Below are 67,688 nucleotides of genomic sequence, written 5' to 3' on the forward strand. Positions count from 1 at the left end.
GCAAATCTAGAAGGCAAGCTCTCAAGCATTGAGCTTGTAGATCTGGATTCTTCTCCAAATATTCACCGAACGATAGGGTTGGATGATTAATTCATGTGTTTAAACCTGCCCTTTTGAAATATTTGGATAATTACATGAGAGCGGACCAGCGAAGACGGGAAAGTAATTTCCTTTGAATTTTAATTGCTTATTTCGTTACTGTAATGAAAAATGCGCCTCGTTTAATAATAAAGCAAATCAAGGGGAAAAAGCACGCCCGAACAGGGACTTGAACCCTGGACCCTCAGATTAAAAGTCTGATGCTCTACCGACTGAGCTATCCGGGCGCTCTACCTGTATAGAGGCTGTGTTGCGAAATAAATATGAAGCTGTAGTACGACGTGTTGCCACTCCTACATAGGCAGCAGGTAGTTAATAGCAGTCAATGGTGTGTACAGTCAGTACAGCTAATGTATTTACAAGTTTTGCTACATGAGATACAGTAATCATTACATATCGATTGATAATGTCTGTATACATTACTGCCTGCTAATTTACCCCGCGCTGACTCAGACCTCCTTCAAAACAACCATATAATTTGTCCACATATCACTACAACAAAATGTTTCATTGTGAAGAATATATGAAGCCGCTGCCTTTAGGGTGAGTTCGTTTCTTTTTGTTTTGTTGATTTGTGTTTTAAGTGGGAATAGCCAATAGCGATTGAATACAAATAATTCAAGATCCAATCGCATGTGGTATTTTAAATAGTCAGCGTGTCAAGCCACAAAACGGAATTCCAATCCCACTGTGTCCTAGACGCGTCCAGATCCCATGTGCTGGACGGCAATAAATCCAACTCACTCCTGGCTTACAAAGTCCGTACATTGTTTTCCTAATACGCGACCACGCTACGTATGTGGTCAAAGATGGTGCAAAAATTAGAGAACTGCAGACGCACCAGAGGCAGCTCCACTGATCATGTTCAACCCAGATTTGGCACAAACAAGGGAATGAACTCTTTCTCATGCTATACAACAAAAATGTGGAATGCCCCCCTACCTAAAGGAGTAAAGGAGTGTAAAACCCTACTCACTTTCAAAACTGCCCTAAAGAATCACCTTCAGGAGGCTGCAATTCCAAACTGGCCCCTGTCAAAGTCTTTCCGCCGCAATAATTGTAAAAAGTAATAATACTAACCGTGTGTATATGCAATGAAGTAAAACATAAAAAATAACATAAACTAGAAAAATTGCTCCTTATTGTGGCCTCCTGGTGGCGCTATAATAGGCCAATGTGAAAAGGCTGCCATTTATTCTTAGGCCTTTCACGGCAATCTGACACTGCATTCATGATTTGAGGCATTTTGTTCCAAAAATGTCTTTTGCTAAATTAGACCTGCTTGTGGCGCTATAACAGGCCAATGTGAAAAGGGTGCCATTTCTTCCTCGGCCTAGTGGGAATGTGCGTGTGAAATTTCACGGAAATTGCAAGCTGCGTGCATAATTTGAGGCCTTTTGTTCAAAACGGACCAATCCTGCAAACTTTGGAAGCCAACCTTAGCCAATGAGGATGGAATATGGGAAATCGGACAAATCCGGGTTGATCACATGACTATAGAGATACTGTGTACAGATTTGCATGACGTTTGGATAAAATCTGTAGGAGAAATGTCAAAAAATGGGTTTTGCACAAATCGTCCTCCTGGTGGCGCTATAACAGGCCCATGTGAAAAATTAGGGGCAGAGGTTCTGAATTGGCATCCAAGGAGTGTGTGTGCACAGTTTCGCAGCGACCGGGCCAACGGTGCCGGAGATTAGCTGCTAACGGACGGACAGGACACACACACGGACGGACGGACAGGGGGTAAAACATACTCTCTCGCCATGCCTTTCGGCCTGGCGGAGACAATAATCGATAAGCGCGAAATAAAGTTAAAGTACGTAGAACGGCAGGTATGATAAACCTCTTTTACGGTAGTAGCCGAAAGGTGCTATCATTAACAGCAGTATGTGTAAGGCACATCATCAAATTCATTGTCTTGTGCAAGTAGTTTTGAGGAGCTGCTCAGGATTCTTGTAGTTGTTTCACTATTTATTTATTTATTTATTTATTTATTTATTTATTTATTTATTTATTTGTTTGTTTGTTTGTTTGTTTGTTTGTTTGTTTGTTTGTTTGTTTGTTTGTTTGTTTATTGATTGATTTATTGATTGATTGATTGGTCCTAATTCAGGGCTCTGGCAGCCACAGGGGGGTCTTTCTTTCTTTTTTTTTTTATAAAGACATTTATTTGCTTTTCTGCAGAGAAATTTCACAGTGTAACATATTTTTTTCAGCAAATAAACCAAAATAAAAACAAAAGAAGAAAAAGAAAAAACAGAAAAAAACTAAATAGAAAAGAAAAACTAACAGGACAATTCGGCAGACATACTAAGCAACAGATTAAATCAGATTAAATATCAGGACATTCACTTGGAGACGAAATATATCCAATTATCATTATCAATTATCAATTATCATGGCACATACACTGACACAAAAACACAGACATATGCTTTCATTATAGGCAGATTAAAGTATTCTATTACTGGGGCCCAATTTTTTAGAAACACATCGTACTTCATCTGGAGTTTAGCAGTAATTTTTTCCATAGTACACATTTTCAATATCCTCTCATGCCACTGGCTGATTGTAGGTGGTAAAGGTCTCAGCCAGGATAGGGTAATCATTTTTTTCGCAATCAACAAAAGAACATGTAGGATATAAACCTTCTGTTTGTCCGCCAACCACTCCAATAATATATATTTTTGGGTCTAATGGTAATATTAAGAATAGCACGGACTTCCATGCGTATTCCCTTCCAGTAACTCTCCAATTTAGGGCAGTCCCAGTCCAGAAAACATGGGTATGATCCCCAATCTGCTTGCAGTCCCTCCAACATAATTCGGTTGTATTTACATCAAATTTGGATACCATGAGGGGTGTTCTGAAATATATCATTTTTGTTTTCCAATTGAATTCTTTCCACAATGGGCCTCCTTCACAAGCCATTTCCCACTCCTCATCTTCTATTATCACTGTCATTTCCAGTTCCCATTTTGATTTAATCTCTAATGTGTTCCCTGAAACTATGGACTGCAAGCAGTTATATATTTGAGATATAATTTTTCCCCCTTTCCCCCCTCCGTTATCCTAATTAAAAACAGCTCCAAAGGGGTTGGCGGTTGTCTCAAAATCTCCCAGTCCTTATGTGACAGCAGATAGCTTCTCACCTGTAAGTATTTGTAAAAGTATTTTTAATCCAAACCAAATCTATCCTGCAACTGTTTAAATGATTTAATGGAATCCCCCTCAAGCAACTGGTGAACAATAATAAGTCCTTTCTCTGTCCACACTCTGAAACCCGAGTCCAGTTTGCTTGGTAGAAAATCCTCATTCCTATCTATTCTAGTGGCTCTTGATATTGATAGAGACCGCTTCAATTTCTTCCTTACCAAAGACCAGACTTTAGGGGGGTCTTTCTAAACGTTAGCCTTGAATCCATGGGCTGTAAAAAAAAAAAAAAAGAAAAAAAGGGGGGTGGGGGAATCATGGTAAGACACCAACAGCACTTTCCATTTTACATAGTGACAGCAGTGTCTGTTACAGTGATGGTGTTTGTCCTTCATTCCTTTTGTCTTACTCAAACAAGAGCTCCCTCTGTGCACTGCATGTGTGCAGTCAATCTCAGTGGTGTAAAGTAAGCACATTTACTCAAGTGTAAGTGCTTATACGTTTGAGTAATGTTTACTTTACTGGAGTGTTTCCTGTTTTCAATACTTTTACTTCTACTCCATAACATCTCAGAGGCAAATATTGTACTTTTTACTCCACTAGAATTATTTGACAACTTTAGTTACTAGTTACTTTATAGAAACAAAACATGCATTAACCACTTCAGCCTATGTATACTTGGGCTATTTGAAAATAACCGATCTACAAGCTCACAACGTGTAGCAAAGTGACGCGTTGTGAGCTTGTAGATCTGCTATTTTCAAAGCATTTTTATACATTTGGAAACTTGTGAAATGTGACATTCTGCAAAATGAGTACTTAAGCATATTTTAAATATACTTTTGTACTTTTACTCAAGTCAATTTTGAATACTGGACTTTTGTATGTAACAGAGTATTTCTACATTGTGGTATTGGTACTTGAGTAAAACATTTTAGTGCTTCTTCCAGATCTGGTCAATCTCACCACCTTCTCGCAGTACTCACAGATCCCAAGAGCTATTTTCCATAGAGATGGCCCCTGTCACTGTCAGGATGCTCTGGGTTGGAGCAGTGTAGGAGGTTTTCAGGCCTTTCTCTCAGACCCAGCTGACTGAGGTCAGCTTGGCATATTATGTGCATTCTCCAATACAAGCCAGGGGTCCTCTGTGATTTGCACTCTTCTCTCCTGAAAAACAAACAGTTTGTAACCAGATGGTAAAATGCATATACATTTTTTTCTCGGATGATTGATTGAATACTTTATTAAAAGTTTGCAAAAAAAAGCTCATAGGTAGGCTACAGTTCCATACAAAAGAATGCTAAAAGGATAAACCCAAGAAAGCACTATGGCTTGTTTCCATTGAGGTCCTGTGCATTCAATTCATCGAAACATTTAAAGACAAACATGCAAAAACATCTGAACCGATTTCCAAACTCCTTTAAAGCTCGCCTCCCCTTGCCATCTGCTGGTAAAACAAGATATCGGCCGTGTGGCATATCTTTTCGTGTGTCCACCATCTTTGTTGTAAAGGAGCTCAGCGTTGCCATGTCTGTAATGGGTTGTTTTGTAAAGTTGATTGTAAATATTGGTAGTTGCGGGTTGCGTCTTTTGGGCTTGTTTCTAAAGTGTAGTTGCTTAGCTGGGCTTGTTTCTAAATTGTAGTTGCTTATTTGGGCTTCCTAATGTTTAAACCAGTGTTTCTCAAATATATTCAAGTCAAGAATCCCCAAATTAGTATGTATTTGTCCCTAAACCCCAATATGAAAACATTTTATGCCAGGGACCCCCATACAAGATTTTTGTTATTAAAATGCTTTAAAAACTATACCACTTTTTTTGCTTGTTTCTCTTCCAAAACCTGGCAACACTAAGCTCCGTCCACAGTAGGTTACTCCTGTGACTGCTGCAGCCAGCAGCTATTGAAGTGAACACTCAACTACGGGAGAGAATGTCTGTACTGTAGTTAGCCTGTTGGTGCTACTTGTTTAGCCCGTTAATTTCCTTAACAAGCCTTTGTCTAATTAATATGTGTTAATAGGCGCCGGTAACACATTTGGACAATACTTGGGAGGAGCTGCTCGTTTGTTTTGATTCGAAACGGGTCAATTAGCTCTAGCTCTATAGCTAACGCGGAAGGAAGGAAGGAAGGGAGGAAGATAGCCCTGCAGCCAGAGAGAGCCATCAATGAATAGCTGAACATACGCTACAGCAATCCTCATTTCTGACCTTTTAATAGGCCCTTCCACCCAGGCTAAGGATGTCTACTAAACGCCTACGAAACAGCGAGGTTTGCGCTGATTGCAGTGTCCCGGGTAAGAGCTGTAACTCCATCCAGCCCTGCAGCTGTGTTTTCTGTGTAGCCTGACGTTACTGGGCGCTCCTCCTAGCTTGTAGCCACTGGTTGGTTAGTTAGCCAAGCAGTAAGGATTTTACTGTGTTTTTAAACTCTATGGCAGGGGTCTTCAACGTTGTTCAGGCCAAGGACCTCCTTTCTGAGAGAGACATGAAGCAGGAACCCCCTCTACATATTGTATAAAATTGTGTTGCAGAGTAAACTTTTTCTTTTTACTTGGTTTGCTCTTTCCCCCTCTACACCATACCTCTTTGCCAAAAATAGCCGAGGTGTTGTGAGCTTGTAGATCTGCTATTTTTGGCTAAAACTCCTCAGAAAAGGGATGCTAGGGTTCAAGTGGTTAATGTAAAAATAAAAAATGTAAATCCTATCACACAAAGATTTGGAAGCCCCCCTGTAGTAACTCTGAGGATCCCATAGGGGTCCCGGGCCCCCTGTTGAAGACCCTTACTCTATGCTTTTTAATAGTGGGTGTGTACGTCACCAAATTAAAACTTTACCGTTGGTTACATTTGTATACTCATAGTTACAAAAGGTTACATTAACATTGAGGAATGTACTGTGTATCAATAAAGCAGACGAGATACTGACTGACATGTCCATTTGATGTTGGGTCAGTACTGTTGTACAGCTGTTGTGCATGTTTGTTTTACTGTGTCACATTATGTGTTGACACATGTAGCCTCGTCCAAAAACTAAAGTACATTATCTTCGATGGCTAACGCATACTATAAATCAGTGAAGCTAACAAAGTTTCTGTGGACGGTAGATCAGAGCTAAAATGCTTGCAACTTGGCATAATTATGTACAATTTTATAAACCCAGTAGTTGTAACATTGGACCCTTTCCCCATACAAGACAGTAAGCTAGTAACCTATACAGACAGTAAAGTCGGGAGACATTCCCCAAACTTTCTGTTAAACGGTTTAACCTTCAAGGTACTTCATTTCCAACAGCTTTCACATACTGATGGAAGTCTAATGAGTGAATTCCTCGTTCGTTCATGTTTGATGTTCGTTTTAGTTGATAATGATCTTACTTTGGAGTTATAAAGCAAATAAGGCCTTGTACTGGACAGTCAATGTGATGTTTCATTTTGAAATAACAATTGATTAGCAGTTGTCCTTCCTAGTCAGAGTAGGAACTAGGAAGTCTCTACATGCAAGTGTAGAAGTAACTTTTTTGCTGGGGTAGCACATCCTCCATTGCTTGTCTGAACTAAGCCTATTTTTTCTAATAATACATTAAAAATGATATCATTGGGCGCTTTACTAAAGACATTTCTGGGAAAGCAAAGTGATTCATTGTTGTATTGTGTCAAAGACACTTTGCATAAAATCCTTTTTTATACAGGAATGACGTGATGTTTTTCTGTGCACAGGAAACAAAACAGGATGCTGAGTGAATTGACTGGATGCTATGAATGTAGCGGATTCATACTGTATGTGCCAGACCAGTGCTGTTTCCCACCAACTTAAAAATAAATAAAAAATCCCTGAGCAATTTAATTGTTAACTAATTACAAATGATGCGAGCTATGCTGAACAACACATTTCTTTTCTTGTCTTTAGATACAGAAATATTTTTTGTGAACGTAAGTAATCTAAGAGAGATGATTAGAGGCAAGGGAATTGCTGCTGGCAGCTACTGTCGTAACCCCTTTGTCTCTAATAATCTTGGCTCAAAAAGTCTGACGAATCTCCACACCAGCTGGCCTGGTCTGCCCTTCCATGCCTATTACCAGTTGTTGTTGTGTTCGAATATTTTTAGAGTTTTTGGATGTGGTATTAATTCAAGCAGCACTTGTTAAGGAAAGAGTTAAAGAGGCATGCGGTAAGCTTGTCAGCACTCAGTTCTCAGTGGAGTGGAAGGGGCAGACAGGACCCTCAGCACCAGGTGACCCAATCTAACCAGCAGCTGTTCCTCTTTCACCTCAGCTGTCATGTCACTATAGGAGGCATAACAAACCTCCCTGTCCCTCATCTGAGAAAGCCAGAACCGCAGACTATTTAGGGCTAATTTATGCTTTGGCGCACAGCGTTGCCACTTGTAGAAAATGACAGATTTTTCATTAAACATGACGCAACGCATCGTGAAAGAGGAAGCTGTTACTCTGCATTCATTATTCAGATTATTAGCGCCTTCAAAAAACCAAGAACCATAATACGGTTTGTCTGTACTTCCCCTTTGCACTCTACTTGAGTTCAACGCGAGCCAGAATCTACACAAGTGGGGTCAAGGAAAGGCTTAAAAGCCTGGGACTACACCTACTATTATGTCTACTATTACTACTACTTACAGTGTAGTTTAGGCTTGCTTCTTGGTCAAGCTTGTATCAGCTACAGTATATGTGCCCTCAGTGCTTCCTCTAGGCATATTGTGATAATAATAGCCTTAATATTGGTCTAGCCTGAATGTTGCAGTCAGCAGTGTCTGCGATTGAGGTTGTGTCCACTGTTCATGTTACATTAGCCTGTATACGGTTTGCTTTATCTGCAGTGATCTGAGCTGGCTAAGTCAGCTAGACCTAAGGCAGATAGATTCCAAGGGTATAATTGAAATTGCTATCCTCTGTATGTTAGTGAGGACAAATTGAATTGTTTTTAGCTGAGAAAATAAGTGAAATTTGTCTTCCAATGCCAACACCAGAGATTTAAATAATAGTTATGTGAACAGAGAGAAAAAACACAACTCACAACAAAGTCAGAAGCCAACTGATTTGTGGACCTGAAGTTTAAAGGGATACTTCACTTTAGGGCCGGGGACACATTTAAAAAAAATATTAAAAATAAATGAAAAAGGTTATGGAAAATTCATGGCCCCCTCACGCATTAGAGTGTCCTACTAATGTGTGAGGGGGCCATGAATTGTCAACAATTCGAGATTGCATTGAGAGCTGCAGTTCATCGTTCTAACGGACCCCGAGTAGCGGCGCTGTGTCAAAAGTGGGCGTGGATTTGTAGGCCTTCCGCTTCCGGTCGTGTGTGTCTATGGAGTTAATTCAAACAGAGGTGTTTTCATGTAGTGTGCTGTCTGCTTATTATCCACACTACATCAAACATCGACCATTGTCAATATTAACCAGTGTTGACGTGCAAATGCCTTTGGTGTGTTACCCTTTCTCCTCCTCCTCAGAACCTCGCTGGGCCTCAGTGAACAGGGGCGTGTTGATTTGTGACGAGTGCTGTAGTGTTCATCGGAGTCTGGGCAGACACAGCTCCCAAGTCCGACACCTGACACACACACCTTGGCCTCCCACGCAGCTACAAGTAAGAGCCCCATCATATTTTTTTTTTGGTGTGAGGGTTGTTTTGTGTACACATAGCAAATAAAAATACACATTTGTATAAAGTTATACTGTGTAACTTTTTTAATATCATCTTGCACTAGTAAACTCCTCAAAAAGAGTTCGAAAATTAACTTCGGTCGATTATTTCTCCCCTTCAATAATAGCAATTGGTATTGTATTATATATCGTTATCGTTTGATTAGTCACCTTTACAACGAGGTAAAGGTGGCACCTGAGCATGGATCCTGCAACTTTGACAGAGATCTGTCTGTGGTACCGTTGTGCAAATCTTACCTGTAAATCTCTGGCAGAAAAAAAAAGCCTATGGTTCCTCAGTGAAGCAAGGGTGAGGAACCGGTCTTCTTGGGGTGTTGTCTTCCTGGGACGGCCACGCGGTCTGTCTTTGACTTCACCGGTCTCACTGAACTTGGTCCTAAGTTTGGAAATGGTACCACGGCTGACACCATATAATGCTGCCACTCTGCGTAACGGAACACCAACTTCCACTTGCCCTATTGCAAAGGCCTCATCCTGAAGGGGCAAACGTGGCATCTTTCCATCGGGGCAGTGTTGCTGCTTGTGTTGCAGCTAACTGGCTTCTTCAGAAGAAGGCAGCCGAAACAAAGCGGGATTTTGGCATATGCTTTGGGGACGCTACCCATACTTAGCTGTGTTGCTCATTCCACGATTGCACGATCCTTATACAATATAGTTATAGAGTTATACCTCGTTGTAATTAGGTGACTAATCAACGATACCAATGCAATACCAATTTATATAATTGAAGGGGAGAAATAATCGACAGAAGTTAAGTTTCCAAACTTTTATTTTGAGTTTTATATGAACTAATAGTAACTAGTAGTATATTCCTATACTACTAGTAACTATTACTTAATATACTAGTATATTAAGTAATAGTAATGAATTAATAGTAACTTCTCTGCACACTATTTTTTTTTATTTTTTATTATTTCCGGAACATTTCCAGTGCCTACATCATTTTGGCGCGAGTGGCTGGGGCAGACACTTGCGCCAAATTGACGTAGGTAAAGGAAATGTACTGTAAATGTATTTGATTCTGTATTGTAACGTTGATAAACATTAATATATTCCCGGGCGCTAGGACACTGCAGCATACATTTTTGAGCAGTACTTCCGTATAGACAAACGCTGTAATGACTACAGAGCTACAAGAGGTGTCGTCAAAAAACTACTAAAACAAGAAAAGTATGCTTCTCTGAGTGCCAGGTGACCGGTCCGGCAGGCCGGGTCACCTACCCAGGGCCCGCAAATTTTGGAAGCAAATCGTAGTTGACTGATCCATCTTGATCACATGAGTCCAGAGAGAATGTATACCGATTTGCGTGAGTGTTGGACAAAATTTGTAGGAGTAGCAGCAAAAAGTAGGTTTAGAAGAAAACGCATAATGGTGAAAAATTAGTCGGGCACAAATGGCCGTGGCTTATATGGGGAGTTTAATTAAAACTGTGTTTACTGTGTAGCTACTGTCTGTCTTATCGAGTAGAACCGATTCTGGGAAGCCCAGATTTTGAGATTGGATTGTTGTCCTTGCGCATCATTATGTATAGCTTAGTCATCAGTGTTTCAGTTGTATGGTGTGAATTCTACCTGGCCCTTCACTCAGTGGTACACTGGCTCCCCCCACTGCTGGTTTTGTACATCTTTTTCAATAACACTGACTCTTCTAATGTCTATCGATGTACAAAATGTATTTATTTATTTATTAGTCACAAAATTGCAAGTCTGCATTGTTATATACTAGACAGGCACCGGCCTTCTCAGGAGTATCTGTTGTACCCGTCTGTACCGTGTCCCTTTTATGCCCTTATACAGAGTTCTGTGTCAGGCATGCCCAAATATGGAGTCCAGGCCAGTCTATGATGTCAGTAATATATCTATTGATGACATCAGGGTACTCCATATATTGGGATTTGTGGTATATTTTGGAGATCCACTGATCCGACGACTTCTCACTGTGCGCATCACTCCTGCGGGTCCTCTGTGGTTCGCGCACAGAGTTTGAAGTCGGTCGGGCCTATATAGGCATGCATATATATATATGGGCATAGCAGTCGGATCAGAGGTTCTGGACAAACAGATCTCCATATATGGGTGTATCGGTCGGATCGGTGTCTCTGGACAAGCGACTATCCGACCGACTCGAGGCCAGGCACGGCACTCCCCCGGGTCGTTTGAAGTCGGTCGGTCGAACGGTTCTCGAGATAGGTGTACAGCCCCACGGACAGAGATTTCTCACATCATAATAATAATAATAATAATAATACATTTTATTTGTAACACACTTTATATTTGAACCAAATCTCAAAGTGCTACATATTAAAGCAAAAACAATAATAATAATAAAACGGTGAAATGAATAAAATTCAGATCAAAGGTCAGCTATACACAGTTAAGAAAAAAACATGCATGGTATCACTGAGTCCATCTAGGCAAATGCCTTGTCAAAAGCAAGGTTTTTAATCCCCTTTTAAGAGCGTGGTGCTCTCAGATGGTCAGGGAGGGCACATGTATTGTAGGATTATTGTCCTTCACAGCCAATTGGCTGTCTAAATCAAATGCGACACATATTAATTGTTTCATCACTCCTATTTAAATCAGATGGTGCAAACGTTATACAGCAATGGTGCAAATTCAATATGGGAGCACTCTCTTTTGGACCCTTCATCTGTGATGAGTGGAAAGCGAAAGGCCAATCCTCAGGACAAAGTGCAGTGAGTCATAATTGTTTGAAAACAATCATGTATCCCATAGATCGTCATGTTGAATTGTTGAACAGAAACTCGTTGTTGAACATTAAATGTCAATGTGCCTCTGGCTAATGGCTCACTTCCTGCTCTTTCTGTTTCTTCTTCTGTTTCATGTTGCCTCAAAAGTCCAAACAAAACAGAATTTATAAAGGCCAAATATCAAATGTTAGCATTTGTCCATCGCATGCCATGCAGAGAGGAGGACAGCTGCACAGCCAAGGATTTAAGCAAGGTGAGGAGAAAAGGCTGCTTTCTAAATCATTATTTAAGTCCAGGGGTCCTTGAGCAGGTTCCAGGGGGTCCCCAGCAAATGTAGTTAATGTAGTGACAAAAATCAGTTTAACCACTTAAACCCTATATACAGCACTATTTGAAAATAGCCGAACTACATGCTCTCTCAATTTGGTGCATTGTGAGCTTGTAGAGCTGCTATTTTCTAGACATCTTGAAAGAATTTGGAATATTTTTCAAACATAACATTTTTAACTACAGAAATCTTGTATAGGGGTCCCTGGCACAAAATATTTTCAGAAGCGGGGTCCGCAGCCAAATACATATTAATGTGGGGGTCCTTGACATGAAAACGTTTGAGAACCACTGCTCTAAAGGTCATTTACACACCGGGAGGGCGTGAGGAATAAACAATGCGAAAAGTTGTTAGCTAATATTTCGCATGATGAAACCATTCATATAGGTGATGCCTCATTCAAACAGGTTGTTGCTGTTATTCATGGTGAAAAATCTACTTCGTTCAGAAAATTTACACAACATTTTGAAAACAAATGTTTTCAAATTAATCGAAAAAAAATCCTCCCGGTGTGTAAGTGAACAGCTTTGCTTCAAACATGCAAATAGTCAGAGGTTAATTTTGTTATTGTTTTTTCTCTCCAAGCAACTACACTCAAGTGTACGGACTGGGAATCTGGAGACATGCTTGAGGCTGCTATCACTGGGAGCCCAAGCTAATTTTTTCCACCCAGTAAGGCTCACTCACTACTTAACCTTTTTTGTGTTAGGCATGTACACAATGTACATTTTCCTATTTTAAATGGCCCCTCTGAAGATGTCTTCTTTTTCTTCCTCAAGGAAAAAGGGAACACGCCCCTGCATGTGGCTGCAAAGGCAGGTCAGGTATCTCAAGCTGAGCTACTGACAGTTTATGGTGCAGACCCAGGAGCCCCAGACACCAACGGCAAAACTCCTATTGACTATGCAAGGTTAATGGGAGACCTTTCCACCCCCAAATAAATCTTACATCGTTAAAACATGAGTTTTTACATGCCTGTAAATTACACCTTGGAAGTAATAACTTATTGATATTGTGTGTTCTTTTTAGGCAAGCTGGACACCATGACCTGGCAGATAGGCTGGTTGAGGTCCAGTATGAGCTCACTGACCGACTGGCATTCTATCTCTGTGGAAGAAAGCCAGGTAAGCAGACAGATATAGCAAATAATTATTTTCCTTGTATACTTTCTCGTGACTGGCAACTTACCCTGTCATTTCAAGATAAAGCCCACACGTGTGGCTCCCTGCAGGTTAAAGAAAAAAACTAATCTTTGCATCTGCACAAAAGCTTTACAGACAATTGGTTCATGCTACTTAGACATGATTATGACAAGTAATCAACTGTTGTTAAATAAACGATCAGCATAGTTTGATTGTAGTCATCCATTGCATCATTTTTTCGTTTCAGATCATAAAACTGGCCAGCACTTCATTGTTCCACAAATGGCTGACAGGTAAGAATATGAGTAGTCAAGTGATCACCTTTTTAAAGTTGAGGACTTAGGTGGATGATTTTAACTTGAATCAACCCTTCAAAACTGTGGAGTGGCTTTGTTGCAGTTGTTTATGGTTGTACTCTTGCCTCTGGGACCTGTTCTGACATGCTTGTGGTCTTGGCGTAGCATCCATTATCTAGTTGTGAGGAAAGAGACTAAAGTAGCTCATATACACCGCACAACTGTTCTGTAATTGTTGTAAATGATTGAACTATAATGTCAGTCCACTCTCATTTAATTATTGTACAGTCACAGCATTGTACTGCAGTACATTATACAGTAGCATTGTTCTTTTAGAATAAAATTAGATTTCTTCTTCTTTATTGCTCTCTAAATGGATAAGGAATATGTAAGTATTATGGAGCAAATAGTGATTGTTTTTCAGTGTTTTCTCTTTTCTTTTTGTCTTTTGTTAGCAGAAGCATATACGTTTTTATGGTATTATCTTTCTATTTTCTTATTTCCACCATTTTTAGCAGTTTGGATTTATCAGAACTGGCAAAGGCTGCGAAGAAAAAACTGCAGTCTGTAAGTGTTGCAGTATTTAAACTAATCATCAATTATACACACATTTCATGACTGGCTCCTCTAAATGAGACTGACCCACTCCTGACTGTCTGTCTGTTCTTCTTTATTTGTTACGTAGCTCAGTAATCATTTATTTGAGGAGTTGGCCATGGATGTGTATGACGAGGTGGACAGAAGGGAGACTGATGCAGGTAAGACACTTGCCCACCCATTGAAATCAGATTGGTAGTGTCATCTTCACTTCACATTGGTATTTAGCCACCTGAACCCTAGTATCCCTATTCTGGGCATGTCATTATAGGTGAACATTTGGCCAAAATAGGTGAACAGTCACAGAAAATAGCAGATATACGAGGTCACAATGCACCGTATTGCGACACGTTGTGAGCTTTAAGATGGGCTGTTTTTGGTGAAGAGATTTAGTGTTGAGGGGAAAAAGGTCGGGACCAAGTATAGACCCATGGTGGACACTGATCAACAAAGTATATACTGTACATAGGGCTTAAGTGGTTAAAAGCTACCAAAATAGATTGCATATTGCAGATATGACCTCTGAATGCTCCCCTGTTGTGTGTAGTATGGTTAGCTACGCAGAACCACAGCACCCTAGTGACAGAGACGACTGTGGTCCCGTTCCTTCCTGTGAACCCAGAATATTCATCAACACGAAACCAAGTAAGTTGACCTCGCACAACCTTAACTTACTGTATCTCCACTGTAAAACCATTAATTGTGCTCTGTGTTGAGAAAATACAGTCCTCTTATGTTGTGTCTCATTTATCACAGGTTTACACATTCACCTTGAAGTTTGCTGTATGATGTGAAGTAACTTCTTTTCCTTTAATTTAGGGACGGCAAAAACTCGCAAGATTCAATGCACATGAATTTGCAACTCTTGTTATTGACATTTTAAGTGACGCTAAACGGAGACAGCAAGGGAATTCAGTCACTAGCCCCAAAGGTCAGTGTCATATTGATATTTCGATCAAAGTATGACTTGACTGGTATAATGATATAACTCTTCTTTTTCCTTTTCCGTGATTCCAGACAATGTTGATCTTATCCTGAGGAATGTGGGTATGAGACATGGAAGCGAAGGCCAGGACAACGACCAGCCTGATTATGATAGTGTGGCCTCTGATGAGGATACAGATCAAGAACAACCTTCAAGCAAAGGAGATAGGACCAAGGTAGTTGACAAAATCCAACAAAACAAGACAAAAGCTACTCGTTTCAAAAGGACGCACAAAACAGTTATTGTCTCCGCCAGGCCGAAGGCGTGGCCGAGACTGTTTTACAAATGTTTTGATATTACTCCTACAGATTTTGTCCAAACATCACACAAATAGGTAAACATTATCTCTATAGTCATGTGATCAAGACGGATCTGTCTGATTTTTCATATTCCATCCTGATTGGCTAAGATTGGCATCTATAGTCATGTGATCAAGACGGATCTGTCAGATTTTTCATATTCCATCCTGATTGGCTAAGATTGGCATCTAAAGATTGCAGGAGTGGTTTGCTTTGAACAAAATGCCTCAAATCATTAACACAGCGTCCGATTGCCGTGAAAGGACGAGGAAGAAATGCAACCCTTTTCATATTTGCCTACAATAGCGCCATCAGAAGGCAGATTTTTGAAAACATTAAAAAAAATATTACTCCTACACATTTTGTCCAAGTATCACGCAAATCGGTACACATTAGGGCTAGTCATGACTGAATTACGAACATTGCTGGCCCACTAATAACCTACCGGAGACCTGTGCTCCGAGGAACACCTTTTCTAGTTGCCAATGTCGCTCCTATCTCATGTCGGATGTCTCTACTGTTTCCCACACATCCTTCCCAACAGAGCCTCGACTCGGACTTATCAGACGGACCTGTCACCGTGCAGGACTTCATGGATGTGAAAAATGCACTTACGGCCTCAGAAGTCAAGATCCAGCAGCTTATGAAAGTCAACAGCAACCTGAGCGATGAGTTGAGGCTGATGCAGAAAAAGGTATCCACAGAACCGCACCAATAAGATAACTAACACCAATGGCCGGACTGAGGGAGGGACACAGCGGTCAGCAGAGCTCTTCTCCTGTCCAATGTGATCTCCCTCTGGCGGGGAAAGCACAGCCTGTGTGGGTTGTAATGAGGCCTGGCCACCTGACTGGGAATGCTCTGCTCCAGGGCCAGGCTGCTGTCACCCCCTGTTGGTCCACCTTCTGTTTCGGCCAGCATGTTACATCTCAAAGTTTGAATGGTGGCTGGAACATTCTGTTTTGTTTTTGTTTTGTTTTTTAATTTGTGAAGAAGAAATGCATTCTTACTACAATTCTGATTGGGGAAACATTTTAATACCCTGTTCTATACAGGAAATGTATTACAGTAAAAGCTGTGCTATCTCATGGTACTAACAAGCATGTTTGAATAATAAGCATGAAATAACGTAGTGTGTATATTAACTAACACAACTCGTATGAGTAACCATTGCAGTATCAATTATAGTTCAGCGTGTCTAAGGAGAGTGTCAGAGTGTCTTTCTGCACATGGTTGTGTTTGGGTAAATCTTTGAGGTGCTTTCATTTTAAGAGGTCATGTTGCTCTACTGTGCTTGAAAACATAGCCTTCACAGCTGAGTATACATTTTGTCATTTAATTAATTTCTTTTTTTAATATTCTTTTGGAATGGATTAATTATGAGAATCTAGTATTCTATAGCTTGCTTAACTCTAAAGACCTCAAAAGACAATTTCTTCTGATATAGATGTTGTCATTTGCTCATGTGATAAGCACCTTAAAGTTAAATTATTTGGTAATGTGTTCCAATCAGTGATGTGAGATTTGTCATTTCATTTTATGTTACATTTTTTGGTCAGAAAATTACTTAAATTTAGGCTGGTAATAAGATGAAATATGGTCTCTAATACTCAAGTGGTTGAATATGAAAAGTCTTGCCAGCACTCTCTTGTAGACATCCAGTATGTGATTTAGCTGTGTGGTTTGGCATTGTCTCATAGACCTCACCAAGCTCTCAAAAACAATGGTGGGTTGGAACAAATTAAGTACTCCAAACACCACTGACTGACTATTGTTATGACAATCAGAGAGTGTTTCAAAAGTCAATCAATTCAAATTACGCCTGTATTTATTTAGATTTTTACTTAAACAGGACTCTTTTGCACGATTGGCCCTCAGGGACAGTCATGCGATGTGTCACTAGACCAAAATGACATATTTTCAACTGAAAAAAGTTTTCCCTTGAAAATATGTAATTTTTGTTGAGCGTTATTGTTGCACAGCATCTCTTTTTTGCTAAATCATGAATTAGCATAGGTTTAATTTACAATTTACGCATTTCTCTCCAATTTATGTCAGTCAATCATGGCATAGGTTTGTGGCTAAAGCATATTGGTAGTTTGAGTATTTTACCTGCCCGACTGTGGCAAATTAGGCCACTTTTCTTCATCTGTGCTATTGTATGGCTATCAAAAATATGATCAAATTTCATATCATCTTCCTGACTTCTTGAATGCCTCTAATCTAATGTACTCATCTTTCATGCACATCTTTGGTAGATAGATTGCAGCTCTTTTGCCTGCCTGTGCCACAACCTTTTGCTTGCTTACCCCTTGCTTCACATCTTAGAAGAGCAAATCTAAATCTAAATTGTATTCACCTGTTATTATTATTATGATTGTTTTGAACAGTAGATATTTGTGAACATGAACATCTGAAAGTTCTTTGATAGTTTCATCAAGAATCTTTATGGAGGTGAAAACAACTTTGACACAGTGACAGTATGGGTGCATTTATGTTAATAGCTAACATTTTCATGTGGTGAAATTTAGATAGCTTTATTAAGATAGGGCATTGATTGAAGTTTGACAGCCAAGTCAGGGAAATCATGCAACATAGGTCCTAAGCCGAGGATCAAATCTAGGAAAGTGCAAATTATGGTCAATATTAACCATTGTTAATATTTCAGCATGCTAACATTCCAGGAAGAGAATGAATGCAGTTCCCATTATCATGTTAAATGTTAATTTGAAGAGAGAATCTACCTAGGGGCAGAATTCATGTTATTCCTATGATTTACGGTAGTCATTTAGCTATCCACAGTCGACCTCTGAGACACAGAGTGTGTACACAGAAATGTTACCACCTTATAATGAACATTAGTGTGGACCGATATAGGGAGAAAAGGTTGAAAAAAGATTTTGCAGCTTTCCATGATTTTTGTTGTGTGCTGACAGTTCAAGACTGTCAGATGTTAATGTGACTATATAGAGAAACTTTGGGCAAATGCTATTAAGATAGAATGACCAGTGTAGGAAAAACGCTTGCTTTGCTGACAGCACCTCTTAGTGTATTGCTGACCCCTCTCTTCCAGCTGCAATCTCTGCAAAGCGAGAACACCTCTCTCAGGCGGCAGGTCACACCCAATATCTATCAGGTCCCCAGCGGTTCAGACTACCCTGATCCCTCCAGCCCCTCAGCCCTGAAACGCCGGCAGTCTGCACGGTCCAGCGGCAGCCGGACCATGTCTATGTATGAGACTGGCTCAGGTCTGAAGGCCTATCTCCCCAAGGGGGAAACTCCCTACGCAGAGGAGGGTATCCCCGCCCTACAACCTTTCCCACCTCATGTAAGTAAGACCTGCACCCTGCCTTTCTTTGCTATTTCCTCTCCATTTCCAAGCTTTTCCTCACATCTATCCAATCTGTCTGCAAACGTCCCCCCCGTCCCCCCCAATTCCTTTACCTTCATAGTAATTTGCCATCGGGTATTTGTCTTCTCAGTAATAAGCCACAGTGATCAGAAAGCGCAATGCGATGAGCAAACACACAGCTAGTCTCATTCCATGATGTCCACTGCTTGGACTCTCATGGGACCAATTCTCTGTAAATCTGGTGTTAAATGGGGTACTGTTTGTTTATGAGAATAAACAGGGTTAGCTTAGAAAGAGCTGTCATGCTGAGCTTGAATTAATTATATACTTTGATTTGTACTGTGTATCATGTCATTCAGCATTAAACATACCATACAAATGTGCTGTGTTTTTGTACTAAACTACAAACTAACAAGGTCGGTCATTCTCTCACCTCTATACATTACATTAGAAACAAAGGTACGTATGCGTGGGCACTACTGGAGTACTTTTAGCTTGCGCTACATTTGGGTCTTTGAAACAAACTTGTGTGGAATTGAACAACGGATGATGTCTGTTCTAACATTTTACCAATGAGCATAAAATATATGCTTGTAGTGAAACATTATTGTAAACCATTTCCCTGCTTTCAATATCATATACATGTGCTGTTTTGTCAATGTTTGAGCTAGCATGAGTAGCACTATAGAACCCTGGATTTTATTTGTTTATTGTGAAAATAGATCTTCTATTATTTCTGTTTACAGTGTGCCCAGTACAGGCATGGCTAAGGTGTAATCTACCCAAGGCTACTTGTGTCACACACTGTTGTGTCACAATGTTTCTTGGGAGCACTACATAAGTTTGTCCTCATTTTTACTTTGTCTCCTTAAAATGTGATTTGAACCCTGTCTTTAGACGGAAAGGGGCGCTTTTGTGACCACCTCTTCATCCCTCCCCTCATTTCCATCCACCCTGTCTTGGTCGAAGGACGAAAGTGCTCAAAAGGTTAAGTACCTATTCACTTGGTCCCAGCCTGGTGGGATGCAGCGAATCCACTGAGAGACCCTTGTCATTTGTTCCATTTCCACTCCCTTCCATGCTACTCCTTACTTGCATGAACCAAACCCTCTCCTCCATGGGCTGCATTCACCCCCTGATGCATACTTCCATCATCAACATTGTGACTGCTACAGAAAGAGAATTGTGTGTTATTTGCAAATGCAACAGCTCTGCCCAAGCACTGACATCTGGGTAGACGAGTGCACTTGTGATGTGGCACAATGATGTTAATTCTTATTTTTTTATCCATAAGAATCCTGTGTAATGGCTGAGGTTTACATCATTACATACTGCTGCCGACACTATGTCAAACCCCTGCCACTGAAAAAGAAAGACGACCAAATTTGTATTTTAAAATCATTTGAATTAAATGTCTGTAAGTAGTGTCTGTCAATAAAAAACTCTTGAGCCCACATCACTAGCACTCCAACACTAAGATAAGTCCTTTTCCCCATCTCTAACCAGAACATGGCCATCTTGCACAGCAAGCTTCAACCAGCATGCTCTCACCTCCTCTAGTAACACTCAGTCCATGTGTTCATCTAGGGTGATCCCTGTCCAAAGAGATTGGTTATTGGATATATAGATGTATTAGATACAGAGGAAAGACATGTCAGAATGTGTACATGTCAATTACATCGTCACAATCGTTTGTTGTCCGAAGCAAGGGTGCGCATGCAGCCTTGAAAACCTTACTACATACAGGAGGACGATTGTTTTTGAGCGCTTTAGGACTTGTATTGAAAGGGTATGTATATATGTGGTTTAAGTTAATTTCTTGTTTGTCTCGGCTTCCTCTTTGGATATGCAATCCTGAGTCTACAGTATGTGTATCTGCTCAGAACTCTCAAATCACTGTGTAATCTAACGTCACAGTGAGCGCCATCCCACTTGAGGATGAATGGCTGCTATTTTGTGCAGTACATGCAAATATGTGTTGATTTGTTGTTCTGTTTGTCTCTCTGAGTAATTAGTCCTGAATTTATCTGAGTCGTGACTTGCACCTCAATTTATGACTACTACAACTCTTTTACTTTTATCTACCTTGGATTACAGTAGGGGGAAAGTGACGTGTGTCATGATTCTGATAAAAGTTAGACTAGTGTTTGTAGATGTCTAACCAAATATTCCTGGCTTTATTAATCCTGACATAAGGTCCATAGATCCTATATTAAAATTGGTGTATGGGAGGGGGGCCACGTCCACGTCACTCTGACATAACCATAAACAAACCCGATACGCCCATATATAGGCAGGACAACAGCCACGTCACTCTGACTCAGACATAACCATAGAAAACCCGATACGCCCATATATAGGCAGGACCATGGCCACGTCGCTATGACTCAGACATAACCACAAACAAACCTGATACGCCCATAAGGCATGTTGGTATGACTCAGACATAACCATAAACAAACCCGATACGCCCATATATAGGCAAGTCAAGACTCACTATGACTCAGACATAACCATTAACAAACCCATACATAGGCATATGGGAGATCCGGTTGTCCGGAGCCACAGATCCGATCGCTATGCCCATTTTAGGGTCATGTGTATGTATGGGACTGACCGACTTCAAACTCGTTGCGCTCATTCGCAATAACTCAAGGGAGTGCGGTGCCCACCGCTGAGTTCTTTGGATAAGCGTTTGTCCAGAGCCGCCGATCTGATCTGACCAATATGCCCATAGATGGCTATGCTAATATACAGGTTATGGGGATATACTAATGACATCGGGGATCTCCATATATGGGCATAAAAGGGACAAGGACTGTCAGTCATAATATCAGTACCAGCCATTCCCCTGATCTGATTATGATTTCAAGCAATTCAGACTTATTTCAAACAAGACATTGCCAGTGAGGGGTGTGAATTGTGAAAACTATTGAACCCTGGATATTGTCTTCACTAACACTGATGATTACATTTTATAAGCTGCTTGCAGATTCTTTATTCTTGCTTCATTGCTTTATTGCTTGTTTCATGCAAAGTTGTTGAATGGCAAATTTGTCATTGTCATATACTCTTTATTGTCCGCGATGCCATAAACAAACACAAGGTGTAATATGTCACACTGAAAGTCTGCATTTCTTCTCTGAAGTTAACACTTTGCATTGAAATTATGATTCCAGCAACGCTGCTTTCTTCTAAACATCGTCAATGGCACTGGACATTTGCAACAGGCACATTTTATCATTCTTTCTCTCCTCTGTTGGTTCTAGGCTTCAAAGTTTGAGAAGCAGGGCAGTATGCCAGACAGCGATTATGACAATGCATTCAATGATTCTGAGATGGATGAGTCGGGGTAAGATTCTTCATTTGAAAAAACTTAATATAAAGTTATTGGTTTGTTTTCGTTTTTTCTTTAGACTGAGATTGGTAGAGAGTACAAATCTTTTCTATTTCTATGGGCAGTTTATCTAGGAGAGGGAGGCTAAGAAGCTGTGGCTGGCTAGGAGAGGGCAGCTCTATCCCTGAGCTGGATGATCTGGAGCAAGAGCCTGACCCCACACTTCCCAGCACAGAGGATGTCATCCGCAAGACAGAGCAAATCACCAAGAACATTCAAGAGCTTCTGCGTGCCGCTCAGGAGAACAAGCATGACAGGTCAGAATCCGGAAATAATGTTCCGCCTTTCAACTCACTCAAGATATTTGTACTTTCACTTTCTTGCTTCTCATTTAGTCCCATACTTACTTCCCCATTGGCATTTTTTTCATTGTTCTGTTGAGTAGTTTCATTTCCTACCATTTCCCCTTTTTCCTGTTCTCTTTTTATGTTACTCTTCTCCCTCATTCCACTTCCACTCCTCTGCTTCTGGTTTTCTATTACTTTGCTGTGGTGGCCCCTGTCCCTCACCCTGGCGAGCAGAAGATGCGAGCGCGAGGGTGTGCGTCGGCTCAGGCACAGTCTGGGATGTTTCAGCACCCTGGTGCCTTGGGCTGAGAAGGCCCCCGCTCCCTTCCAGCCTCTCAGCCTCCGGCCCCCTGACCCTGCCTCCTGGTACTCTGGCCTCTGTCCCTGCCTCCCAGGCACAGTTTTGTTTTCTCTCACCTATTGGTTTTCTGTCCTGCCTGTCTATTGTTCTACCTCACCTACTGACTGACTGCCTCTTCTTCTGTATTGCACAGCCAAATGCTTACCCGGAGAATATTGTGAAGATACAAAAGTACCTAAAAGCATTCCGTTTCATGCTTACTTTCCATCATTATTATTATTATCATCAGACATGTATGAAACGCCAACTTGGGATGTGTTTCAACCAATCGGTGAAACCGAATGAAAGACAAATACACAGAGATTACTGGAATTATTAGATCATTATCTCCTCTAGTCCGAGAGCAAGGGGTGAGATTTTGGTTGTTTGTCTATCCGGGCTATGCTCACAAACCGCTTGACTGATCAGCCCCACATTTCTTGTGCATGCCGCCAGTAGGCCAAGGAAGTACCTCCAAGCATTTTCCCACATTTTCAATATGTTTTGAAATATTTTACTAACTATTTTATAATGCAAGTTGAAGGTGATCTGATCGGGCTGAAACCCTGCCCAATTATGGAGTCATAGGTACATCATAGATGACAGCCTGGCAGAGATACAGTATGCTTTCCACTGAGTGCATGAACCTCTCTAGTTATTGTCCTTGCTATTTCGACTATTGTTAGTGTAGATGAATTGTAGAGCTTTATGTACAGTGAAGCCAGGTACATGTAAATCCATGTGGCTTTTATTTAGTAGGTTTTGCCTTTCTTTGCATAGCCTACACAAAGTTAATGTCATATAGTGCGCTGCACTTTTGAATACTCTACCCCTGTTAAATTGATGTTCGCTAACATTAGACTGTTGATTTATTATTACCATGACATAGCCCCTCACTGGTAATCTGGAACTCCTATTGCATGGATTGCTGTGAGCTGTAATTAGTGCTGCATTTTGTGATTGATGACATTCAATATTCTTGGCTTGTTTAAAACGACTCATCACACAGTGTGAACATACATTTTCTGTTTTATCTCTTACGTTCATGTCTGTGATCTATGTCAATTTCATGGGCAATTTTCTTTTCCCACAGCTTTATACCATGCTCAGAAAGAATATATGTTGCTGTAACAGAAATGGCTGCCCTCTTTCCCAAGGTAAAAACAAAAAGGAAATAAAAGCAGGTTGCTGTTTTATTAATTTAAGTGTAGGTTGCTATTATATTGCTTAAAAGTAATGGATCAATCAAAAAACTGTTTTTCAATTTGGCCTTTTTCACGGATGTTAATTAGGATAAAATTCTGTATTGATTGTTCACACCCCCATATGAATTCATTTATGTAATGTATTTCAGACAGTATATTTGTTAGACATTTGAGAAGGAATCACAGGAGGCTTGATTATTTCAGCTTTAGGTCCACAGAAGTTGTTTCAGAGGCTTCAACACTTTTAGTTAACCAATTTATTTAACCACTTGAGCCCTATTTCTATACTTTGTCGTAGAATGTTGTCACGCAGCTATTTATATATTTGTTTAATGGCATTTCTGGTTTAAGTGGTAGAAAGGTGTGACACAGGTCATGAACTGGATTCAAATGTTTGACTTTGACTTTGTGATTAGAAGCCCCGCTCGGAGACGGTGAGGGGGTCCCTGCGCCTGTTGACCTCCAGTGCCTACCGCCTTCAGAATGAATGCAGGAAGGCAGTGCCCTCAGAGGGAAGCCCAGCGCCGGACATGCAGCTCGTCACTCAGCAGGTCATCCAGTGTGCTTATGACATCGCAAAGGCAGCCAAGCAGCTTGTGACCATTACCACAAGAGAGAACAACTGTTAATAGTTATTAGTGAATAGCACTTAAATGGTTTCAGGCCAATAACATCTCAGTTTTGTTCTTTTATTTTTTTATCAGTATTTGTGGTATATGCATGCGTTTTTTTAAAGATGTTGCACACTACACATGATTTGTATGTTTTACCAACATTTAAAGCCAACAATGGACAAACAATGTAATGTAGTCTTTGGGGAAAAAGTCAACACATTAACAATGCTACAGGTTTGAAGTACGGTTTGAGCACAATTCATCTTGAGCTTGAGTATCACGTTTACAGCGGTTTTCTTATAATTGTTGAGGAATCATGTATCTAATTTGCAGTGACTGGTTTACCTGGGAAATAGAATGGGCTTCTGCTTACTCGTCTGCTTACCAGTCATGCTCAATCAGTCCATTATGTAAATACTGCATCTTTAATAAGTAAATACTAAAGTTACTAAACCTTAATGCTTTGTGACAAAAGCCTTATTTATACTTTGTTGCAAAACTGAGTATAAATTAGGCTTCAGTGTACAGTATTCAATGTTCTTTGTTAACAAGTCCAGAGTCCAAAGCTAGACATGGAAGCTAGCAAAAGCCATAAGCAATCCATGAATCCATTGTCATGAATTGCTAGTGCTTAAATTATTTGACCTTTAAATATACTTCCATTAAATATTGGAAATTCATTTATGTACATTCTCATCCTACAATGCCGATGTAAGTTGCATATCAAAAATTTACACGTATATGGTTTGCCCCTGTCCAAATTACCCTCTATAATTCACTTATTGCGGCCATTTTACTATGCCTATTTGTCAAGTCAGTGAATGCAAGTAACATTGTCAGGGCCCAAATTATATTTTTCACCAGCAACATGTTCTTGTATTAAGTTATGATTATTTGTTTTTCAAAGGATATGCACTGCAATGTATTATCCAGTCTTGTGTGCTATAGCAGTGTTGGTGGTGTCGCAAGATATTCAGAGCTAATCATTTGTCCTGTGTGTTTTGTGCTCTGTTCTGTTGCTGCTAGATTTGTATTTATGTGCAACTAATGGGATAGAACTATATTTATCTCTTATATAATTGTGCAACCCAAGGTCCATCATCGCCATATTGTATCAGAGTTCATTGTAAAACTTGAAATCTGATCAAGGAAATGTCCCTCTCTGTACTTGAATGGAGTCCAGAGATGTATGTCTTGCAGCTGTTACAGCTGCACTTGGGAAAGATAATTTTTATTTTCTAAATAAACTTAATTTATAGATATGTTGTAATTTTGTCATTTACTGTAAAACAAAAAGACTAAAGGTCATTACACACCGGCGATTATGCGAATATACGCAAAATTCGGACTCGTTCCGAATAATTAACTCATTCAGTGCCACTGGCCAAAATTCTTTGTAAAAGTGCCATTCAGTGCCACAGCCAAAATTCATTGTAAAAAAAAAAGTGCTTAGGAGCCAAGATACAGCCTTTTTCAGTAAGAAGTTAAACAAGAAGTGAATGGAGCAGAACATTTTCAAATCATATCTTGGGTTCTGAACAATTTTTTTACGTTTTTAACGTCCTGTGGCACAGGGCTTATTACATAGGACGTATTTTACGTCCAGTGGCGCTTTTTCGCTCCATGGAAGCTTGCATTGACTTTATAAGGTTTTTAAAAAAAACGTATTATTCGCATGAAAAAATCGCCCCCGGTGTGTAAGAAGCTTTAGTGTTTTCTTCAGATTTAATACAAAATGTTAAAGTGTAAAAAAAACAATTTAGCTCTAGCATGATTGCAAACCTATCTCATTTTATTATGTAAACAAGCTTTATTGGCATAAAAATAGTCTGTTATTGAGTCCTCATGTCCAGGCTGATCGGGGTCTGCTGTGAATCTGAAAAATCAAGTAAGGAATTCAATTAGTTAAAGGTAAAAAAAAATAATCAATCAAAACACTTTCCTAAATAACAGCCTGCTAGATGGAATGCAAACTTCACTGTCATCGATTCATATGATGTGGCCTTTTTATAATCCTGTACCTTTTCCTGGTACCCCCGCTCGACTCTCCTCTCCGTCTCCAGCCTCAGCTCGTCGTCTTGGAGTTGAAGCGCCTCCCTCTCCTCCTTTTCTTCTTCTTCTCTCCTGCATTGCTCCTCCCATTGCTCACGACCCCGTTGCTCGACCTACAATAATATTGTAAACACACAATATACTTGGTCCAAGACAGTCTTGGTCTGAGGACAGAGTCATTTTAGATTTCATTGGCTATTCGAAAATAGCAGATATACAAGCTTGTAGATCTGCTATTTTTGTGGGGGGAAATCGTGACGTGTGCAAATCTTTGAAAATATATATATTTTTGTAATTGTAACTCAAATCTTTACTTCTGGTGGGGGTCCCTGGTACAAAAAGATATTGAGATGGGGCGTCCCCGGCCAAATAAATAACATTTTGGGTGGTCCTTGACACGAAAAAAAGGTTTGGGAACCACTGATATCGCAAAAAGAAAAAAGTACATTTAGGATTTAGACATTTGTAGAATCACCAGAAGCAAAGATTTGAGTTACAAATGTTTGCTTTAAAAAAAATATATATATTCAAAGATTTGCAATATTATTCAAAGAATAGCAGATCAGCACGGCTCTATGAGCTTGTATATCTGCTATTTTTTAATAGCCAAAGAAATCTAAAATGACACAGATGCGTTCCTGGATTGAATTGAGTTATGTTTATTAATGGCCCCTGTAGTGGAATTAATGCAGCTACAACAGCATTAAAGTTCATTTGACAGCATGAATTAGCATCATACAATTCTGCAAATTCACTCATTTCAACTATTGTTTGTATTATTGTTTATACATTTAAAATGTGGTGTGTGCCTGAGATTTGTCACATCTTTAAGCTGGTTTGTTACAAATGGAGGGCCATCCAAAGGTTAGTGAGTAATTTGGCCTATTGTTAATCCAGAAATTGGTTAGTGCTGTTGTAGTCATTTATTGCCTTGATAGGTCATTAGAGTATCTGGGGGACAATAATTCATGATTTTATTCCAGGGGTAGGCCGCATATTAAGCCATCTCCAGTGGCTCCCTATGCTTTGACAAAAAAACATATCAAAATTAAATTAATATAATCGTTATTGTTGTAGGACTAAACAAGTGATTCTTAAATTCTCCAATCGTAAAGAAAAATGTCTAGCCTATACACTGAGAAAATGTCTAGCTTATGTCCACAGCCTTATCCTCTAAACATTTTGCCAAACCTCAATAGCATTGGCTAGTCGAGTTTCTCTAGCTAGACTAGATTACAAACACAGAAAAGGGACCCTCAGTGGAAAATAGAGAATTTAATAGTGTGTGGACAGATTTGTTTGCTTTCACTGCTAGCGTTGCTGGCTTGCTGGTATGCTTGATCTTCAGCGACAAATTAGCAAACGGTAAAGAAAAGTAATATTGAAAGAGATTTCCAGAACCGGCAGACTACATTTGCTGAAATGTATCTGACGCAGGCAAGTGATGGATTCGGAACACACTGCAGTCTGATAGTAAACATTTTATCTAATTGTTTTGATGTTCATTTTGATTTGTTTGGTTAATTTGAAGCCGAGTTTTATGCAGAAGACACCAATGTCTCAGAGCTTTGTCACATCTTGGGTTTGTGAAAATATGTTGCAAATATTGAGCATCTACAGTGTATTATTTGTTTTGCTTTGTTGTCTGTCGTTTTTAACTTTGCTCTGTGCAGCACTTTGGAACTTTGTTTGGAAAGGTGCTATACAAATAAAATTCATTATCATCATCATTATGTGAAAATGCACAGCTAGGAAATTCCAACAAAAGCATAAAAGACCACTTCTCTGCATGCTCGCAAGCTGTAACAGAGCTGTTATGTGCTACAGCTGGTGGGAACACCACTGCCCATTAACATGGGGGCCAACTGTAGAGTTGACGTTCTAGACTTGTTTGGTGGAATCAGGCCTTATTTGAAAAGGGACTTCAACAATCACTAGACATTACTGGGGTTCTCAATAGGGTGAATTGGAGCAAGCTCAGTGCCTTGATATTTAACATTTTAGTTAGCCGGAAGCTCTAGCTTCTTAAGTGAATTTGTTTTTTGTGAAAGATACTTTTAGTTTAGCAAAAGTAAGTCACAATTGCATTGCTTTTTAAGTGACTATCAGGATACGTGTAGAATCAGTGCTCTAACCTGAGCATTAATTTCTTGCATCCGTGCAGTTCTGTATCCCTGTTCCTGGTCCCTCTCCCTGCGTCTGGTCTCCCTCTCCAACTCCAACTCCTGGATCAGCTCTTCTCGTCTCCTTAGCGACTCCTCTTGATCCTCACGGTTCTGCTGCATCTTAGCCTCTAGCTGCTGTTGTCTCCCCATGAGAACCTTTAGGTGAAGCATTCAGCTGGGTTATTATGAAACGGTCATGTTTTGGCTTACCTCCACCTGGGGTTTTCAGCCATTTGTGTGTTTATTTTATTTTATTTATGACATCCCAAATCCCTCTGGACTGAAAAGGCTAATTCACCTCATGCATGAGCCGCTCCCTGGCTTTCCTCTCCTTCTCCCACTCTGCCTCCCGTTTCTCCCAAACACGTTGGGCTTCCTCCCTGAAAGGATGAGACAGGGTGTTTTGCAATTTTAACAGTAACAGAATCCCTGCCCCATAGTCAAGAGCTTACAAAAGACTAGTCTTATACATGTGTTGTTCACCGAAAATAACCATTTCAACTGAAAAACCCAACAAGTGCTCACCTGTACAGAAGGTCAAACTCTGCCTCCCTTTCCCTCTCTAGCTCAAGTTGTTCTTCGATCACATGTTTCATCCAGGCGGCGTCAGCCATAGCCCTTTCTCTACGTGCACTCTCACTCCTCCTGTCCTCTTGCTCCCCTTCCAGCAGAGCGGTCAGGATCTTGCGGTCTGCCTCCTGGTTGGGTACAGGCAGGGCACACAGATATTGCTTAGCATTGCAGAGTCCACAGAGGCTGAGTGATGAATGAAAGTTTAATTGGACTCACAAGCTCCTCCTGCACTTGCTGTGCTCTCCTCTTCAGCTGAGCGCGGTACTGACGGACCAAGAAATGCCTGAAGGGGCAAGAGGTCAGTAAGCATGTAGCTAACAAACGTAATGAGATTTCTATCGTTTCCAGGCCATTATGAAGCCCACGGAGAGCTTGCCTTACCCCATCTCTGATTTCCTTCTCTTGTCCTCCACTTTTCGCCTCTCTTCCTCCATCTTCTCCAACTCCCAGTGCTGGGCGAGCAGGACTTCCTGCTCTTTCTTTAGACGACCAGCCTGAACCACAGAGAAATTAACCACTACTTAAACAACGCACCTGATAACACCATTTCTTATCACATTTCAAGTTAAGATTCCAAGATCTGTATACCTCTTCCTCCCTTAGCTTCAGTTCTTCCATCTGTTTCCTGAGTTCATCTGCTCTCTTCCGCTCCTCTGTTTTTCTTCCTTCTTCCTCCTGCTTCATTCGCTCCACAGCCTCTTTTCGCGTTCTCTCAAACTCGTTTTCGAAACGTCTCTTCTCTTCCTGAGCTGCCTCTTCATGCTGTAGGTTTTCAATAGAGGGCTTATATCAATGTTTAAATGTACTCAGTAATGCACTATGCTGTAAGGAATCATTCACTGACAGTAGATTTCAGACTTGATACTGTATGTATATATTACAAATGGTCTACATGTCAAAAAACATGTATATTCCTTTAAAGTATATTGAGACACAACGATCTGCTGAACAGCTATACTATGATAATGCTCAGTATTACAAATATTACCTACCATTTTTTTCTCCGACACCTGCTCTTGCCATTGGCTGACAACATGATCTTTATGTAGCACAGACTCGACCTGTGGGCAGAATGCAACTAGGATTTGTGACAAAGACCAGACAGAGATACCGACAACCCTGACCTAAGAATAATTAATCCTCTGAAGTAATTCTATTGTAGGACTCAGGTTAACAAAGTCCTGGAATATTTGCCTCACAAGAGCTATTGGTTTCCAGATCAAGTGCACGTCTTGTCAAAAAAGTGTCTGTTTTCTCTACGCTATAAGACTGTCATGAGATTCCTCTGAACTTTTAGCATGCCGTGCCATTTACCTGTTTGCCCCAAACCTGTGCAACAACAAAAGGTTAGTTTAGGTTTAGCTACCTCTCGCAACTCTGGGTTGTTTTTCTTCCAGTGTTCATGCAGCAGCTCTTGTGCCAGCTAGAGGGTATAAGACAGAGACAACCATTATCACTGCAGTACAGGCTGACACATTTTGCACACTGTGTTATATTAGTGATGTGCGGGTCGACCCTTAACTTCAGTAGGTTCAGGCGGGGGGCCAACACAAACACAAAGAAAAGCATTGGGGTAGCTCCTGTCTGTCTCTCTCCCTCTCTCCTATTCTCCCTCTCTCCTATTCTCCTGTCTCCCTCCCTCTACCTGTCTATCTCCTACTGGAATCGATCAGAGCTTGTGTTCAATGTGTTGCTTTATCAAGTTAAGCGCAGCTGCGTCTGTCACTATCCCCTCACTGTACATCCATGTCAACTTTATCTTTGAATCCAGCGAGAGAGAGAGCCTGCAAAAGACTGTATTCGACCGTCTTCTAAATGCCTCAATTGATTCTAAAAAAGAAAAGTAAACATTTACAGAATCAGAACCTTTGACTGACTGATGATAAAAACATAATTGACACAATTAACTGTCAGACCTTGCAGATTACAGAGAAATGTGTTTAGAATTATGTGCAGGGATTTTGAGACCAAAGACATGCACACACACATATTGTATCATATTGTATTATAAACACTACTCAGGGACCATGCAAATCGGGAACAATGTAAGTGGGGAATGCATTTACAATACACATTGTACCCGTTGTTAGAGTAACCAGTGCAGTACCGGCGGGCACTGGCTTACTCGGGAATAATGCAAGTGTTGATGACGTACGTGAGCAATGCATACACAAATGGAGTTCCATTGTACGGTACCACTTATATTGGCGCAGCGGCACAAACATGACGCAAAGTTCAGCGAATCTGTGAAGCCGATGCCTAATCTGTGAAGCCATCAACTACTGTTACATTGTTGATGGAGGAACATTTCATGCAAGTTATGCGACTACTGTACCTTTTTCCTTCGCTCCTCCCTAGCTGAGCGGAGCTCTTCTGTCTTTTGCACCAACTGACTTGACAATGTTCTCCTATCAGGAACGACTCCCTGGAGCTCTGCCTCTAGCTGGTCTCGCTCCTCCTGGAGCATGGCCCTGAGACGGCTCCTGCGCTGCTCCAGATTCGCCTTCTTCTCCTCCTTCAACCTATCTTTATGGTATGCTGACATGCTGGCCGAAGAGATGAATGAGACATTAGCGCATTCGTATGTCAGTTGTCTGCTCAAGAGCAAAGGATGTTATCCTCTCACTGTGTCTTTATCAGAACTGGCAAATTTCTCCAGAATGGTGACGTGTACATCATGTAATTAGTGTGAAACAGATATGAGCGAGCTCTTTATGTGGTGGTACATACAGTTCTTGTGTACACTCACTGCACTGGCCACTAGGTACACCCGTTCATTATTGCAAACAACCTCCTACTCCTCCAAACAGAGGGCATTGATTGATTGATTGAATACTTTATTAACAGTTTGCAAAGACAAGCACAGGGAAGTACAAGGTCTGTTAAGAGGATTTTAAACCCAAGAAAGCAATATGGCTTTTTTCCAATGGGGTCCTTTGTTCTCAATTCATCGAAACTCAGTACATAATCTAATAGAATACACACATCACTTGGTTGAGGTGCTGGGTTGGAAAGTATCATGAAAAATAAACCTGCACACTCATCTGCTCCCATGTAATTTAATGACAACGTTTTGCGGCAAGGCTCTTCACCGGGTCAAACTCCTGGAGTTTGACCCGATGAAGAGCCTTGGCTCGAAACGTTGTCATTAAATTACATTGAAGCAGTAGGTAGTAGGTGTGTACCTAATAAAATAGCCACTGTATAATATTACCTCTGTTCATGAGACTGACGAGAACTCCACCCTGCTTGTTTAGAGCTGTATAAAGTCTGTTTTTTGAAGTACTGAGAATGCAGCTCCCACTGCTGCCGCGAGCGGGCCTCCTGTTCCCTCTGCCGTGCCATCTGTCTCTCCACCACACGGGCACGACTGGGCACATGAGCGGACAGGGTTGGTAGAGCCATGGGGATCTCTAAAAAAACACACACACACACACACACACACACACACACACACACACACACACACACACACACACACACACACACACACACACACACAATGTTATTGATTGATTGACTTTGCAAATAGTACAGTGGTACGACATTACAATCATTGTAATAATATCGTAATACAATTGTAAAACAATGATTGCTAAAAGGATAACACAAAAAACACTATAGGGGCTTGTTTCCATTGTGGTCCTGTGTATTCAATTCATTGAGACATTTAAAGGCATACAATAATATACAATAATATTAATAATAATAATAAAAAAGACATCAATAGTAGCAATAAACGTATATGTACAGTAAACCGTTGGTTCATGTCATCAGCGTTATAGCTCGCACTGCGAAAATAGCAGACCTATGATGAGCTCAATGATATTAAAGGTAGGGTAAGTGATTTGCGTTGGTTAAAATAATTGTTAAATAGCTCTATATTCTGATAGTACTCATTGCTATAGAGTGTTTGTTCAGTATTAGGAGTCTCCTTGTCTCTCCACCTCTTTATTAAACAGAAAATGCATTTTCGTTTCAGTTTCAGTTTCATTTCCAATTTTATCCAACCAGGACAGAGAACTCAATCAGGATACAGATTAAACAAGTGAAATTGGAAGTGATGACACTAAGAAATGAGAAGACAAAATTGGAACTGGAACACTATACAAATTAAGCTTAAAAATGGGTACTTTCTCCTGATTGGCTGAGATTTTGACACCTACCGAAAAAAAAAAATTCTGTTTATTAAAGAGCTGGAGACTCAGGGAGACATCTGTTACTGAAAAAACACTATAGCAATGATTACTATCAGAATATAGTATTTTAACCTTTTAACAAAATACTTTTTGTTTTAACCAAAAAATATCACTTACCCTACCTTTAAGCTCATGTGTCGCGAATGTATTGTGAGCTTGTTGATCGACTATTTTCGGCAAGCAACACCGACGTACGAAGGAGTATAGACTTGTTTTGGCTGGGGACAAAAACAAACAAACTATGTATCCCTAGAATGGCAGCCTGTGATATCATGTATTCCAAATACATGAAATGTATGTAATATCACAGCCGTTCAAAGGCTAACAAACACCAAGATAATATAACATTACTGTCGTCGTTGGCCACGCTGCATCAGCTATACTAACTATGGGGGAACATTAGCTGTAGTATACAACCCTCGTAGACGTAATTATGATTCTGACGTTTTCAATCTACGAGAGTTGTAGGGTGCACTTCCTATAGTGACTTGGACTTTCTGCACTATGCCCCGTAGACACTCCAAACATTGTACAAAATGAAAATAAAGGTGCTTACCGCTGAGCCCCAAATGTTAACTGGGTCTACGGGGTAGTAGTGTAATGTAATAATCCATATCTTTCAATAAAGAAGTGTTTTAATGCCGTCTGTGGCCGATTCTGTCGGAAGTTCCCAATGGGCGGTAGTGACGTGAGTGACGGGGCGCATCCGGTGGAACCCGGAATTACACTAAATGTAAACAGGAAGTTAACGAGGGTGAAAAAATGGCGTTCGGCCACAGACGGCATTAAAACACTTCTTTATTGAAAGATATGGATTATTACATTACACTACTACCCCGTAGACCCAGTTAACATTTGGGGCTCAGCGGTAAGCACCTTTATTTTCATTTTGTACAATGTTTGGAGTGTCTACGGGGCATAGTGCAGAAAGTCCAAGTCACTATAGGAAGTGCACCCTACAACTCTCGTAGATTGAAAACGTCAGAATCATAAATACGTCTACGAGGGTTGTATACTACAGCTAGGGGAACATAATTATTCAAAACAATTACGTAGCTACGTTAGATATCTGTCTCGGTTGACAGGCCATATAGTTCGCTATTGATTGGTTGATTGATTGAATACTTTATTTGCAGTTTGCAAAAAAAAAAACACAGTACGGTTCAATCAATAATAGGTCTGCTGAGAGGATTTTAAACCCAAGAAAGCATATGGCTTGTTTTCATTGGGGTCCTTTGTACTCAATTCATCGAAACATTAAAGACAGACAGATATACACTACTATGCACTATTGTGATATTTGACCTAATCTAAATTACTATACGCTTACCTGGCTGTCCAGTGTCACTCTTAAATTTGTGTAAGTTTGTTGATTTCTAGGCGGGTCAGCATTCAAATAATAACCGTCCTGTAAGCTTCTTAAGAGCATCCATAGAAACCACTCCACTTCCTAGTTACCCCCACGCTACGGGATGCGGTATAGGACAAAAAGATCCATGTAGCCTAACCTCGCGTCAGCAGGCTTTCCAGGACTCGCTGTACCCTGTACCCATAACAGTCCTTCAAAAACCTTGTTTGGTTAATCATTTAAAAAAGTAATCTTAGTTTACTCGAATTACATGCTTGACAGGTGTTTATAAAGCAAGACTATCTTTCAACAGAATTAATTAGTGCACTCTTGGTGTTTATTTGTACATTTACATGAATGGCTGCTCCCCGTAGATATGGAAAAGGTTATCGTAATGCGTTTGAGAAGCAAAAGTTAATTATTGTTAATATGTCATAACAAAAACAACGTTTTTCAGCAGGTTAAGTAATTCATCCAGATCCCAGTAGTTGGCGGTCTTGCAACATTGTATGATAATAAGTGTGAAAGAGGAAGAATGCTGTCAGCTGATCGGCTCAGTTAAAGACCATCCTGACCAGATTGATTCAAGACTGGTGTTGAAACTACAGTCCTCTGTGGGATATTTGGCTGCTTTTCCTAATGCTGTCACAGCCGGCTGACTATCTATTTGACTCAAATGTAAGTGTCATGGAGTGTCCTCTCTTGTGTGTGTGTGTGTGTGTGTGTGTGTGTGTGTGTGTGTGTGTGTGTGTGTGTGTGTGTGTGTGTGTGGTGGAAGAAGTACTCAGATATTTTACTTAAGTCAAATTAGCAATACCACAATATAAAAATACTCTGTTACAAGTAAAAGGCCTGTGTTAAAAATTTTACATGAGTAAAAGTACAAAAGTATTGGCATCAAATCAAAATATACTTACAGTACCAAAAGTAAAAGGATTTCTTTTTTTGAAAATAGCAGATCTACAAGCTCACAACTTGTGGCATAGTGAGGCGTTGTGAGCTTAGATGGGCAATTTTCAAATAGCCTATGTATAAAATATGGCTAAAGTGGTTAATGCATGTTTCATAATATAATAATTTATATCAAGTAACTAGTAACTAAAGTTTTCAAATAACTGCAGTGGAGTAAAAGTACAATATTTGCCTCTGAGATTTAGTGGAGTAGAAGTAAAAGTGCTGAAAACTGGAAGTAAATAATAAGTAAAGTAAAAATACCAAAATTGTGTACTTAAGTACAGTACTTGAGTAAATGTACTTACAGTAGTTACTTTCCACCACTAATCTGTGTGTGTGTGAGTGTGTGTGTGTGCGTGCGTGCGCAGTGCGTAAAGGAGGAGCAAGCAAGGGGAGGAGGTGGGGAGTGTTGTCTACTTTTCCCAGGTGTCGACAATCAATCAGCTCTGCCTCTGTAACTGTCTATTTGTCTAACAGTCTATTTGTAACATTACAGAGTACAAGAAGATGGCTCTCCTCAATGACCATCAGTTCAGACAGCTCCCACCTGATAGTAAAATAGAGACACGACCATTTCTGGAGGCAGTGTCACATCTTCCACCCTTCTTTGGTAAGTGAAGTTTGTACAGGTGATGGTGAACATGTAACTGCGTTCGTTACAGTACTTGATACATAGTAGTTAGCATGTTCCCCATCAGTTATTTAGAAGTTTATTTGTAGAAGAAAACATAATTGTTGATGTTAATGAGTGCAGAAATGATGTAATTTTCTATGGAGTGATTTACTTTTAGCAGGCTTCATATCTTTTGATTTAACAATGAATTATCTCGCAGTTCATAGGCAAGACTTATCTTAGAGTAGATTTGATTATTATCTATATATTAGTGATACATTTGTTAATGTTCTATTTTACAAATATTTGTCTCTGTCTGACCGTAATAGCAGTTGGGAATTGTTTTCCAAAATGGTATTAAGTTCAACTTTGATTAAGAAACACAAAGCTAATTGTGTGATACAATCTATCCAATCACCTCAACATATTGGTCCCTATAAAGGATAATCTTTTTTGGTGAGGATCAAATTCCTCTTCATCAAGCAGTCCTCATCCTTTAGCATGCATAATTTAATTCACTGCCCTGGATTTTAAGTTGTGAAAATTGATTAGTACGGTGTTGAGTTGCCCTTGCTCATTCACTGGCTGCATAGTGCACTGGGGCAGCTTTGTGTGGCTTCATTCTGTATTAATATGCCAAAGCTCCTGTATTGAATCTGTCACGTGAAACCCGTGAAACCCTTGTTGTGGGACCTCTATTTGTTTTGCATTGCCAGGGCCTTCCATCCAGAGGCACTGTTGTTTGTAACAACAGTCGAGCTGTAGCATATTATGTATTGTTAAACAATAGAGACAAACAGAGACAGACAGACATGCAGAGAGAGGTGTGTATGTAGAGATTGTATTCATACAATTCCATTTAGTTATATTCATATTTTAGTCTTCTGAAATGTTTAACTTTTAGTCTAGTTTAGTTGACTAAATATCATAAGATTTTAGTCGACTAAATCTACAATTGATTTAGTCGACTAAAATGTATTTTTGGCAGGGCTTGATGGCGTCATAATGCCTGATTTATACTTAGCTGCATGCCGAAAATAGCTGATCTACAAGATCAGCTATTTCCGGAATGCGACACCAGCACACAACCAAGAATAAAATGACTAGTCTTAGTTCTACTGGATCTCTTCTCCACTGGTCCCTCCCAAACATTTTAGCATAGTTTTTATTTGTTGACGAAATTGTCAGTATATTTAGTCATAGTTTTAGTCATCATAGCTTAGTTTTTATTTAGTTTTCGCCAGTGAAAAAAAGGTAGTCATAGTTTTAGTCGAGAAAATGAACACTGATATAGAGACAGTCTATATATGTAAATACTGAGGGCATGCAGGGTAAACGTATAAAGATCCTTAGGAGAAAGAGGATGTCACTGAAATGAGATACAACAGTGTTGGCATCAGTTCAACACAATTGACCGCACTTGGTCATGAGTAGTTTCCGCTGGGGGGGGGGGGGGGGCTGAAGGCTGTCTGTTTTGTCACACGATCTTCTCCATCAGCTGTGTGTGGTCAAGAGATTTTAGATAACTCCCTTGTGGTCCACTGTCCTACTGTATCTCCAAACACTCAGGTTCTCTACACTGTCAAATCCTGAGTGTTATTTCACTCTGGTTTCACAAGTGAAACCAAATGGACCGTAATAACTCTTGGATTTACAAATGTATAAATAAACACTGAGGATTTTACTGTGTAGTAACCTAATTAAAAACACCCCATTGACACTAGTATAATGATGATGCCTCAGTCTCAATTAAAACATAAATTAATAATCCAGGTGGATATCACCCCTGACACTGTGTACTGCAGCTTGTTTTGACATTTATGTTAAAGTTTGATATCTACATGGCACGGCACATAGGAAACCAAATTGAAATGTTGTAAGGATTTGTACATTAGTGATATATTTTTTTCAAATCTTACATGATGTCCCCTATTTATACACAGTGCATTGCATTTGGAGGGGAAAGCTGGAGCTACTGAATATTTAATGCAATCCAATGCTCCTTTCAAAAAATCTGTCTGGCTCTCTATCCTGTTTAATTATTTAACATTGTTTCTTAGTGTACAATTTAATAGAAGTTCCAACAATTGAAAATTATTTAATCCAACAAAAACATGTGCATGTGGAACCGCTGTAGTAGTAATGAGTAATGACACTTACTGTAAACATTTATATTTTCTACTGTCAAAGTGCAATGGTAATTCAAGAGGTTACAATGATGCATAATGGTCTGATGTTAATCAGACATCAAAAATAGTCAGTCTACAAGCTCACACCACGTGGCATTAGGATGCGTTGTGAGCTTGTAGATCTGCTATTTTCGCCATTTGTTTGTTATTCTTTTAATAATTTAATTTGTTTTGCCTGACATGCGTCAGGTTGAAAGTGATTACCGGTACTATCATTAACAATGAGATCTCTTTACTGTTTTCAGCTAGATATTATGTGTCCATTTCTCTTTTCAGATTGCCTTGGCTCAACAGTGTTTGCTCCAGTCAAGGCTGACATAGCAGGGAACATCACTGTAAGTACTTAATATACATACTAATATAATATACTAATAATACACAATAAAATTTGTATCTCTGAGAGACTAAAAATGTAAGTTCAACTGTATTTTGTATTGTTGTCCACATTTAGAAAATCAAGGCAATTTATGATGGCAACCCAACTAGGTTCAAGACACTCCAAAATATACTGGAGGCAGAGAAGGAGATGCATGGAGCAGAATGGCCCAAAGTTGGAGCTACCTTGGCACTGATGTGGCTAAAAAGGTGAGGGAAGAAGAGATTTGTGGGGTTTTGGTGTGCGTGTGTGTCTTTAACCACATAGAGATTTACATCTATTTTGCAAGTGAGACCTGGCCATGAAGGCAGCGTATATGTAGTTTGCAAATATAACACATACATGTAGCTGAACGTATAACACCTTAAAACAGACCCAAATAAAGGACATGAAAGAACTATAGAGAACAGGCTTCCTAGTGGTTAAAAAGTGTGTCAAAATGACTATCCTCATAACATGGACAGTGTAACCTTGTAACAGGTGCACTCGAACTCTCTGGGATTGAAAATCATCAACTGATATAAAATTTAACAAAAGCAGAGGAACTAATTAGCCCTCTAAGTTCCACTCCCCTGCTGAACAGGAGCCCTGACCAACCTTTTGGAGTCATTAGTGCAGCGACAGAGATCGCCCTCCCCCGCAAACAATGGCTAATTGTGTTCCATTTTAATGCCCAGCCAAGCTGGATGCGTTGTGGAGGAATCGAACCCTGGTCTCCGCGGTGGTGGGCAGGAACTTTACCCTTGTGCCAATTGGACAACCCATATGAAATAAACCCTGATTACTGATATAGGATACAGTGTTGTGTAAGGGATCTTGTGTTAATTACAGCTCTTGGAGCGGCAAGGTATTGTGTGACTGGTGTGTGCACGCATTAGACCATGCATAGGATATTGACATAGTCCAACAAAAGTGTTTATCATGTTTACAATTTCTTATTTAAGCATCTTGTGCAGCCAACTTGTGTATATTTCTTAATCTCCATCACCAGAGGTCTACGATTTATCCAAGTCCTACTTCAGAGTCTGGCAGATGGTGAGAGGGACGAAAACAACCCAAATCTCATCCGTATCAATGCCACCAGAGCCTACGAAGTCTCCCTGAAGATGTACCATGGTTGGCTGATTCAACAACTCTTCAAGGTAAGGAGTTCACAGGTATTGTGTGTTTGTTAAAGACATGCTTGGTTCAATTGCTGTTTGAGAAATGTACTACACAGTAAAATCCTCAGTGTTAATTTAGCACTCAGGAGTTACAATATTTTTAGTGTTAATGTCTTTCAAATCTCTGTTTACCCCTTTTAGGCAGCACTTTATGCTGCTCCCTATAAGGTAGACTTCATGAAGGCTCTTTCCAAGGGTCGGGAAGTCAAGGACGAGGAATGCTTGGAGAAAATTAGAAAATTCCTTGTAAACTTCACCGCTACTGTGGATGCTATTTATTCCATGTACAGCAAGTTGAATGCTGATCTAGACTACACAGTGTGACCAACACAAAACGGTTTCTTATTCACCGACTGATGCGCCTGGTTTACAGTTATTTAGATTCAGTCGAAGCCTTGTCATGGTCACAGGACAACTTCTTGTGGTGATGTGTAAATGATTCAGTGGTTCTACACATCAATTGTCTGTGTTGGAACTCATCTGTGTGCCCTTTGCTTGCTTTCTTATCGCCATTGTCTTTGTCTGTATCTTCGCTTTTTGTGAGTATGTTATTTATAAAAATTAAGACAATTATCAAGTACTATAATAACCTCAAAAGACATCTATGTAAACAATTTTTCATGAAAACGGCACCAGGCCTGTTATGAAAGTGATGGCTTTCAAAGAATATACAGTTTATGCAGCTTTTGAGAACAACGGCCTGTTTTTTATATTGCTGCATTACCGAAACTCAAAACAAGTTCACTGATTAATAGTGCTTGAATTTGGTATATTTTATATTGGTCTTTTTCACTTCTAACATGCATTTAAAGCATGTTTATTAAAATAAACAACTTGAACGTATCATAATTTAAGTGTTAAAACCTATTGTGCATTTCTGAGTCGATCATACCAAGAATATATTTAATTAATATTTATTTGTGAAATTACAATAAGGATTAGTATTTAGTGTTAATTGTCAGATTATTTTTCCTTGAAAATATTTTTTTGATTGAAATGGTAAAATACCTTTTAAAAAGCCAATTATTTTATGGATATTGTGTATGTATTTTTGGAAATGTGATAACAGGAAGGTGGTGCTTTAAATTGATGTATTATGTCAAAACGTAGCAGTACAGAAAGCTATTGCTTTTATTTTGAAGTGAGATAGGAAAAATGGCTTGAAAATAAATCCTCTTCATTTACATGTGTATAGTAAAAGTAGACACATTTGTTTGAGAGTTCATTTTACACAAACAAAATATTTTTTGTTTTCCAGTTTAAAAAGGTACTTTATTACTTCAAAAGAGACAAGCCATAGCCAGAATTCATCATTATATTATGATAATGTATTTAATTTATTTGGTAAAAGTTTTGATTATTGTAAGGAGTCTAAGGACTGACATTATGTCGAAAAGCACACAAGATTCATTTAAGCACAAACCAGCATAAAAGGAGATCCGTTATGTGTTCTAATGTTATAGTACACGTACACCTATCTGTGCCTTTAACCTGGTTGCAGGGGGCGTAGTGAAGACCATATAAACTTTTCTGGCGCTGTGTTTTTTATATTTGACTCTTATTCAACCAGGTTGGCTATGTAAGAAGAACCAATTCTAAAGAATGAAGGCCTGTGTCTGTCTCTGTCTTGCTTTAGCAAGGTCTAGGACTGTGGTACTTTTAACCTCCATACCATGAAGGAATTGCATGTCTTTCAAAGTATTTTTTCCCAAAGCAATGCCTCACCATTAAGCTTAAGCTTATACTTTGTCATATGACGGTGTCGTTCCGAGCTTGTAGATCAGTTATTTTCGGTCCAAGCAAGTATGATGCAGCATAAATTAGGCTTTGGGTGATCTGACTTCAGTCCACTATCTTCTCAGGTGCTTACCTTCAAATCTGTCATGTGGGAGAAATTAAACGAATGTTGCACTATTAACTCTTTGCCTTTTATACTGTTGCTTTGATACATGATTATATTCTATTACAATTATTGAATTTGGATTGTAGTTTTGTTCATGTGAATTGTACAATATTATTATGACACCTGCACTGAAATGCAGGAACTTTCTCAATAAATCTCAATAAAAGGTTCAAGTGTGGATTGTTGCTTGTTACACTATACACTGCAAAAATAACAAATATTGTATTAATAGCCGGTGTCAACCATAATTTTCAATAAAAATGTATATTTAAAAATATTTTAAATATTTGTGTCAATGATTTAAGTTGTGCCTTTAATTTGTTAAATCAAGTAGCCTAATGCAAATGTAAAAACAATGCACATTATAGACTTGTCGAGACCTAGTCTATCCACACGAGGGAGCTATTTCTCTTTCTGATAATTCGGAGCAAAATAAGTAGACTATAAATGGAAGTGTTCATTTACACAGAGGGAACGTTTTACTACACAGCAACACAATTTTTGAAAATGTTATGTGTTCAGGGAAGACTTTTAGGTTTTTGGCTCTTCGTGCCTTGCTCATAGGCCTGGGCCCTACGTAATCTGTTGTCGGAGAGTCCCACCCAAAACTTGAGCAAACTTTAGTAAAAGCGTCAGTTGTTTAGGTGGGCGTTGAGTAGAGTGTGTGTGTGTGTGTGTGTGTGGGGATCCAGCCCAGGACGGCCAGTGGAACAGATTCAATCAGTTCAGCATCTGGCTTTTACCTGGAAAAGAAGACTGGAGCAGCAGCAGGGCACATTGTCGCAAGGAAATTCCATTTAAATAATTTGATCAAGTCCACAAACCCACGAACTGCTGCTTGATAATAGTATTCTGTTATCATTTCAAGGTAAGGATCCCCACTGTTTATGTTGACTGCCTGTTGGTGCTAATTTCTATAAATCGTTTAATTGTCAGGATTGATTTGAAATAAAGAGAAATATTGGTGTAGTATTTGTCACATTTGTGAACTAGCAGATACTGTTAGCGAAAGGTTACATGCTTTTTTTTATTTATGTATATTTCTTTATTAAAGTTTTGTCTCAGTCAAATCACATCTTGTTAACTGGGCAGTGGGCATGTTAATCACTTTGAGCAAGGTGAACAAAATAAAACCAGATAATAGGCATATGCTGTACCTCCATGCATTATGAATATTAAACAAATCGCCATGAAACTGCCTGTTTTATTAGCAAAAGTCCTGTCAAAGTGAGATTGGTGAGAAAGTGTGGGGGAAAGTAGCCTTGATCAAGACTATCATAGATGTATTTATAAAATATATCTATGATGGTCTTGATCCAAGTCTAGGGGGAAAGTAGATCTTGTTCTTGGCTTTGTGCCATTTTCCCACTACGATTTTCTTCCAGGGAGACCCTGTCAACCTCCTGTAGTCTGGATAATGTCACATTAGACTTAGAGGAGGAAGTCACACAGCAGCACAGGAGGAACTTACACAACCTGTCTCTGAGGACAGATAGGAGAACAATGACTGAAATATTACAATTTCCGAGTAATGCAATCTGTCTGTTCAGTGCTCTATACCACTATCTATGTTATGATGGTACCCCATCACTACAATAATATGTCCAATATTTAAATATGGGTAGCTGTCCCCAAGCACACACCTGCTGGATGAGTCACACTGGTTACTGGTCTGTTTCTGTAGTTTATGAAGGGAAGCCTGTCTTTGTTCTGCAGCCTTTTTACCATCACATGTCCAGTGGAGTGTGAAGGCATGATAATCCTATGTGTTGTGTAGACGGTCTGAGTCATGTCTCTTCCCCTTGCCAGGCTCTGTTTATGTTAGTCTTCTGTTCTGCAGTTTGGTTTAGCTTAGTTTAGTTTATATGTCTGCTTCATGAGCTAAACTGTAAAGAGCTTCATGAGCTAACCCAGGAAAACACAAGAGTTATACAAGCATGCATTTTAGGCTTTTTATGGAGCTCGTTGGTAGCTATGTCCCTTATGCTACCTCACTGCCCACACAGTCTACTTTTACCTCTACTCTAAAAATCTTCAGTGTAAGCCGAAGGGTGTACAAATTGTCAATTTGAACCCTCAGGTCCATTTTTTCACTCTTGAGTTAAACACAGACTTTTGCTGTGTAAGGTAAGGCTCAGACTGAAGGTGACAGACAGAAGCCACTATAATGTCTGTGTTTTAAAGACAAAGGGTGACGGAGAACACTTTTTTGGAAGACTACTCAAATTCATTTCAAGCCCTAGAAGACACTTTTTACTGCTGGTGTGTACTGGGCTGGACATACAGGACACGGTCATGTGATTCCACTAGTCTATACAGTATCATCTTTAGTGTTAATTCGTTTATCCATTTGTAACTCAGAGAGTTTACTCCCCTTCTCCATGACGGGTCCATTTTGTTACATTATAAACTTTCAATTAACACTGAAGATTTTACAGTGTTAAGATTTTACTGTGTAAAGAAGACATGTCCTCCTTAGTTTAGTTTAGTTTATTTGGAAAGGAAAAACTGTACAGTCATAACATTCCGAGGATGAGACACAATAAAGTCCAGGACTTGTTTCCATTGTGGTCCTCTTACTCCAGTCTCATGGTGACGGTTATGTTATTAAGTAAGTAGCCTTGGGAAACAGTGGTTCCCGGCCAGTGGTTCAGGAGCCTATCTCCTGTTTCTGTAGCAGGAGGCATCTTGATGTACATGTACACCCCCTGCACGTGATGCTAATACATATGTCACAGTCCACACTCCAATCCAACCCTCCATGCTGAGTGGCAAACAGGGAGGCATCAGGTACTATTTTTGTAGTCTTTGGTAGGACTCAGCCAGGCATTGAACCCCAGCCTCCCAGTCTCAGGGCAAACACTCAAACCACAAGGCCAGTCACTGAGCTGGTCAGAGCAGTTATGTTATTGGTTTTGGCTAAAGCCCATTGCATGGGTTTCCAACCTCCATGGGATAGAGCTCTTTTTGTGTTCCTGAAGACCAACACACATTTTGTCGGTAGGTCCGTGTCAATTATTGATTGATTGAATATTTTATTAGACAGAAATGCAAACAGCACGAGTACAGTCATACACTTGGTCTAAAAGGATAACACAAAATGTCCTGTGGACTTGTTTCCATTGAGGTCCTATATATTCAATTCACCAACATCAACTATTATTCTGTGGTGTAATATTTTAACAAAATGTTCTCTTCTGTAGTTTTAATAAAGATTCACACATCATGGTCTCTCTATTTGTTTCCATAGACTGACCACATGCTTCGGCGTCATTTCCAGTTCCCCCTGAAGAGGAATTTGGCACTTCACCGTAATCTAAGGGATGAATGAGGTACTGAGGGGTTAAATGTCAAAGTCCTACCCAAGACCACTTCTTCCACTGCAGTTAACATTCCTCTGTTTTGTCATCAGTTTTTTAGAATAGTTTAATTTGTATTAATTGTACTTACATTACATGAATTAGAGTACATTTAATTTAAGTTATAGTAGTCTATACTTAATTGATCGCGGTGGGGAATTCCGTCATCTGCATTTGACCCACCTAACTATTAGGAGCAGGAACATTAAAGGTTTCATGACGTTCAGTTTTACCACACATTAAAAGTCTTTGTCATGGTCCTTCAAACGTGTATAGAAAGTTTTAACAAAAAAATCCACTCCATTGATCCATGGCAGGTGTTTTTCTCTCACATTTCTAAAGCCTTTTCAACTGCAATGAAAAAAGAAATCTTTGACTGCGGGTGTCGCTGGTGAGGGATTTTGCCTGTCAATCATCGCCTCTACTCCGCCCCCCCCAAAGGAAAGGATAGGGGAGGGGAGGGACGAGGAGGAGAGTGGGCGGGATTAATCGGCTGTGACCTCACTGCCGAAGGGCCAAGCTCAGATAACTTTTCAGCCTTATTATTCAGAAAACCCCAGACCACAGAAAATCCACTGAATGTTCAAATTTCAGATTTTTTGGGTGTAATTGAGGTCATAAAACCCCCCAAAAAACATAAAAAATAAAAAAAAAGTGAAAATGAATGTCATAGAACCTTTAATGGTCAGTGATCAATACTGGCCACAATTACAGGTATTTTTCAAGGCTGAAGAAAGGTTGAAGAAAATTTGTCTCATTCATTGTTTTTGGTGTGTTTCTTAGGGCCGTTCTGCTACCACTCTTTTGAAAAGATGCCATGTAGCGTTGACCAAGGCAGACACCCTTTCCTCTGTTCCTTCAAGGGCTGCCCTCTCTGCAGACTCAGGGGAAGGAGTGGATAGTCAGCTTGACAATGATGCCGCATTCACTCTGTCTGGGTTCTCTGAACTGTTTGAGAGTGAGGATGGTTCTTCGCCGGCGCAGGACACGGGTCAGGAACCGCCCCCAGAGGCGCCTCAGGCGGACAGTAGACAGAACTTGCGCATGAAGTTTCAGGGTGCGTTTAAGAAGGGCATTACCAACCCCATGGACCTGCTGGAGTCTACCATCTATGAGTCACAGGTGGTGCCTGGCCCCAAGAAAGCACCAATGGACTCGCTCTTTGACTATGGCACCTGCAGGAACAATAACAACCAAAAACGTCGCAGAAAGAAGCTCCCAAGAGGGTGAGACCAGCCTTCACTGCTTCAATGCACAACCAGTCAGCGTGATGCCAGTAGATGTCAGCCTGGCGGCAAGACTATTATCATAGATGTATTTTTCAAGTGTCAATTTTTCAAGTCTGACATTTGCTTATGTATCTGTGATAGTCTTGGTCACTGAAAATCTGCAACGCCCGTATTTCTCCTTACATGTACAAAATAAACATATAAAGTAGCTACGGACGTTAACTCGCCATTCGGAACCTGTGTGCACTGTACTAGTCCGTATTTTTCAATAGATATGTTTTTATTTCCTCGTTTACATCCTGTTTACATCGAGAGTAATACCGGCTTTCACCTGATGTGCCCCGCCACTACCACCCATTGAGGAATACAGGGAACTTCCGACAGCCGGGATTAAAACACATATTTATTAAAAAATACAGACTAATACAGTGCATACAGGTTCCGAATGGTGAGTTAACATCTGTTTTGTTTTGTACATGTACTGTACGGAGAAGTACAGGCTTTGCGCGCAGATTTCCAGTGACTATATGGACCAAGAGACCAAGACTATAATAGATACGTAAGCAAATGTGAGACTTGATAAAAATACATCTATGATAGTCTTAATCCAAGGCTAGGGTTTTGCCATTGTTGGTTTCCTAAGTTGTTGGCTCCTCATATTAGCAGGAGTGAACATAACGTTTGACGTTTGAAGGAAAAGTCAGAGGCTTGGAAAATTCTACTCATAAAATTGTGACCCTCCTATTACTGCCACTGTGTAGACACTCTCTCTCACTCACTCACTCACTCACACACACACTCTCTCTCTCGCACACTCACTCACTCACACTCTCTCTCTCTCTCTCTCTCTCTCTCGCTCTCTCTCTCTCTCTGGGCCAGGCAGCAGTCCTTCATATGTCCATTCATTGATCTAACAGAGAGTGTGTTGTGTCCTACACAGCCGTTGAGGTAATATTTAGGCTGCTGCCTGTTCTTGGCTGCTCTACCTGTTGCTGGCACAGTGAGGTCTATTTATAAGAGGACTTTGGTAAAGGGTGTGGGGGTAATCTCTTCACTTTGAGATGTTGGGGACAAATCTGCGTAATTCTGTAAACTATATTATCCTCAACCTGTGTGATAGTCTGCATTTGTTAATGAAGTGATAAAGAGATTTCATAGGTCTATATTTCGTTATGCTACATAACATAAGTGTGACTTACAGTATTTCCTGATTCCATTCCTACCCAGTAAGACAGAGACATCCTGTGATGAAGGACCAGGCCCTGAGTCTGACCCTCCAAAGGTATTGAAGACATTCAACCGCTCTCTCCTCTTCGATTGTGTGTCACATGCAGACCCAAGCTCTCTAGATGGCCTTTTGGAGTACTTGCAGTGTCACCAAAAGAGACTAACTGATGAGGAGTTCAAAGGTGAGACTATTTACGAGTGGAAGGTTCTCAAATTCCAAATCAATTGTAAAGTTGTTTTAGCTATAAATTATGGAATCTTCTCACTCATGCCAAATATCTCCTTGTAACCACCTGGATTTTAACTTGGGTCTCCCACATGGGAAACCAAACAGTTACCACTCACTGAAGGAGAATTCTAATAGAGGTTTCCCAAGCGGGAGACTGGCTCCCAGTGAGGGAGATCGAAGGGGGTGAATGTAACACAGTAGCCCTGACTGAAGCCCAGATGCCTACTTCTTTCTGACAAACCCCAGCTCCTCATGTTCCTGTAAAATCTAAACTTTGTGTCATGTCATCAGGCTGCTTTACCTTTGACCTTTGAATATTCCCCCTGCTCTGCACTTCGCTGTTGTTGGCTCAGAGGTCCTGAGAGCGGGAAGCTGTGATGTCGGAGCTTTTGTCCTGCCAGGGGTGGACCCAAAGACAGCTTCCTGTCCATGTTGGGAAGTCTTTGTGGGGGCTTATAACAGGGACCAGAGAGAAATCACAGCTAACTGTTTTCTCTTCAAGACACAAGAGCCTGGCACACTATTTAAAAAACTGTCAGGCTGAACATAAATTGTGTATACTGGATGTCGTTTAAGTATTTTCTCACAGTAAAACATTTATTTTTGCGTCTATATTTTGTAGACGATGTGTTACTTATCCCAGCACTTTTCTCAATTATATATCAACTCCCACAAGAGGAAATTTAGTTTGCAGAGTATTTTTTAATTGTCACAATGACTGAGTGTTAATAATAAATTAGTATTAGCATCAGTCTTCCTGAAGACTATCTTCTCTATATATTTGTCCCATTCCCATATATCTCGAGGAAGTCATCATGTCACAAGACAATATTTCATTCATGTGATGCTTTACAGCAGTGGTTCTCAACGTGGGATCCAGGGTCCCCCTGGGGTCCTTAGGGGTTTCCAGTCAGTCCCCAGCTAAATGATCGATAGTTAATCTTCACCTTTATTGCAAATATACAACTAGAGAAGATAAAAGAATGGCTACCATGGTCATCAGAGTGTCACTGTTATCTTTTTCTTAGATTGGGGTCCCAGAGATAAAATATCTTATCAAATGGGGGTCCGTGGCCTAATGCATATCAAGTTGGGCTTGGGGGAGAAGCACTGCCTTACAGGACATACTCAGCCGTAAATCACAAATCTAACTCGGTTGTTGCATGTTTCTGCAGAGCCAACCACAGGAAAGACATGTCTGCCTAAAGCACTGCTGAACCTTTACAGTGGCCAGAATGGCACCATCCCTCTTCTGATGGACATAGCAGAGCAGACTGGAAACCTCAGAGAGTTCATCAACACACCTTTCAGAGATCTCTACTACAGAGGTATGGCTATACAGAAATCCTGTAAAGGGCAATTAATACTTAGTTGTGCACAGCGTGCGACCAAGTATAGCTCAAGCTTAACATCACCATAAAGCTCATCTGTAATCTAAAGGTGTTGCTTCAACAGTAAAGGTCATATTAGAATTTACAATTAGAACGTGTTTTCATATCTTTTGCCCGTATGGCTCTTGCTGTTCAACTTCCTCTGTATTGCAATCGACAGACGGTGTTTGCTGAGGAGACAGTTTGCCATATGCTTGCCAGGCTGCTGGCTCAGGCTCAGATCCTTGAAATGATACAATAATGTTTATTTATATGAGCCATATACTCACACCTCACAAATTAGATAATCCAGGCCTCCTTTGCTGACCTTTAAAGCTTAAACTAATATTTGCTGCCCAACAAGCATTTTCTGCATTGATAAATCAAATGTGTGTCACGTGAAAACGTCAACAACCATCCAAGTTTCTCTTCTCAACTCTTACTTGAATTGAACTTTCATCCAGTGCTGTCCTTTATAGAATGAGCAAATTTCACGATGACCGGTACATAAAAAGCCCCTTCAAAGCAAATGGTACACTTTCAAAAGTGCATAAATATATAATGTTTTAATATTACATAAGGTTTTGTTGCTTATGTATGTATGTATGTGTATTTCCACATTGACCGTCACGTGTATTGTGTTGTCAGGCCAGACGGCACTCCACATTGCAATAGAGCGACGCTGTAAGCAGTATGTGGAGCTGCTGGTGGAGAAGGGGGCTGATGTCCACGGCCAAGCTAGGGGTCGCTTCTTCCAGCCACGAGATGAAGGGGGTTACTTCTACTTTGGTAAGTACTATAAAAGCACAATAATCTAAATAACACACACTGTCTTTCTTCATAGTGTGTCTATTTTTCGACAACTCTTTATTGTAACCTTTGACTGGTAATAAGATATTGAGACTTTCAATGATGTGGTCTGTTTTTCATTTTTGATTGCCAGTTCTATGATATAAATGTCCCTGCAGGGACATTTTTGGGAAAATGTGTCACTGTTGCAATGGTGAGATGAAATCACCGGCTTAGACCCACCCTTTCTCCTTTTATATGGCAGACTTGGGCTGGGCAAACATAGTGGTGAACCCCACCTGACAGCCAAAAGTTGTTTGAAGTATCATACTGTCATTAGCTAAAAAAAGAAAAAGAAAGGAAGAGAGAGGCATGATGTCAGACGTTCAAGAAGTGCATCTGAAAATTCCAGTGAAAGGTGTCTGTGTTTCACACTAAAAGAAAAGTAAACATCTCCCCCCTTAGATGGCCCACAGGACAAAACGGTGCTTCTTAAGCAAAACTCCACACTGCCCTCTGCTGGCATGGGAATTTTATCTTAAAGATTTCATGTGGTCAAAGGGGAAAGCGACTTAACACATTTTAGTCTTATAAGTATTATTATACAATAATAAGATCACTATATCATATGTTTTCAATTCAGCCAATAAATATTACATACTGCATGTTAGCACCAGTTAGATGGCAGTATTTTGAGGAGAAATAACTGGTGAGTTCAGGATATTTGACTTTTTGTCAAAGCTAGCTACTCTTAGAATGCAGGAAATATTCAAAGCTGAGATTATGTCTTCACACGTAAAGTGAGCTCAACCTGGCATCTCCCACTCAACCTTTTACCTCAATCACCCATAGTACCCAGGATTAATATATGTATACCTGTAATATGGCCTGGTAGCCTCATAAGTGATAGTTGTGGTCTCTTTACTCAATATATATATATATGGCATATATAGTTATTTAGTTATCATTTTCTATTTTTTACCAAGGATAGTTTTGAGAAATTATTATTATTTGATTAGGCTCATGCATTATATTCCATGCTCCTCATCACATGAGATGATTTCCATTTGTAACTTACTGTAGCATGGTTGTCATTTCCAAATCCCAGCGTGTCCAGGCACTGTGTGAGTAATTTGCCGTGGAGCTTTGCAGTGAGGTGAACAGGAACCTGGCAGGGCTGATGGCTAATGGGATTTAGCACTCACGCTAACGCTCTGCATGCAACCGTGCAAATCCATGAAGAGGACCGTTTCTATGCGAGGTGACAAAGTAATCTGTCACCCATGGCAACGGCTCATTTTCAGCAGCTGCTTTTGGCAGTCTCACCCCAGTGCGCCCCTCCCTAAAACAACTACTAATTGTGCTCTTTTCAGAGCAGCGATTTAAGGTGCATCTTTGATCTATATTTAGAGTACCATACAAGAGAGAAAACAGATTGGATTCTCTGTTACAGTTCCTCATTAAGTCACATATTGATTTGCTTACTTTCAATCAAAAATAGGTACTGTACTGTATCTCAGAAACAGAATCAACTTTATATTCCCATCACAGGTTTACAGATGTAAAGAAGTGGGTGAAATTTGTTTTTGTGCAAGCTTCATCGTTTTGTTTGTTTTCAGGAAGAGAAAAAGAAAAGAAGAGGGATGGGGGGCAGGGAGAGCAAGGAGAAAAATAATTCAAACAGTAAAGAGAAGCATGTCAAGGATAAGCAAAAATGTATCTACTACATACATATAGCATAATCCAGCTGGAACAGTACCAGTAATTAGTTAGACATAGGTTGGTGGTAGCACTTTGGTAGGTCCACAAAGCAGCAGCTATGTAATGAGATTAGACATTAAGGTGCAAAAGAGTGTCTGTGCATTGTACATGAGATAAAGTGCTAATAGAGTGTCAATGTATTGTCAGGTACAATCCACATGGTAGATCCACAGGAAAAATAAAGTCCATGTCCAGCCTGTTGACAGGCTCACATAGAGCGGTAACTTCCCCAGGTAAAATCGATAGGGTAGATCCAAAAGGAAAAGTAAAGTCCAAGGCCGGCCTGATGACAGGCTTCAACAGTCTGATGGTAGCCGGGTGGAAGCTGTTCAGAAACCTGGTGGTCTTGCCCTTGATATTACAGTAGGCCTCCTTGCCTCTCCGCAGTCGTTGTAGGGGTATGAACAATTTGTGGCTGGGGTGGTGCCTGTCCTTGATGATGCGCTGAGCTTTGACTGCACTTATTGTACGGTTCCTGGAAGGAGGAAGCCTCCTGTACGTTTTGTTTATGAACTGAGTGCCTTCCATCTGTCCAGGTGAGCTGCCTCTGTCCCTGGCAGCATGCACTAACCAGCCTGACATGGTACACTACCTGACTGAGAATCCCCACAAGAAAGCTGACCTGCGTCGTCAAGACACCCGTGGTAACACGGTGCTGCACGCCCTGGTGCACATCGCAGACAACACCCGCGACAACACCCGATTCCTTACAAAGATGTACGACCTCCTGTTGATCAAGAGCGCCAAGGTCTACCCAGACTGCAGCCTGGAGAAGATCCACAACAACGACGGCATGTCACCTCTTATGATGGCCGCCAAGTTGGGCAAGATAGGGGTATGAATGATGATTACACACGCTAATACATTATACATGTATTATACATACACACTGAGCAGCATGATAGTAATAGGGAAGTTTATGCCATCATGTTTCTATATGTATTTGTGGGATACAATTTTGTGCAAATGGTGATTTATAATTTGTTGTGCGCCGGTGTTACGAACTGAAAATAGCCAATAAACAAGCTCACAACGCGTCATGTTGTGAGCTTGTAGATTGGCTATTTCATTGCTCAACACCGGTGCACAACTAGGTATAACAGGGATTTAACTTCCCCACTACCTCCAGGTTTTTCAGCACATCATTCGGCGTGAGATCAAAGATGAGGAAGCCCGTCACTTGTCTCGTAAGTTTAAGGACTGGGCATATGGACCTGTGTACTCTTCCCTCTATGACCTCTCCTCACTGGACACCTGTGGAGAGGAAACGTCTGTTCTTGAAATCCTTGTCTACACCAGCCGCAATGAGGTGAGCCAGAAGATGCAAGCTTATGTGTACTAGTCCTTTTGTTGTTGTTTTTTCTCTTTCTTTTTTCTTTCATGTTTTGTATACTGTAAAATGTATGCTTCAGCATCAAAGTTGCTTGACAAAACTTGAAAATATTGTATTTGTATCATGTGGCGACATGTTTCTGATCCTATTCTCAGAATCGCCATGAGATGCTGGCGGTGGAGCCTATCAATGAACTCTTGAGAGACAAGTGGAAGAAGTTTGGTGCTGTCACTTTCTACATCAGTGTTGTGTCCTACCTCATCACTATGATCATCTTCACCCTTGTGGCTTACTACCAACCATCACAGGGAACAGTGAGTGAAAAAGTGCTGAATATTATGTATAGTACACTACCTACTGATATGCATATATCACATAGCTTTCATACCCTGCAGTCGTGGCTGTACTGTCACTTTTACTGGTCCAAAATCAGAACTTGTTTAAAGGACATGTCAGTGTCTGTTCACAGGTCTGGCCTTATATAAACATAGACCAACTTTCTCTTTATATTCATATTTCTTGTATATTTACATTTTCTCCAAGTCATTAAAACGATACTGAATTCACTTGAATAATTGAGTCAATATTGGCTGAACATTATTGCATGGTCCCTGCATAGTCATGGACATTTGAATTTCATTCGTAAATGAATCTTTTCTCCAGAGACTATTTCTGGCTAGACTTTCCAAATAATCTCCTGCCTTAAAATGCTTTAAAACGCTAATCTAGTCATGGATTACTACCCTAATCAAGTCTCTACAATTTCATTTTCATATCATATTGAACTGAATGGAAACCAGCGGCTTCCTTGAAAATTATTTGAACTTCATTGTATATTGGCTGCATGCTATACATGTTAAGATTGTATCTCTTGTCTCTCTGTCCAGCCTCCATATCCCTACACCACATCCACAGACTACCTGCGTATGGGTGGGGAAATAATTACCCTTGCATCAGGAATCTTCTTCTTCCTCACCAACGTGAGTCTGAAGCCTCATTGTGGTTTAAATGTCCCCCAATTTCTTGCATCAACCTCAAATCTGCAATGACAAACCGAAAACGTCATTTCATGGGAAATGTCTGTCCTGTGCTTTGTAGATTAAGGACCTCTTCCTGAAGAAGTGCCCAGGGGTGAACTCTTTATTTATCGATGGTTCCTTTCAGTTGCTCTAGTAAGTCTCCAGCCGCCCCCTGCCTCACCTTTGCTGTTGCTCTCTGACTCTTACCCGAGGCTAATTTCTCATCCTTTTAATTGAGTCATCTAATTAATTCCACAACCTCCTCTCTGGTATGTTTTATCGTTTACATTTTTAATTAAACCTCTGATCCAAACAGAGAGCCGAGGATGTCGGGCACCTCTCTGAATCATCTTTATTTAAGCCATTAACATTGCGTCTGTGATGCCTACATTATGGTAAAACACAAAACGACCATATATACCTGTGCTGGTTTATTTCCTCAATATAGAACTGCCATCAGGGAAGTTTGCTGTACTCTAACCACATTTCTCCCCCCCAGCTTCATCTACTCCCTGCTAGTGATCGTAACGTCTGCTCTCTACCTGTCTGGCATTGAGGCCTATGTATCAGTCATGGTTTTTGCTCTGGTTCTGGGATGGATGAACACACTGTACTTCACCAGAGGCCTGAAACTCACCGGCACCTACAGTATCATGATACAAAAGGTAAGATCCTCCTGGAAAATGTGACAATATGAAACAAAGGAACTGCCCAACCATGCCGTGGATAATAATAACACTCTATTATGGTTCTCAGATTCTTTTCAAAGACCTATTCAGATTTCTTCTGGTCTACGTGCTCTTCATGATTGGCTACGCATCAGGTAGGCCTCGGTCAAGTTACTTTACAGAAGTATCTTAGCACGACACAGGGGGCTCATAGAGCGTGTATAACACCCTGTGTGTTCTGTGTCTCGTGTCCAGCCCTGGTGTCACTGCTGACGGCGTGCCCCCCGCCAGGCACGGAGTGCGAGGGGGGCTGCCCCACCTATCCCCAGTGCAGGGACACTGACACCTTCAGCGCCTTCCTGCTGGACCTGTTCAAGCTGACCATCGGGATGGGAGAGCTGGATATGATCCACAGCGCCAAATACCCGGCGGTGTTCCTCATCCTGCTGGTCACGTACATCATCCTCACCTTTGTGCTGCTGCTCAACATGTTGATCGCACTGATGGGAGAGACAGTGGGGCAGGTGTCAAAAGAGAGCAAGAAGATTTGGAAGCTACAGGTGTGTGTGTGTGTGTGTGTGTGTGTGTGTGTGTGTGTGTGTGTGTGTGTGTGTGTGTGTGTGTGTGTGTGTGTGTGTGTGTGTGTGTGTGTGTGTGTGTGTGTGTGTGTGTGTGTGTGTGTGTTTAAAGTGTGTCTAAGTGCTTTTGTTTTTTTGTTAAAATACCTGTTGAAAAGCTCTTTATTCCAATAGCCATCATTGTATAGCGTGATTGTTCAATAACGAGTCTCCCTGTCTCTCCAGCTCTTAAGTAAATAGGCACTTTCTTTTTTCTTTTTTTACGAATACATCTTTAATTTCACTGTGTGACCACAGTGGGCAACAACCATCCTGGATATTGAGAGGTCCTTCCCAGTCTGCCTTCGCAAGTCCTTTAGAGCTGGCGAGATGGTGACCGTAGGGAAGAACCAGGACGGAACTCCGGACCGACGCTGGTGCTTCAGGTAGATATTACCTTAATCATGATTGGCCAATGTACGCCATAATGGGTGCAATCAATCAGCCAGTTGTCCTGTTTTAGGGTGGATGAGGTCAACTGGTCCCACTGGAATCAAAACCTGGGTATCATCAATGAGGATCCAGGCAAGAATGAGGTCTGCCAAGCCAACGGGATGCAGCAGACTGTCAGAGGGCTGAGGAGAGGTGAGAGTCTGTACTGTGTTCACAGGTGTACTGGGGTGCGTGGTGGCTCAGCCATTTAAGCCCAGTTCAGAAAAAAAATGCGACGAGACAGTTTTAAGCCTGATTTATACTTTGTGATACGACAGTGTCGCATGACGGAAATAGACAATCTACAAGCTCACAACATGTCATGGATGCAACACAGTATGAGCTTGTAAATCTGCTATTTTCAGTGCACAACACCATCATACAAGAGAGCATAATTAAGCATTAGTCTGTTGCAGGAAAAATCACAGTGGACTGATTTTGCCTTTAGTGCACAATGTTCTCATTTTGAGCCATAAGGACCTGAGTAGGACCCAGCACATGAAAAGGAAAGGAAAATTAAAGCCCTATTATTTTATTTCCCTTCCAGATCGCTGGTCCACGGTGGTTCCTCGAGCAGTAGAGTTGAGTAAAGGTCCAAGGCATCGTGATCTGGTGATAGAGATGGAGCCCTTGACACCCAGACATAGACCATGTGCAGAGGGCTAAGCGATGTAAAGGACTCCACAGGGCATTATCAGGACCAGTGAGGTCAGCCTGCTGGGGGGGGGGGGGGGCCTTCCTGTTACTCAGACTACCCAAGCTTTGTTCCCTGAAACCAATATCCACAATTGTTTTATTCATTTTTCAACCAGAGGCCCGATCCGATATGGAACCGAGGATAATCAGACCCATGTCCCAACAGACCCTAACAGGTCTAGACCATATCCACCTGGACCCGTCACAGAGCAAGATTCTAAGAGCAGTATGCCCAAGAATATAGCAAACGAGCTATAAGTGTAACCATCGATTTAATGCCAGTGTAGTGTAATTCCAAAATAAGTAATTTTGTTTATAAAAATATTTATATTACATATTATCATATTTTCAGCAAGGCTTTGTAAAACAATGTGTATCTCATCATTTGATTACTGGATGTAGCTTCCCTTATAAATGTGCCTTTTTCATGGATAGTTTCTCCCTTGCAATTCCATAATTTCAAAATCTGCAGAAATACTTTCAGGAAACTAAAGTGATGTTTTCATCACTCCACTCCTCTCACTCAGCATCAGAACTCACTCATGTCATTGAATATGCGAGAACAGATGTGGTTTTAAGAACATAATTCCATCACAAATTACTGACAGGTCTAAGTTAAATATGCATAATTTTAAAACCGAAAATTAACCAATTTGATATGGAAAAACAGCTGATCAGGTCCCCACGGTTCCATATAGGTAAATCAATTTCAGATTCGCTTACCCGAGACCCGCAGCAATTATAATGACCCAACTTACATACATGAGGCAGCTGAAGATTTTGGACCCAGATGCACTCGGGTCTCTCAGGTAGGGTCTTCTGGTTCAGCTGGACTCATCGAGACGAAGACACTACCACAGACTGACAAAGGACTGTTTGGCCATGAGACGTGCTGAACACATTTGACTTTTTGTTAAAAAAGAAGAATTATTAGAATAAAGCAGCCTGAAAAACAGGCAGGAGGATTTAATACAGTGGGAGAACACACTGGATGTGCAGCTTCTTGAAGAACTCCTCAACCTGGAAGACAGCATGTAGAGGTTGGAAAAAATAAATGTATAATAATAATAATACTTATTTGATACATTGAGTTTGTTATAGTTTTAACATCAATTGTGAAAACACAGGCAATGAAAGCATGGTGTACCTCTGCATTTATCATGTCACACTCAGGGATTTTCAGATAAAATATTTCAGAAAGAAGAGTACTCTCAGTATTACTACAGTGTCACAGAGTCTGTTTGCATTAATAAGATTATTGTTTTACTGTTGTAAAGGGAGGTTCATTTTGTTGTTGTTGGGCAGAAACCTTGTATCTATATATTAAATATTTCAACTTTTTAATGTTTTTTTCATAAATGAATGCCTACTTTGTCAAGAGTGTCATGCACAAATATCAAAAATAGCAGATCTACAAGTTCTTATTGTGTAGAGCTTGTGACTAAATTACAATTACAATGGATCCATTGGAACATAATACCTGTTCAAGGTTTCCACCCAAAAGCGATGGTTCACACCTTTGGGATTTTTTTCTGCAAGAATGCATTGCATTTCTTTTTCTTTTTTTTGTATGTATATTTTGATTTTAGAAGCATCTAATGTTTGCATAATTCTTAAATTAAGAGATATTATATATATGTCAATTTAGATTCTATCATACTTTTTGTATATTTAATATATAGTAATTCTATAACTAGACTAAGGTAATTCATTTAAGTCCACATCGCATATCTTTTATATGATCTACCTTTTCTATATTTCTTACGTTTAAATCAGGAAAGCAAACAGATCAGAATGGGTTTAGCTGACAGTGCAGGAAGCACTGCTTTCAATTGAATTGTTGTACAATGCACTGCTGCCATTTACTGATGTGTGTTTAATATATGAATACAGGGATATTGTTCTGGACAAGATGGGCATGATGAGCAGGTTACAGTTGTCAAGCAATCATGCAAATGGTAGACAATAGTAATCCATGTTATGGTTTGTCTTTGCATTTCCAGTGTTATTGTTCCTTTGCAGCTGGGGTATTTGCATAATCAACTCCCAGGCCTTGCTATTATGTTGTGCAGTGTTTTCATTGCATTTGGCTCCTTGCCCTATTCAGTTTCTTGTTTATGCGCATCTACAGTATGTATGTATGTATGTATGTGTGTTATTGTACTAGATGACACACTTAGATGAACAGCGGACCGTGCAATTTATTTTGATGAAGGTCAGAGTTGATTGTTCACTACACCGCCTTACATTGCTTCAATTGTTCAAGTGCCATGCTTTTGTATCTTGTAGTCTACTGTTGCACATGAAATGAAGTAAATGTCTGAACCGATTTTAAGAAGAATAAACATTATATACTCTGCTTTACAACATATAAGCAGATGTGAAATTTTGTATTTTCTTGTCTATTATTTGCTACTGATACAACCCCCCCCCACAATTATTTTTATTTTAGAAAAAGGGATACAAATTATTTGAGAAGAAATCGATGAGTATGTTTTTGTTGAAGTTAAATGTATAAATTGGTACAGTTAGAGAAACTCCTGAACCCCCTTGGTGATCAGATTTCATGTCATTTGAATAAAATACTGTGTGTTGGGTACTTTTTAATATACTACAGTGCTGTAATACTGTAACTTTCACAGACAATTCAACAATGAAGCCTCCCATTTGTAGACCACTATTTGCAGTTCCTTCTTTGGCCTGCTGATGGCTGCAGAGGTTTAAATTCCTCTGCTGTACTCACATTGTTGCATGACAAAACCCAAACAGAAGACAGTTTTTTTTTGTATTTTTTTCCTTTATTGTACATCACCCTTTTTCCTTTTTTTTTCTACAAATGAGACCTTTTGAAATCTCTATTAAAGTAATTTGTCACACATTGAAATAATGTGAAATGAGAATACTTTTTTCTTTTTTTTTCAGAGGTCTCACTGACCTTATTCTAACACCTGGTCAGTAATGGGCTTTTGCTTTCCTTAATGAAGGCACAAGCTGGCAACAGTTTTCTAATAATTATTACAGTATGTTGTTGCCTTCCATCTTTCACCATTACTCTTGAACTTTCTCCACTTTGCTAAGTAACAGTTTTGATTTCCAATCATTCGTGACTGCCCCTCACTCCAAACCCCCCCCACCCCCTCGCTCTCTAAGGCCAGTAGTGCTGAAGGACACAGGAAAATCTCTTGCCACCTCACAGAAGAGGCTAATCCTCTTTGCCCCAACTTTAACTGGGCCACTAATCCTCCAGGTTTATCTAAGCAGTGAGCACCTAGTGCTGCTGACGACTTGGCCTGCTCTCCTCCCTGCAGCCTCTTAAGTAGGGCAGGACTGGGGCCCGCGAGTGTCACCGTCAGCAACTCTGGAACCGCACACTTCCACAGGAAGCGTAAGCTGTTAACAGAACGGTTTTATTGCTGTGTGTGTGTGTGTGTGTGTGTGTGTGTGTGTGTGTGTGTGTGTTTCCTATATGTTTGTCTCAACACACCAAGCAACAACCATGCAAGAAGGAGTGTGTGTGTGGGGTAAGGAAACCGGTTGTGTGTCTCACTCTGATCTTCGGTTGCACATCGGCCAAGTCGTTCCTCACTCTTACTCTCCCGTTTCAGCTGACTAAAGATTCATAGTAACTACCTCAGGCCCAGCGGCATCCCTCAGTGAATGAAACATCTCAATATGCTGGCTGGACATCAAAGGCCTTCTCAGATCAAAAACACACAGTCCTATGCATTGATCATCACAGTGCCTGAAAATGCAGAAGAAGTGGATTGAAAATTGTACACAGGCTCCATCACTGAGCCATTCTCTTAACAAAATAGGAGAGGTAGGAACGGCTCTCAAAAGGCGACTCAGAGCAACTGTCTGACTTTGTTCTTTCTCTCTCTCAAAGGTTGAAGCACCCTCACAAGGTGGTGTTAATTATTTTTTGCTTTGAAATAATTCCCTGAAAATCATTTCATGATTACCAGTGAAATATCTCACCGACATGTGACATTTCTGAGTGGAACGAGCAACCCGACATTGGGAGAGGATGGTACAGTCAGGGATGTATCGTTGGTTATGAGGCTTGTGAGATGACCTTTCAGTTCATCTGAGATGAGACGAGGTAGCTGAACCTGAAATGATTCAGAGTGTCTAAACTGACAGGCGAGGGCAGGGCCATGGCAAAGCATCAGCCTGCTGCCGGCTGCCCAGCTTCCATAGGCATCTCTCGTGATTTATTGTGAAATTGCCAGGGACTCAATGTGCCGTGCAGGTGAATGAGTTTTGCTAATAAGAGAAGTGTTTCTGCTCCACAGATCCCCTTTTCTGTCTGAGTGAGCGTGTATGAAATCAGTGTGCAGTCTCCCTGTTCCACACGCTCTGGTGGAGGCGGCTGGCTCATCAGTCTGGGGCTTATCTGATGTTTTAGGTGGGTAGAGGTTGGGAATGAGGGAAGAATAGAGGAAAGGGGCTCAGCATTGGGCTTGTGAAGGTGCCAATGCTGTAGAGCAGCCCTGCCTGAAAACCAGAACCCTTTGGCCGGGGGGCTTCCACTTGGGATGAGTGGTAGATGTTTATTTTCCCATGTGGGAAACCGAGGTCTGAATCCAGGTGGTTACACTAGTCATTATATCCACCAGTCTAGGAGATCCTACTTCTGCTAATCTCGCAAACTTCTAGGCCAATCAGCATCATATTTCTTCTGTAAACTGCTAGCAGGCCAAGGAACTGCTATTGCACACGTCTAGTTGCATCGTAGTTGATCAACTATGCATGTAAAAATATATATATATATTTCAAAATATTTTCCTTTGAAATAGCTTTTGTTCATATTGGTGAACATTTTAATGATGATCGCAACACACAGAGGTACAGAGGTAGAAAGGGAGGAAGAGAGTGAGAGAGAGAGACACACACACAGAGAGAGATGCCGTTCAGTTCAAGCCCACGTATGATTAACAACACCAACATATTTTTATAAACGTGACAACATACCACACGCACCTATTTAGGTTACAGAAGCTGTCACTTTGATCATCAACTTCATGTTCAAATGTGTTTACCTGAGTAGTCTACAGGTAAACACATGATCTACAGGCTGTAGATCATATGTCACACTAAACAAAAATTGTGCTAAATAGTGCTAAAAGTGGTTCTTTGAATCGTGATTATGTTCTACTAGACTCAGGTTCTGGCCGCTACGGTACCCTCACACCTATGTGGCACCGCCGATCCAACCAATATGTCTGAGTCTGTGCTCAGGAATGTGTCAAAAACAAAAAAATCCATGAATTCAAGGCTTCATGGAGTGTGTAATGGATAGAAAATAAGTAATTTTTGGGTGACTATTCTTTTAAGTGTAATGTTCAAGGATGCTTTCACACATTGTTGAGGCCTGGGATCAAACCTGGGATGTATGGCTTGCCAGGCAGGCTCTCTAACCATTCAGCTATGGCCACATCATCAGTAGTGATTCTAATGCAGTTCTACTCTGTAACAGTAAAGGAACATTGGAATAGCTGCCTTACAAGCAGAAGTCACACTTTCAACTCCCACCCTCGCCATGGTCAAAAACTTTATATTTGAAATCCGAACTAAATATGGCTCTTTTTTTGCTACTTTTAACTTTTTAATGGATCCTATGTAAGTAAAGCCTGATAAAAGTGTCAAACTCCCAAAATCTGGAAATTACATCTACTCTGTTAAAAAGAAATCTGGGGGGGACCCCCAGCGTGGTCAAGAGCCAACCCCCCCCCCCCCCCCCCCTGGGAAAAAAATCTCCTGTTATCAGACGGTCTGAGGTTGGCAGGTATGCTAGAGAGTGAGGTTCCATTTTAAAGAACATAAAGTAAAGCAGGCTAAAATGATTATGTCAACCATAGAGTTAAAAAATAAGGATGTCAACCGGGGCAGGGACATTAGCTGGTATTATTATTATTATTATTTGTATATAAATGCATTTGACTACAAAAGGCAAAAAGTCACGTGACTATCAAGTATTTTGGTCTCATGTTGTTGCCACAACACCTGCTGGCTGAAAAAAGTCAATGCAGGGCTTTATAAACAGCACTGACAACATAATTATTCATAGCATATTTTTATTGTGTATATACATTACGTAGATAAATTACTGATAGCACTCTTTCTATGTTGGTGGGGAAATGTAAGGTTTGTGCGTGATGAATCTAAAACTCGCTTTACATTTATTTATAGGAAGGGGGAAAACAATAATTGACAATTATGAATTATGAATTCCACTTACAATATCACTGGTGTTCAGGCTACGGGGTTGGGAAAAGCCATGTAAAACTTAAAATGCAATCAAAAATCCATAATTGAAGTTGCACAAAGAGTGTCTTTTCAACAGATGTCTCTACCCACTGGGCACACAATACAACAACGCCCAAACGCCGTGCATACGCCGTCCATACGACGTCCGAATCACTCAGACGTGTGTCGATGTCCTTTCAACGTATTTTTTGCAAAACAGCTGCTGACAGTGGTCTGACTCGGACGTCGTATGGACGGCGCATGCACGGCGTATTGTATTGTGTGTGTGCCCAGTGGGTAAAGAGATATCTGTTGAAAAGACACGTCTTTTACAATGTTGATACGACGTCGTCGCAAAACGCTGATAGGATGGATTACTGACAATGAATTACGAAATGGTAGAATCCCCCCCACCCCCTCTAAATTCAATAAATCTAAGATCTGTGACATCATCTCATCAGCAGAGATTCTAAGGCAGTTCTACTCTGTAACAGTAAAGGGGTTTCTGGGGGGTTTCAGGGGTCCGGGAACCCCCAGGGGTCCTTGGGGGGGGGTTCCAGGGGGTCCCCAGCAAAATGTTATTATTAAATATGGCTCTTTTATTGCTATGTTTAACTTTTTAATGGATCCTATGTAAGTAAAGCCTGATAAAAGTGTCAAACTTAAATCAAAAAAGCCTCAGGTTACGGTATGAATCAGCATGTGAGCAATCTCGCTCCCTAGGGTCTAGTGCTGTAACAGGGATAGATAGACTCCTGTGTTCTTGGCTGTTGCTGACAATAAGCCCACTTGTAAAGTGCATGAGCCAAATGACTTTAATTAATTTGGGGGAATGACCCATCATGTTCATGAAATGTCAATGGACAAAGTTTAGTGTGCTTTGGGTAGCTCAGTCAGAAGAGCTCTTGACTTCAGACCACAAAGTCATGGGATTGAATCCTAGCACAGGAAACTCAGCATCTGAGCAATCTAGCTCCCATGGGTTTACCAACTTCTTCTCCTTTAAATGTCCATTGCCATTGACAATGCATTGGGCGCTTAAAGTTAAATATTTACAAAAACTACACATTATTTCATAGTAAAAATCTCAAGCATGCATGTCCACAGTAAGGTGGAATTTTTAAATTGTGAATCAAGTTTATAGGTTAAAGTATGAAGGAACAGCGAGGTGCCAACGTTTTCAGATTTAAGTTAAATATCTCAAAAACTACAAAACATTTCAAAGTAAAACATTCAAGCATGTGTGTCCACTGTAAGGTGATTGCGATGTTACTATTTTTGCTGGGGACCCCCTGGAACCCCCCCAAGGACCTGGGGGTCCCCGAACCCCACTTTGAGAACCAATGTTCTATGGTACTTCTATGGTGCCGACCTGGGTTAGGGTTAGGGTTAGGGCCTGAGATCCCTGTGACAGTAATAGGGCCTGTCACTCACAGCCCTGTGACATGATACTGACCAATGACCATGATACTGACCTTGATGCTGATCATGATACTGACATCATCAGTATCATGTCAGTATCATGGTCAGTATCATGTCAGTATCATGGTCAGTATCATGGTCAGTATCATGTCAGTATCATGTCTGTATCATGGTTAGTATCATGTCAGTATCATGATCAGTATCATGGTTAGTATCATGACAGTCTCTTGGTCAGTGTCATGTCAGTATCATGGTCAGTATAATTTCAGTATCATGGTCAGTATCATGGTCAGTATCATGTCAGTATCATGGTCAGTATCATGGTTAGTATCATGGTCAGTATCATGGTCAGTATCATGTCAGTATCATGGTCAGTATCATGGTTAGTATCATGTCAGTATCATGATCAGTATCATTGTCAGTATCATGGTCAGTATAATTACAATGCCATGGTCAGTATCATGTCAGTGTCATGTCTGTATCATGGTTAGTCATAGTCAATATCATGGTCAGCATCATGTCAGTATCATGGTCATTATCATTGACTTTTATCTTTATCTTTTTTTAGGTATTAAAAAGGTCTTAGAAGTCCTTACATTGTCACTTCACTGTCATCTGGGGAACCCCCCAAAATCACCTGAGAACCACTGTTCTAGACGGCTAGACTCCTGCAGAGCCACGCCGTAAAAAGAATGTAGATGCCACCATAATGGCAATGTTTCACAGCATGTTTCATAAAGCTTCTGAATCCTAACACTAATATGCTTCTTTTTGTTACTGTAGTTGTTTGAATGGGGTCTTGTTCAAGGTAAATACAATGTTCCAGAGAGAGAGAGAGAGAGAGAGAGAGAGAGAGAGAGAGAGAGAGAGAGAGAGAGAGAGAGAGAGAGAGAGAGAGAAAGGAAATAAATAAAATAAATTGAGAGTGCGTGCTAAGTGTGAATGGGACCATAACATAAAACAGGCATAGAAGTCATCCGCTTTATTTAATTTTGTCAAACAATATTACAGAGAAAAGTGGATAAATTAAAACCACCCATCTACATTAAAATAAATAAATTTCAGTCCTGAGATTGACAAAAAGCAGGAAACAGAAAACAATATCTACAATGGTAGTTGGGATGAGGATAGGATGGGGAGGTACAGTGGCAGTTTCAGCAGATTGAAGATGGTGGTCGTGGAGAGATCGGGGGAACTGGACAGCAGGAGAGGGGTAGAGGGTAAATCACTTGGATGCTTGGCTGTAGGCACATTCAAAAGTTGAAAACCCCAAGACCGAAGGATTTTACAGCTTTTTAATATTCAGACTTCTTATTTCGAAATCTAAGATTTGTATATTATCGTCATTTAGGAAAAAAAGGGGGGGAAAAGCAAGGTGTTCTTTTTTTCTTGATCCTGAGGAGACAAAATCATTTTGATACATAAAAACAACACTGCAGGGAGAACAATAAGAGATGCTTTATAGATTTCGCATTTCCATATATATTATTTTCTCAAGGTTGCAGCACCCTCAGACTTTGGCAGCGTTGGTGCGTTTGATATCATTCTGGAATCAGCCCTGTTTTGTCTACAGGAACATTCGGAGTGCCACACAGACAATAAACAAAGGAAACTAAAAAAGGCAAAATCCCCAAACTTTTTTGTCGAGATCAGATATACCGTAGCAATATACCCACCACAGGAAACAAATTAGTTGGAGGCTGAGCACATTTTCAATTGAGTAGATTATATTGTTAGATTAAAAAATATATATCAACATATGAGCTCTTGAATTTATGACCGGCTGCTATGCACTGAGGAGGCAGCTCTGGGTTTGTGCCTTTGATGGAAAGCTTCTCTGCAGAGCCCAATGTTCTTTGATGCAGCTTACCTTCTGTTATTATGCCTAAACTTCCATATCAAGTGATACCCACATGCCACTCATCCTGTTGTGTACTGTAGGCCACCACTAAAGACAAAAAAAAAAGTGTGCTCTTACTCTGTAGCAAAAACACAGCAAATCCTTTAATGATATTGAGCAATACAGATATAAGGCTGGTGGGTCAACTATAAGAGCCTCCTCAGGACCATCTGAATTATTGATTAAAGCGTTTTCTTGCTAGATAGGAGCCAAATGGAGAGGGCTATGCTTATGATTTTATCTTCTCCAGTTGGCAGTGGAGGTTAAGAAGGGGTATAGGAGAAGATGAGAGCCCCAGGGGCCCAAGGGCAGCCAGGGGACATGACTGAGGTTGAGCAAAGCGGAGTGGAGGGGGCAGCGCCCTCCTGTCATCTGTAGGTTAGAGACACAGCGCCAAGATTCTACAGAGAGAGCAGCTGCCCTGATTTTTTTTCTATCCCACTCTCTCCTCCTATCTCTGTGTTGTGAGAGTGAAAGAACTAACCCTCCTTTGAACTGTACAGTACCTGTCCACTCTCTCTCTCCTGCTCAGCAGCAGTTAAGGTGCGTAATACAGGACTAGACCTTTGCACTGGGTAAAGGGTCTTCATGGACTTACTGGGATTTACCAGGGGATCTTGACGACCACTCGTAAGTCGATTCCCCTCCACTTTGTCCTCAGATCATCGTCATCTGAGTGTCTCATTGCCCTTGAAATGTCTTTTAACACTGAGAGAGGAATGTGTCAACATTCATTTTCCTCTGTGCAAAGAGATAATTGTAAATATGAAAATCCTCCTTTATGTGTTATTTGAAGGCTGCGATGTATCGGTTACTTGCAAGAATAACCAAATATTGGTGCTACTTACTCAGTGAAGCGCTGTCGAAGCTTAGCTACAGTTCGAATTGAGAACTTGTGTTCTACTGTTTATTGATGTTATGGAAAACGGGGGCTCCAATTGGTTGCGTGATGAGAAAGACGATGATGGTTTCAGAGGATGATATTCATTGTGATTGTGAAGCCACAGCGAATTGAAAGAGGGCTGAAACCAGCACCAGGAACGTGGCAATTATCCTGATTACTGATGCTTCGAGGCTTCTCTGACCCCAAAATCCCTCCCTCTATATCTCCCTCTTTTTTTTCCTGAGATCTGTCACAGTGCACAGGGCCCCTCAGCCAGCCAGGGCACCGCAGAAGTTCACAACCATGCATAATCCAACAGAAAACAAATCCCCTCCATCAAACAGCCCCAGCTTTCAAAGCAGGCCCCAGAGCCTGGGTTGCATGGTGTGGTGCCGAGGCCCTCGGAGACTGCGTGGAGGCTACAACCCCCCTCCAAACGCCTCCATCCTCCCCACCAACCCCAGCCACTGCTAACCTTGGG

At 40.5% G+C, this 67,688-nt stretch overlaps 4 protein-coding genes across 11 annotated transcripts; 3 read left to right on the plus strand and 1 right to left on the minus strand.

Moving 5' to 3' along the window:
• Positions 1-5,136: 5,136 nt before the first annotated feature.
• Positions 5,137-25,745, plus strand: git2a (G protein-coupled receptor kinase interacting ArfGAP 2a). Of its 7 annotated transcripts, XM_080432591.1 has the most exons (21): positions 5,137-5,549; positions 8,726-8,859; positions 11,520-11,632; positions 11,795-11,900; positions 12,561-12,647; positions 12,755-12,885; positions 13,005-13,099; positions 13,365-13,410; positions 13,929-13,980; positions 14,099-14,171; positions 14,558-14,655; positions 14,830-14,941; positions 15,028-15,170; positions 15,839-15,988; positions 18,368-18,622; positions 19,544-19,633; positions 21,916-21,998; positions 22,109-22,300; positions 22,565-22,696; positions 23,764-23,827; positions 24,292-25,745. In XM_080432591.1, exons 1-21 carry the CDS (start codon positions 5,495-5,497, stop codon positions 24,502-24,504), a joined length of 2,424 nt encoding a protein of 807 aa, XP_080288717.1. In that variant the 5' UTR covers positions 5,137-5,494; the 3' UTR covers positions 24,505-25,745. The 7 variants fall into 7 exon arrangements, with proteins under 7 accessions (XP_080288717.1, XP_080288719.1, XP_080288718.1 ...); XM_080432593.1 differs by lacking the exon at positions 22,565-22,696; XM_080432592.1 differs by lacking the exon at positions 19,544-19,633.
• A 492-nt stretch (positions 25,746-26,237) lies between these two features.
• On the minus strand, positions 26,238-34,936 carry tchp (trichoplein, keratin filament binding). Its single transcript, XM_080432599.1, has 13 exons — positions 34,809-34,936; positions 32,494-32,692; positions 31,615-31,825; positions 30,646-30,702; positions 30,272-30,340; positions 29,868-30,041; positions 29,661-29,773; positions 29,496-29,562; positions 29,232-29,404; positions 29,005-29,086; positions 28,677-28,862; positions 26,511-26,654; positions 26,238-26,365 (listed from the first exon to the last, which is right to left on the minus strand). Exons 2-13 carry the CDS (start codon positions 32,682-32,684, stop codon positions 26,333-26,335), a joined length of 1,500 nt encoding a protein of 499 aa, XP_080288725.1. The 5' UTR covers positions 32,685-32,692; positions 34,809-34,936; the 3' UTR covers positions 26,238-26,332.
• On the plus strand, positions 34,296-42,174 carry gltpa (glycolipid transfer protein a). Of its 2 annotated transcripts, none has more exons than XM_080432607.1 (7): positions 34,296-34,346; positions 35,284-35,504; positions 36,277-36,390; positions 38,859-38,917; positions 39,034-39,167; positions 39,950-40,100; positions 40,263-42,174. In XM_080432607.1, the coding sequence occupies exons 3-7, from the start codon at positions 36,288-36,290 to the stop codon at positions 40,443-40,445; spliced, it is 630 nt and encodes a 209-aa protein (XP_080288733.1). In that variant the 5' UTR covers positions 34,296-34,346; positions 35,284-35,504; positions 36,277-36,287; the 3' UTR covers positions 40,446-42,174. The 2 variants fall into 2 exon arrangements, with proteins under 2 accessions (XP_080288733.1, XP_080288732.1); XM_080432606.1 differs by lacking the exon at positions 34,296-34,346 and adding an exon at positions 35,023-35,056.
• Positions 42,175-42,756: 582 nt separating this feature from the next.
• Positions 42,757-59,076, plus strand: trpv4 (transient receptor potential cation channel, subfamily V, member 4). Its single transcript, XM_080432590.1, has 17 exons — positions 42,757-42,892; positions 45,275-45,356; positions 46,167-46,609; positions 47,840-48,021; positions 49,244-49,396; positions 50,087-50,227; positions 52,525-52,823; positions 53,118-53,297; positions 53,477-53,635; positions 54,209-54,301; positions 54,420-54,493; positions 54,840-55,005; positions 55,097-55,163; positions 55,264-55,568; positions 55,884-56,011; positions 56,089-56,210; positions 56,605-59,076. Exons 2-17 carry the CDS (start codon positions 45,348-45,350, stop codon positions 56,721-56,723), a joined length of 2,640 nt encoding a protein of 879 aa, XP_080288716.1. The 5' UTR covers positions 42,757-42,892; positions 45,275-45,347; the 3' UTR covers positions 56,724-59,076.
• Positions 59,077-67,688: the final 8,612 nt, after the last annotated feature.

Source organism: Gymnoscopelus braueri (assembly GCF_963280865.1).
Source record: "Gymnoscopelus braueri genome assembly, chromosome: 7".
In the NCBI taxonomy this organism is placed as follows: Eukaryota; Metazoa; Chordata; class Actinopteri; order Myctophiformes; family Myctophidae; genus Gymnoscopelus; species Gymnoscopelus braueri.

Bases quoted from the DNA above. Each gene is read 5' to 3' on its own strand.
- git2a (XM_080432591.1), top strand. From the start codon at position 5,495: ATGTCTACTAAACGCCTACGAAACAGCGAGGTTTGCGCTGATTGCAGT. The intron at 13,981-14,098 runs GTAAGTGTTGCA...TTTGTTACGTAG, and splicing joins CGAAGAAAAAACTGCAGTCT to CTCAGTAATCATTTATTTGA. The intron at 19,634-21,915 runs GTTAAGTACCTA...TGTTGGTTCTAG, and splicing joins AGGACGAAAGTGCTCAAAAG to GCTTCAAAGTTTGAGAAGCA.
- tchp (XM_080432599.1), bottom strand. From the start codon at position 32,684: ATGGCTCTACCAACCCTGTCCGCTCATGTGCCCAGTCGTGCCCGTGTG. The intron at 30,703-31,614 runs GTACAGTAGTCG...TATACCCTCTAG, and splicing joins GGGAGGAGCGAAGGAAAAAG to CTGGCACAAGAGCTGCTGCA. The intron at 28,863-29,004 runs GTGAATTAGCCT...CTTCACCTAAAG, and splicing joins GGGAGCGGCTCATGCATGAG to GTTCTCATGGGGAGACAACA.
- gltpa (XM_080432607.1), top strand. From the start codon at position 36,288: ATGGCTCTCCTCAATGACCATCAGTTCAGACAGCTCCCACCTGATAGT. The intron at 36,391-38,858 runs GTAAGTGAAGTT...TTCTCTTTTCAG, and splicing joins ACATCTTCCACCCTTCTTTG to ATTGCCTTGGCTCAACAGTG. The intron at 38,918-39,033 runs GTAAGTACTTAA...GTCCACATTTAG, and splicing joins ACATAGCAGGGAACATCACT to AAAATCAAGGCAATTTATGA.
- trpv4 (XM_080432590.1), top strand. The intron at 53,298-53,476 runs GTGAGCCAGAAG...TCCTATTCTCAG, and splicing joins TCTACACCAGCCGCAATGAG to AATCGCCATGAGATGCTGGC. The intron at 56,012-56,088 runs GTAGATATTACC...GTCCTGTTTTAG, and splicing joins GACCGACGCTGGTGCTTCAG to GGTGGATGAGGTCAACTGGT.